Below are 72,089 nucleotides of genomic sequence, written 5' to 3'. Positions count from 1 at the left end.
CTCATAGATGGAGGAGCTAGATTAAACATTTGTGCATTAAGTTTGATAAAAGCTTTGGGATATTCAGAGAATGCAGTAGATCCGAAAAATAAAATAACTATCAAAGCTTATGATGAAGTAGAGCATTCTTCTAAAGGAACTATTGTGCTACCAATAAGGATAGGACCTATGGAGAAAGATAGATTGTGTCAAGTTTTAGATTTGAACCTCTCTTACAAAATTCTTCTAGAAAGGCCATGGATTCACAAGATGCAAGCGGTTCCTTCTACATATCATCAATGTGTAAAATTTCCTCATGAAGGAAAGGAGATCACTATAATTGCATATTCCAATAAATATTACAATAATTTGAAGCCAACACAAGATATGAGAGTTCCACATAACAGAGAATCAATATATCCTACCAAAGAAATTCAAGCAAATTTATGGGAAACTTTTCAAGAAAATATCGAGTTAAATGATGAAGGAATGGGAAAGTATTCTTTGCAAAATTTTCCACTTTCCCCTAAGTCATATGGGAAACCTACAGATATTCAATCAAAGGCATTAGGAAAATCAAAACATATGTTTAAAGGAACCTTTGTTAGTGCTTGAACTCTTGAAGAATAAAATGAAGACAAAGACATTCTTGGTTGGTTGTACAAGGATTAAGATAAAACTATAGCAATAGTAGAAGAAATCAATATTCCCATAAAACAATATGGCAAAGGATATGAAATTATGCAAAAGATGGGATATGAAAGAAAAAGACCAATTTGTAAGCAATATCAAGGTATTTTAGAACCCATTTGTCCACACTCACAATCCACAGGAGATAAATCTAGGCTAGGATATCTAAAGTCTAATCAAAAGCAACATAATAATCAACAGCAAAAATGGAGAAAGAAATCAGTTTCTAAAGAAGAAAATTGGCAAGAAAAACTGCATCAAGCGACCAAAATGATAACCAATAAGAAAAAGAAGCAAGAAGAACATGAAAAGAAAGAAGAAGAGACTACCATCAAAGGTGAAGAAAAATCTTGTCAACAAGTTTTGGAAATACAAACAATGGCAAAATCTGAACAAGATATTCCAGGAGCAGTAAAAATAGAGATGGCAAAAATCAAGGAACTTTTTGCACCACATGACATTCCAGTATGGTATAGTGGAGTACTCTTAGATCAGGATTCAGAGACAAATTCCAATGAATATGAATGGAGTCTAGATATCTTATCCACTACATCAAGTAAGGAACACAATGAAGATCAAGCAACTATCACGAAAGAAGACTTGTCTATTGCAGAACAAAAGATGAAGTTAGAAAGAAGACAAGAGAAACTCAGAATTCAGAGAAAAGAGGTGTATGCAAAAAGAAAAGGGAATGACAAAGATAGAGAAGCAATGCCACAAGAAGCACAAACAAAAATTAGATATGGAAGAACCATGGAAGAACTAAGAGATAGTCAAGTTGGACTAACTATTAGTCTAGAAGAAGTTGAGTTTGAAAGGAGACAAAATCTATTAAAAGAATCTACTTCATCATCTGCACAAATATGTCAACTTCTAAATGCAAATGAGGTTAACCAAGAAGGAATTCATAGCATCAAAGATGTGTGTGTGGATATAATCCATTCATTTAAGGGATAAATGTCAGTTGAAGAACCACTTGAGTGTGAATTACAAAATGCTAACATAAATTTTGTTAAGACTAAATCAGAAACGCTTGAGAAACATAATTCTCACAAACATTTAATCTATGACAATATTTATTCTACGCTAGGCTATGATCATTATTTCATGAATATTGAAACACCTAATGATGATAGTGATTATGATTTACTCCTTCTACATCTTGAACTAATTGATTAGGATAATTTAGACAACCCCGAACTGAATTTATTTTCCAATGATCATGACTTAGTCATATACCTTAACATTGTTGAACCCATCCATCCTAAGATATCTTCCATTGTAGATTCAAGTCATGTTTCTCGTAATTAGGAGACTGCCAAACTTTCTAGTCACAAAAGTGAAATAAAACAAGGAAAGAGACCTATTGTTGAAAACCATTTCATAGCAACATTAGATCAATCAAAAGAGAAAACAAAGGGTGTATCTAATGGTGAAAACCTCCTTGAGGCACCAGAAGATGGAAAGTTTGACATTTTTCCTACATATTTTTAAGAGAGATCTGCTATCTTGATAGAACCTATAGAAGTAGTAAACATTGATACATCAAAAGATCCTAAAATACTTCATTTTGCTGCCTCATTATCACAAAGAGAGAGGAAAGAGTACATGGAATCCTTTAAGAAAAGACAAATAAATTTTGCTTCATCTTATGCAGATATGCCAGGACTTAACCCAGATCTTATCATGCATCATCTTAATGTGGATTTAAAAGAAAAACCTATTAAGAAGAAGCTAAGAAAGATGCATCCACATATTGCTCTCCTTGTCAAAACCGAGCTCAAGAAACTATTAGAAGTGGGTTTCATAAGACCAGTTGCTTATCCAGAATGGGTCTCAAGTATTGTACCAGTATCAAAACTAGATAAGAGCATAAGAGTCTACACAGATTTCAGAGATCTGAATAAAGCATGTCCAAAAGATGACTTCCCGCTAACAAACATTGATATCATAGTGGACTTATTAGCAGGCCATGATATGTTTTCATTAATGGATGGCTTCTCAGGATATAATCAAATAAGAATCACACCTGAAGGTCAAGAGAAGATAGCTTCTGCCTATGCATGGGGAACATACTGCTGGAATGTTATGCCATTTGGGCTTAAGAATGCAAGAGAAACTTATCAAAGGGCTATGACGACAATTTTCCATGATATGATGCATACATTCATGGAAGACTATGTCGATGACATACTTGCAAAATCTCACACAAGAAAAGAACATTTTAACATTTTAAGCAAGATTTTTGACAGGATGGGAAGATATCAATTGAGATTATATCCAAAGAAATGTGCATTTGGAGTAACTTCTGGAAAGCTCCTTGGGTACATTATATCAACTCATGGCATTGAAGTAGATCTTGGAGAAAGCTATCATGGAGATGGAGTCACCTAAGAACATAAGTCAATTGCAATCTTTACAAGGAAGGTTACAATCAATTAGGAGATTTGTTTCTCAATTGGCCGATAGATGTCTTCCATTTACCCAACTTTTACATAAAAATGTTCCATTTAAATGGGATACAAAATGTGAAGAAGCTTTCTTGCAAATAAAAGAATATCTTATGAGTCCTCCAATACTGATATCACCAACCAAGGGGAAACCATTTTTACTCTATATCTCAGCAACAAGTGTATCATTAGGTGATCTCCTAGCTTAACATGATAATGAAGGAAAACAAAGAGCAGTTTATTATATCAGTAGAACGCTTGTTGGCTATGAGTGAAATTATTCCTCAATTGAAAAGATATGTCTAGTAGTTGTATTTGCAACCCAGAAGCTACGACATTATATGTTGATTCATTCTATAAAAATAATAGCAAAGATAGATCCTCTCAAATATATATTGAGCAATACAACATTGACAGGGAGACTAGCCAAATGGGTTATGATACTAAGTGAAGTTGACATAGAATATGTTGATTGGAAAGCTATCAAGGAACAAGTTATCATTGATCAATTGGCTGATGCACCTTTACAAAATAACATGCCTTTGCACATCAAATTTCTTGATGCAGATATCTTGACAGTAAGTAAAAACTTTTGGGAATTGTACTTCGATGGTTCTTATACCCAATATGGTTCAGGCGTAGGAATCTTTTTCATCACATCTCAAGGACACACAATTCTGAAATTGTATAGATTGTGATATCCATGCACCAATAATATTGCAGAGTATGAAGCATTATCTATAGGGCTTAAAATGGCCATTGAATGGAATGTCAAAGAACTACATGTCTATGGTGATTCACAACTTGTCATAAATCAATTAAATGATGAATATCAAACAAAGGATGATAAGCTTATGCCATACAAATAGCTAATAGAGGAATTTAAAGAAAACTTTAAAGAAATCACATTCACCCAGATTCCCAGAAATGAGAATAAAGCAGTAGATGTGGTGGCTATAATAACATCTCTCTTGCAAAATAAAGAGAATCAACAACATTATGCATTTCTCATGGAAGATATCTTAACCCCTACCATTCAATCCCAACATATCTATCAAATTTGCCATATATCAGGAACTAGTCAAACCTACCAATATTTGAAAGATCATATCCTTCCTCTTGAATTATCTCGTAATCAACGAAGAAACTTTATCCGTCAGTCCTCTTTCTATACTAGTATTGTTGATATCCTATATAGGTGTAGTCTAGATGGTACATTATTGAGATGTCTTGAAAAGGATGAATCTACGAGAGTTCTTAATGACTTTCATGTGGGTATTTGTAGTACACACTCAAGTGGTTTAACATTGGCTAAGAAACTTATTCGTATGGGCTAATTTTGGCCTACTATGGAAAGAGATTCATTCACCTATACTAGAAAATGTAAACAATGTTAGATCCATGCAAATCTAATCCATGCACCAGCACAATAGTTATATCCTATGACGGGATCATGGCCATTTTCATAGTGGGGCCTTGATTTGGTAGGAAAGATCAATCCCTCATCTTCTAATGGACATAAGTTCATTCTGATAGCTACTGAATATTTTACTAAGTGGATTGAAGCAGTGCCTTTAACAACAATGATAGGAAAACAAATATCATCATTCATCTTGAATTATATAATCTGTCGCTATGGCATTCCTATGACCATTATCACTGATAATGGAAGACATTCAAAAATCAAGATGTGAAAGAACTATGTGAATAGTTTCATATCCAACATAGGTTCTCTACTCCATATTATCCATAGGGAAATGGTCAAGTTGAGGCATCAAACAAAACTATCTTGAAAATCTTGAAGAAAACAATAAATGAAGTTAGAAAACACTGGCACATTCAACTAAATCCTGCTCTTTGGGCATACCAAACTAGCATCCACATTCCAATAGGGGTAACTCCATATTGCTTGGTCTATGGATCAGAAGCTATATTACCTATAGAAGTAGAGATACCTTCTCTACGTGTATCCTTGCACGGTCTTATACTAGAAGAAGAACAACAAGTCTCTCTACTCCAAGAACTAGAACTGATTCAGGAACATCACCAAAATGCAATAGAAAATTTGAAAGTATACCAACAAAGAATGGAAAGAAGCTATAACCACAGAGTCAAGCCACGTATTTTCCAGATTGGAGATATAGTTCTACGGGAGAATCCAAGAAATCAGCAAGACCGAGAAAAGAAGGGAAAATTTGAACCAAATTGGCTAGGACCTTTTGTCATAGTAGCAACATATGGATCAGGAGCATACAAGTTATCTACCCCTAAAGGTGATTGGTTTTATGAACCTATCAATTCTATCCATCTCAAGAAATTCTATGCTTGAGATATAAAGTCCTAAAAAAAAATCAATAAAAAGCATATAAAATCCAAAAAAATGCAATAAATTTAGATGGTGAAAACTTGGTAAATAGGCACTATCTAAAATGTGAGTTCCTCCATGTATGAGATTGCTTTGCGCACCTATCCACTCCATCCTATAACATCTATCATTGCTATCTATCACTAGCTTATCCATTCTATCTTTCGCATCCATTGCTCTGAACCATTTAGCAAGAAATATGCAGCTTACCAACAGTTAACCAATCTATGACATATTTGACGTAGTCACTATCTTAGATTTTATCAGCATTGATCAATCTACATTTATATCTTGCCATGGTTTGGATCGTGATCAATTCATACATCCATAATAAATTTTTGTTTCCACTGGGGGCAAAATCTTAATTCCTTTTTCTAAGGTGATCTTTTGAATCTTTAAAATCCAAAAACATTCGAAGAACTTAGAAAATCCAAAGAATACTTTCAACAAAGCAACAAAGCAACAAAAATCATAGCATTTCATAACAACTGAATCATAAAACTTAGAAAATGAAGAATCAACTAGCAAGCTATAAAGGATTATCAAAGATCATTCATTAAGATGATTATATCAGTTAATGACCATTAGAACATGTGAATGACATACAAGATTCAGTGTTTATATCTTGATTTTATTGCTAATCATGTACTCTATGCGACTCAAGGAGGTCCATGACTAGAGAAGCTATAATGGGGCATGATTATTTTCTTTGATTGCTATCAGTGGTTTATCTCTTACTACGGTATGAACTTGTCTCAGGATATGATCAGCGAAAGATCAAGGAGGACATTCCAAGTCATTCATGAAAGGAGATAATCCTTATCTGTTTTGTAAACAATACTCAAGTCAACCTGATCCATTATATCATGTTGCTTGTATTAAATTACTATATCAAAATCCATGTAAGAAATATTCAGGTCATCTTGAATCATTATGTAAAGTTGCTTGTATTTTCTTACAACATTTTAAATCTCAATGATGAAATCAAGCACTGTTACAAGATCGCATATGAAGAATGGTAGTACAATTTTTAGTTAGATAATTTTGGATTAGCTCATTATTCATGTGCATTATAAGAATTCATTTTCAATTGCATTATAAGCATATCATTTCATTAGCAGATCAATAGTCATAAATAAAGATTGAGTATACTTGGACAAACAAAAACAATTTGCATTTGATCATTATAGGTGCATTTTTTAGAATCATTTTAATCATTATTCATTTCATTTAGTTGCATTTTATCATTGCATTAATTTTCATTTAAATAAGTGCATTTCATTTTTCATGTAGTGTATCATCATTATTATTTGCATTATCATTTTATAACGATCATTTAGTTGCATCTTTGCACTTAGATTTATAATCATCATAAACATTACATATAAAATCAAAAACATCATACATATATTCACTACATCCATATAATCAAAGCATATAGATCATCATCATGTAAAGCATCATCATCAAATAGAGTAACATATAAGAATAATAATAAAGATAATCATCATATAGAGTTCATGTCTGCATATAGATCATCATAAAACAATAAAAGTCCAAGTATACAATGATATCAGATAAATAATACAAATGACTCATCAAATGCAAATCAAGTCAAGGTTGTCCTGTACCACTACCACCTGACTCTATCCATCTCTGTGGCTATGGGCAAGAAGATCCTCTAGCTACCTGTCTCCCATTATCACCACTCCTATGAGGAGGTCCCATGACCCCACCACTGCTAGTATCCATCAACATGGTGGTATGATAACTACCTGCTCTCTGGCTGTCTGCAACTGCCTCCTCATATCATCATCGCTAGTGGGAAGTCTCCTTCCCACCATGAACTAACTCTCTAATAGTATCTGCTGAGAGTATACCTGATCCATCCTACTGAATATGATCTAGAAGACCCTGAGTATCCTGCTGTATCCTAACAACTCTATCCCACTCAGTCATAAGATTCTGCATCTATGCTCGAAGTTGATCAATCTATGCTCTTAGAATATCAATGGTATCATGCTCTGACACATCATGCTCTAGTATGACCACATCTAGGATATCATGCACTGGTGCAACTTGCTCTAGTACATCCTATGTGGTGCATGAACCCCAATCCCCTCACCACCAACCTGTCCAACTATTGGATTCTCAGTCCGAGTAACTCTCTAAACCCGTCATCTAATTAGGTGAACATGATCCTTAGGATCCTCATCGTCTCCACCATGCGCTATAATAACTCGAGGATCTGGCTAAATCTATCCAAAATCAATGCCTCTCCTGCAACCCCCATCCAGTCTAGCCACCCTACCTCCTGTCAATGGTAACCCTCTCAATGATCTCATACCAGTCCTTCCATGGTCTCTCCCACCCATAGGATGTGGTCTCTCAATCCTGCTAGCCAGTCCAAATGGTCCTCCACGGACTCTCAATCGACCTTCCCTCCATCCAAGTCTCCTACCACCACCACCTCCATCCCCACCATCATCTCCACCTCTGCTAGCCTCATGAGTAGCTCTAAGCTCTCGTCTCCATCTCCATCTCTTAGAAAATGGATCATCTAAATCATCATCCTCATCTCCTGAGCTGGGAGGAGGATCTATTGGATCAATAATACGAGGAAAAGGATGCGCTAATATGTACTGAGCATAATCTATAGTAACGTTAGGATCAATAATATGTAATCTCATATCATAAACCACTCTCAGAGTAGCAACAAACTCTGCATGAGCAATCTCAAATGAAAATGACAGTCCCCAATCTCGCCTATCTTTGTACCATCGAGCATATATCGTCACACCAGTAGGCATAGGCTGGATGATACCAAACTATCTCAAAATCCAACCAATCAACTGTTGCTCAGCAATAAAAGGTGTCTACCCAATGAGATATCTACTCTACATAACACATGGTAATGTATGTGCGTCATCCATCCATGGCTCACAATCAAGATATGGTCTCCAAGTGACGCTATCTAATGAATCAAGCACCCAACGCCAATACTCCATCTTACCCAACTTATGCTGAGTAAGGATAACTGCATAGAAATATACATATGACTGCCTCTCTCCATGAACTCTATGATGGATAGGCTGACAACAATGTTCTCCCAACACCAAATCTGCAATAAAGTGCATCTAGTAGATAAACTCACACTCTCATCATACACTAATTGATGAAGATCATGATATAAGTGTGCCAGCATGCAAACATCCCACGCATATCAAGTATAATGTTGAATCATACTAAGGAGAATCTCACCCCATGTAAGTGAAAAACCTCATGATCTCCTATCAAGACATATAAATCCTCTAATCAAACCAGCAAGACTAACAAGAAGAGCCTCATAATACATCACCATATCTACCCATCAAATCTCTCCTCTACCAATGCTCTCATCAGCAAACACAACTCTACAAGCCTCTATACCAACCCAATCCTGATAATCATACTACACTAGCTCACCAGTCATTGGGATATGCAGAATCCTATAGACATCCTCCAGAGTCACACTAATCTTACCTGTCGACAGGTGGAAAGTGTTATGCTCACTGTGCCATCTCTCGGCCAATGCTATCAACAAACTTTTGTTATGCATAATCTCTGGCATATATAACAAATGGCATAAACCACCAGCATCTATGTGTCTAATCTTAGCCTGGGTAAGCTCTGGAACTAAATGACGCATCGTCGGTAATTTCTCCCAACACTGGAGAACATCAAGTTTCTCCTATTTTGTCAAGAGAAATCAAACTGAATCAAATCTATCTATCTATCAAATCAAATTGAATCATCATCTATCTATCTATCAAATCAAATTGAATCAAATCTATCTATCTATCAAATCAAAACTGAATCATCATCTATCTATCTATCAAATCAAATTGAAGCAACTTATGCTATCAAAATATTTTAAAACCTATCAATCGTGGTTTTTTATAAAACACTGAGTTTACTCAAAAACTCTGCTAAGCTCTTACATCAGAAACTAAATTAGTTTCTTAGAGCTACTCAATCGATCCAATCTATCAATCAAATCTATCAATCAAGCTAATTAAAGCAATCAAATATATCAATCCAATCTATCAATCAAATCTATCAATCAAAGTAATCAAATCAATCAATCAACCTATCTATTCATCTATCAGGCATGCAATCACTCAATCAAGTCTCAATTATCATCATCACTACATATTATACATGTTAAATCTACTTATCAAAGTGATTTTTAGCTTTTGCACTTATCAAAAGTATCAAATTTAAGCAAAAGAGCTATCTTATTGAGCATTTGCGCTAACTTAGTGCATATGCGCTATTCTTTTTAACACAAACGCTAAAACTATAGGCATAAACGCTAATTCATGCAAAAGCGCTACCTTTTTGGGCATATGCGCTAACAAACAACGCATTTGTGCTACCCTATGCATATGTGCTAACATCTTGAACATAAGCGCTAACATATAGAGCATATGCGCTAATATAGGCATTTGCACTAAACCTAGTTGCATATGTGCTAAAACAAATTGCAAAAGTGCTAACCTAACGCCGAAAAAATTCAAAAAATTTGGAAAATCCAAAAAAGCGCCTAAAAACATGAAACTTTGAATGAAAACTTGCAAACAAGGTTCAGGATAAGATATATACCGAATACCCATAATCACCATTTCACCACCTCAGCAAGAATATTTTCTTCACAAGCTGAAAAGGATAACAATGAAGTTAAAATTAGCCTTAGTTAATTTTATATTTACTATTTTGAAGAGTAATTAATTTCAATGGGGCAATTTAATTTGTTTTTTCCAAAACACAATCAGGATTTTCAATTTCTATCAGGCATTATCGAGACTTGATTTAATATTTGAAACAATGTTGTCTCGACATCATTTCAAACAGGGGCAAAATGTATACACATAAAAATTGGCTATGAGCAATTAAATAAATATTATATATTTATTTAATAATTATTCTTCTATTAAATAGTTAATTTGAAAAGATTAATTTATTTAATTCATTTTTATGTCTTTATATTAATTAATATTTTATTAATTAATTCATTTATCCTATTCTTCTAATTAATTAAATATCTAATATATAATTATTCCTCTAACAAAGTTAATTAAATATCTAATATTTAATAGTTATTCTCCTATCCTATAGTCTCAAATATTAAATAATTCTCAAAATTATTTAATCCCTTATCCAACTTGCCCTCCATCTCCACTTCATCTTCCCTTTGCCAACTCATCAAACATGTGGCTAAGGAAATTAATATATCTTAATGATTAAATTTATCATTTATCTCCAACTTCAAAACTTAATGAAAATTATGTACGTACACATATTTCATAACCATTTCCTATATTCTCTCCAACACTCCCTACATCTTAGGAAAGACTTGAGTCCACTTGTCCTCTCATGCCTAAATTTCCTCCAACCATTCCAAGATTCTCGCAGTCAGCAACCCAGTCAAGGTGAGATGAGTGACACTTGTCTTCTTCTTCCCCCTTTTTCTCAACCTTCACTTTTTCTCATAGCCATCCAAATCTATAGATCTGATCAGGACCGTTGATCTAAGCCACATCATCTTATCCTCTCAAAGTCTATAAAATCAAGAGCTTCAGTTGAGAGAGAGTTAGACTTCAAGAGACTACAAGTGTAGTTTTCAAGCTAATCTTATGCATCTGTGAGTTTTTGAAGCAAATAGCAATATAGAAATTATCATATAGCATCATAGTATAATCATTTTAGCATAACCATGTAGCATTTGCATATCATAGTGTTAGTTAACTACAAGTTAGCAGTCCATTCTTCATATGCCATCTTGGAAGCCAACAATGCATTGTTTGAGAGAACACCATCTGTAGCCAGGAACAGTGGAGTTAAGACACAATGAAAGACAAGCCATGAAGGTAAAATAATGTTTTAATTTAATACGTATTTCATGTAGTTTCATTAGTTGAATTTGAATTTCCTGTATACATTTCCATTTGTATTTGGTGAAACTAACTTATTATAGGTAACATTCTGAGGATGAAATTCAAGCTCACACAATAATCAATTCCACCAAATGGCCATCAATCTACTCCTTTGGCATTGATGGCAACACTAGATGTGAAAAACATCTAAGTACCAAGAAATGCCAAACAAGTCTCCCCCTGTGGAAGACAACCAACAATCTCTTGCATATAGCTCTGAATATCAATAACTCTTCCCCTTTGAATAATATCTCTGTAAAGTTCTGAATTTTTTTTTCACATCACTATCTCTCCCCCTTTGACATCAATGCTAGAAATCTGACAGAAATATCAAAACAAAAACATAAGCCTCTAAATCTCAAAGATGACTACTCCCCCTTAGCAGTAGCATCCCACATCAGTGTCAGAATGAATAGTATCTCTAATAATTCATGTCGGACTAATGCCAAACCACATCAATCAAGTCTTTGCTGGAGGGGCAAAAACCACCAATCTATCTGTCGGGTACTCAAATGATTCCTTGGATAAAGTTTTAGTGAAAATATATGCAATCTATTCTTTAGTGTTCGCATAAATCAATATAACTTCATTTCCTTCCACCTTTTCCTTCAAAAAGTTATACTTGATAGATATGTGTTTTATCTTAGAATGAAATACCAGCTTCTTTGATATATAGTAGTAGAGTTATCACAGTGAATAACTATTAGTGCATCATAATCCATCTTTATATCCTTGAACATTTGCTTCATCCATAAAACTTGTGTACAATTAGTAGCAACAACAATATACTCAGCTTCAGTAGTAGATAAAGAAGTACATGACTGTTTCTTGCTGATCCATGAAACCAACTTCTTTCCAAGAAAGAAAGCTCTACCAGAAGTACTTTTCTATTCATCAACATCTTCAGCCTAATCAGCATCTATATATGCACATAAAGTAAATTTATCATCCTTGGGATACCACAAACCATATTCTAATGTACCTTGCAAGTATCTAAAAATCCTTTTCACTTTTATCTCATTATTTTCTCTAGGGTCACTCTGAAATCTTGAAATAATACAAACAACATTCATAATGTCAGGCCTAGTTTGAGTCAAATAAAGTAGACCTCCAATCATAGACTTGTATCTTGTAGGATTTATCGGTACAGAAACATCTTTTTGTGTCAATTTCTCACTTGTAATCATAGGTGTACTTACTATTTAGAATCTCCCATACAAAATTTCTTCAACAATTCCTAAGCATATTTAGTTTGATAGATAAAAATACCTTTGCTAGTCTGAGTAATCTGTAAACCTAAGAAAAATTTCATCTCACCAATCATAGACATCTCAAATTCTTTCTCCATATTCTTAGAAAATTCTATGCATAATTTATCTTCACCTCCAAAAATAATGTCATCAACAAATACTTCAACATAGTATATCATCATCAGTGATTTTATAATATAAATTACTATCAGCACTGTCCTTAGTAAAACCAAACTTCAAAAGAATTGTATAAAGAGTAGGAGTAGTAGTTAAAGAATGAAGAGCAGAGAAGTAGAGAAAAACTTATGGAAGGAAGTTAAGTAGTGGAACAACTTCCTATACTAACCTTGTAGTGCCCCTCCCTGACTCATCCTTTTATATAATAGAAAGTGATAAACACTTTTAGATTTGTGCTCTGATAGTCTCTGTGATATTAGTGTATTCATTATGATATATGTGGATGAAGTTATGTCCTCGACTAATATGTTGATTAGCCTTATGCACTCACTATTCTTGTATATATTTTATTACTTATGAGGTTGTGATGTTATCTTTCATGAATAATAAGAGGGGGGGTGAATTAGTATACCAAAAATTACTGTACTCAAACTCTTAAACAATTTAGCAGATAACCGATACAACAAATTCACTAATAAATTGGTTAACATAAATGCAAACCAAATAGAAAATAAAGCATTCCCCCACAAGACCACAATCACCATAACACAAGATGTTTTGACATGGAAACCCAAATGGGAAAAACCACAGTGAGCAAAAACTCATAAGTAACTATTTGCAGAATAGAAACTAGATTGGTTAAGGTCATACAATGTTCTTCACCAGAACATATCCTGTTAGGAATCTAGATCTTTATTAGGAGATAAAAACTGTTAAAGACTACCTTGTGAGAGGATTTACAAAGGCTTTGCTAGGCGTACTCGGTTAAGGGTTTCAGACTTGTCGAAGATGTGAGTAATCAATAAGTGAGTGATCTAGATACTAGCATAGTATGCTTGGTTAGATCCTTGATAGCTCACTGTTAATGCATTTTAGCATTACTTCAGTCTTCAATATCTCCATACTCTTACTCTTCACACAGACCTAATCTTCTCTTCTATGATCGCACATATAAAGCCTCATCATTGTTTAAAACCCTAGACATTATGTCCTTATAAAAGAGTCTGATTTCATGTCGGACCAATAGGATTACATTACAAGTTCATAGGTTCAGTGCATCTAGACACATTTGGTAACACAACACAAAATCACCACCAAAGTGTCGGTGGATGATAACTCATCACAGAAATACAGGTGGTAACTCATCACAGAGTAATACCGATTTATACAATTTATTGATTACCGATTGTCAAAAATGAAGACTGGAAAAATGTTAACTACCGCTTTGTTCCTTCGTACCACTTGAGATCACCTCTTGAGGTCTTCATACTACTTGAGGTCTTCAGTAAATTTGTGACTGGTAAGCATCTTCTGCAAAACACTGATAGTCTAAAGACTATAATACATAATAATGGTTGGAACAAATACTGGTTGAGCATAACTCATACATTATGAAAGTGTACTCAAAGCAAGTGTGTGTTCATCAATGACAATCACAACATCATCAAAATGCCAACAATCTCCCCCTTTGGTATTGATGGAAACACTTAGGAAAATTTTGACATCTAAGTGTTTTTACAACAAAAATATGCCAAAAACAAAATTAGTCCCCCTAAGCATATACACTATCCCTTTTGTAGAAATTACAATGTATACTACTCCCTTAAAGAGGTAACATGAAAGTATACATTAAATGGTAACATTCACCAAACTTTTAAATACTACTCCCCCTTTGCCGACAATGACAAAGTACTGCAAAATAGCCCCTGTTTCTCATTATCATTAAAATTGAGTAAATGTTAATGACAATAAAGAATGAAACTTATCAAAAATAGATTTAAAATCCTGCATAAAAGTCTTCAAGGCTAATGACCATGACTCAAGTAATGAGGTAGAAACCTCACTTTCATTCTGCATTTGAGATACCTATTCTTCCATGGCATCAATGGTACTCATCTCTTGAGTTACTGTTAAGGATACCAGATTGAGAAAACACTTTTGAAGAATTTGTAGCCTGGGTAATAAAACCAATTGAAGGTCCTGCAAATCTCTTGACTAGTTGCTGATCTCCAATTCAATCCTGGTAGTTTGAAGCTAATAATGATGAACTGTTTGCCCATATGTTGTGAAGGAATCATAGGGAAACTTGAAGTTGCTTATGTATGCCTACAAATCTGATTGGAGTTTATCTTTTTGTGTGAGCACATCATTGAAAAATAGATGGGGTTGGCTGATTTTTCTCAATAGTAGTTTCCCTTCATCTATAGCAACACTTATATCATTATGTTGTTTTAGAAGTTGAGACCGAAGCTCATTCAATTTCTTAACTAAGGAAGTGTTGAGTGCCTTTTCATGCTTCTTCTTTACATTTCCTTTAGCAACTTCGTCTAGGCATTGTACATGGTCTTCTACAATGGTACACAAAATTTTAAGTTTAGACAAAGAGGAATCGATATTGGGGAGGTTAGTACTGGGAATCAAACTAGTAAGGGTGTCAACCGTAGTTTGAATGACATCCTATTCCTTCTTCCTCCTCAATGCTTCCAATCTTTCCTGTGCAAGCTTTATACTTTGAAGCAGCTCTGATTCATCTACAGATTGGAGATCAATAGGACTAGCAATGTCAACCGGTTTGGTTTGACCAGTGGTTGCCTTGGGAGTCTCCTCTTGTTTGGCTTTCTCTGCTTCCTTCTCCTCTACTGCTCTTTTCTTTTCTTCTTCTTTCTTCTTTTGTTCCTCTTCTTATTTCTTCTTTAGTTCTTCCCTCTTCTTATCTTCTTCCTTCTTTTTCTTTTCTTCCTCCTTCTTTTTCTGCTCTTCTTTCTTGTTCTCCTCTTCTTTCTTGTTCTCCTCTTCTTTCTTTTTCTCCTCTTCTTTTTTCTTCTCCTCTTCTTTCTTTCTCTCCTCTTCTTTTCTCTTCTCCTCTTCTTTTCTCTTCTCCTCTTCTTTTCTCTTCTCCTCTTCTTTTCTCTCCTCTTCTTCTTGTTTCCTCTTCTCCTCTTCTTTTCTCTTCTCTTATTCGTGTTTCCTCTTGTCTTCCTCTTTCTTTTTCTCTTCCTCTTTCTTCACTTTCTCTTTATCAGCGTTTTCCTTATCATGTTTCTCCTTCTCTGCTTTTTCCTCATCCTTTTTCTCCTTCTCTACTTTTTCTTTGTCCAATTTCTCCTTTCCTATGTCCGGAGTGACATCTTCAACATCCAATGCATCCACATCAATAGTATCAACTTGTTCTATAACTCTTTCTCCTTCATCAGCAAATACCTCATCTAAATTGGCTGAGGATAGGTCAAGTTATTTTTCGGCCTTCTCATTTTCCTCAAACACTTGATGTAACTGGACAACATCTTTGGCATGTAGATGTGTGTGCTTCTCTACTTCAGAAGTTCTTCCTTCTAGAAACCTGAGTCTTTTTCTTCTCATGATGAGGAGACCTTTATTCTTGTCCATTACCTCAAACAATTCAAAAATAGAGGCATCAGGAAAGTATTGAGCAAAGACTTTTTCCCTTATTTCTTGTTCTTTCTCAATGGAAATACACCATTTATTGTCCAAAGAATTGTATAAAGAATCAGGTGTGGCTGATCTAATTTTAGATGGCGACCGGTCATTGACACACAAATATCTAATAACTTCTTGTTCTACTTCTTTCTCATTGTCAGAAAAATCATCAAAAAATTATTTTATGTCATCAAGCACTTTTCTCTTAATATTCTTTAAAGTCCTTTGACAATGTGTCATAGGCTTATAAGAAGAGATGTCTATATTTACCGGTGCAGATGATGTAGGTGCACTATCAGTAGATTTTTCCTTCTTGCTTGATTTCTTGGTTTTCTTAGGTTGCACTTCTAGTTCAGTATCCTCTGATTCTAGTGAGCTATTTTTGGTCTTCTGCTTCCTCTCAAATACTTTAGTGGGAGCATCTTTCAATTTCTTCTTGTTAGGTGAGCACTTGGTCACTTTTGGACTTGCTGAGGTAACCGGTGTCGATACCAATGGCACTGCCTTGCCCTTTTTCAGTGTAGGATCTTCAACCGGTGTTACTCTCTCCAAGTAGGTGTTGGTTTTCTTTTTCTTTGTATCTAGAGGTGAGAAAAATCAACGTAGAGGCATACCAATCCAACATGTCATACATCACTTCATACCCCATAGGTTCTACTACTTCCTATCTTGGCTCTACCGCTTCCAATATGCATTCATCTACCTTTATGATAAAGCAAATGTCATCTACATATTTATTTACAATATCTCCAGAAATCTCATCTTCTAGCTCATTTTTCACTTGAATTCATCAAAATATTTATTCAAAACCTCAAGATATCTAGTTCCTACCGCTTGGAGACTTTCCTTGATTTTCTTAGTGACCGGTTGGTCAGCAGACCATTGAATATCACCTACTCCAGGAAAATAGACTTGAAAGTAGAAAAATAGGCCGATCAAAAGTTGTCCAAACCTGAACCTTTAAGCATTATCCTGTTTAATGGACTTCATGTTCAATAGCAGTTTCTTCTGCAAACAGGTACACAAATCAAATGAGGCATCTTCCTGAATCATTTTGTAGGCAGCATTTACTGCCGCAGCAGGGACAGAGTTTACTTTACTAGCATAAAACACCCGGTAGCCAATCAACATGCAAGCATACTTAACCAAATCATCTTTGATGGTGTTGAAAGTCATTCCCCATTGGTCGCTCAGAGAACCATTGAGCTTGGTCATTTCAGCCTTGATGACCTTCCTTAGAGATAGCAACTCTCCAGTGTTACAAAAACTAGTGATGACATGAATTGCTTTCAGTGTAATATGATGCAACCTCTCGAGATACATTTTGTCACCATGTACTCTGCTCAGGATGATGCGGATGTGATCTTCAGTAAAATCTTCAAGAAAATAAACTGCATTGTGTAGTTTCTTCCTCTCTATGATTCTATATTCCAGTTTGATTTTCTTGTCATCCCCACAGAATAGACCTAGCTGAGAATGGATCACTAGGGATCCTAGTTCTTCCAATTTGCAATCAATATATCCTGAAATATCTTCCTCAACTATAACTCCAGTGGGTATCTGGGATAGGGCATTGTATTTCATCTTCTTTTCAATAAAATCTGTTGAGTCTACAGGTGCACTATGACTGGAGTGCAATGCAAAAGCCATGATTAAATGATAGACAAAAAATTTCAAGAAATACCTTCACACTTCAAAATTTAGGGTTTTGCAATGTCGCTCACAACACACCACTTCGGTTGTTGGATTACCGCTTTGTGTTCTTCACTTGATTGATTGAAAATGATCTCTAGATTCTTCTGCAAGATGTTGAATTCACTTTGAATCATAGACGAATTTCCCTTGTCACTCTACACTTGAGAATTTTGTGCTCAAAAACAAATAAGTGAAAATGGCATCAAAAATCCCTTTTAAATGATCTTTCACCTACCATAATAAATGTTGCACCGCTAGGGTACAAACCCTAATTTTTCCTTTTACCACTTCAAAATCTTTTGCCGATTAATAGGTAACATATACCGGTTGAGGTATTTACCGATATAAATTGGGGGTTCAAATATTTCACCGATATGCTCCCCCTAAGCTGTTATGAGGCTCAGTTTGCCGGTTCAGAGATTTCCACACTAGGTGCAAAAACTGCTTCATCTTGTGACACTTCTTCAGGTTTCTTTTTCCATGTTTTATTCATTCCCACTTGAAAGGTTTCAACATCAATCTTCCCTTCTGGAGTGATCGGTATATCATCCGATAGGTTCTTTCTCATTCTCCAGGTTCTGGTTGTGTCTCCTAGTTTGTTGCAATGATAGCATACCATTCCAGGTGTTCTCCATGGTCCATTGTTCATACTACCATTCTTCCTTTTGCATGTTGTAGCAGTGTGACCATGACCATGATAGATCAAATTGGTTTCTCTCCAACCAGTTGCCGCTTGATAGCCACCTGACCAATAGTCATAGGCATTATACCGGTTGGGATTCCAGTTCACAAAGGGTTCCAGAACAACTCCTTGAGTTCTTGGAGGATATCTCCTAGTGTTCTGCAAAACAGACCTGCATTCAAATGCTCCATGCCCAAAATTTTTGCATGCATAATAGTTTCCATTGAATCTATTGGATCTAGGCTTATTGTTTAGAAAATAAGGAAAATTATTGTAGGCCTTATTTCTACACACATTAGGAGTATGTCCTTCCTTGAGACAATTGAAGCAAAAAGTTTTAAACTTTTTCTTACCTTTATCCTTGGATGTTGGTTACTTCTTTGATTATACATCTTTTGTTCCAGAGGTCTCACCTTCCTGATACCCAGAGAAACCAAGTCCAGTGGTATTCTTTACTGATTTTTCTGATTCAAGCTTTTGCTCTAGCTTCGCAGTACTTTGATTGAATTTGGCAAGTATCTCTTTTGACTCAGTGAGTTCTTTGGAAGTAATAGCATTGGATTCCTTCAAGGTTGCATTCTCAGAAATAGCCATGTTTAGTTCACCTTGCATTCCTTCTTTTTCCACTTTACTTTCTTGGAGATGAGAGGTAAGGGCACTGATTTCTTGCTTCATCTTGGAGATCTCATGATCTTTGTCTTTTACTAGATCTTCAAGTTTCCTTTGGTTCTCAAGCTCTTGACACATTTTGATAGTCAGTCCTTCTAGTTCCCTTCTCAGGTTAGCATTAGATTCATTCAGTTTTTCAACTTCTTGAACTAGGGCATCCATGTCTACTTCATCAGATGAACTATTTTCAGTAAGCTCCATTAGTTTCTCAACATGCTCTCTTCTTTTGGCCAAAGAGGCTTTATACTTCACTTTGAGTTCATCATAGGCTCTCTCAATTTGACTGAGATGGTGAGTAAGTTCCCTCATAGTGTATTCACCCATATCTCCTTCCAATTGGTTAGACTTATAGAAAGGTTGGCTCTGATACCAATTGATGAATACTAAGAGGGGGGGGTGAATTAGTATACCAAAAAATATTGTATGCAAACTCTTAAAAAGTTTAGTAGATAATCGGTAAAATAGATTCACTAATAAATTGGTTAAGATAAATGCAAACCAAATAGAAAACAAAGCATTCCCCCAAAAGAGCACAACCACCATAAAACAAGATGTTTTGACATGGAAACCCAAATGGGAAAAACCACAGTGAGCAGAAACTCACTAGTAACTATCTGCAGAATAGAAACCAGACCGGTTAAGGTCATACAATGTTCTTCACCAGAACAGATCCTATTAGGAATCTTGATCTTTGTTAGGAGATAAGTCCTATTAAATACTACCTTGTGAGAGGGTTTCAGATCCACAGTTGCGAAACACCTTGTTAGAGGATTTACAAATGCTTTGCTAGGCCTACCCAGTTAAGGGTTTTAGACTTGTCGAAGATGTGAGTAATCAACAAGTGACTGATCTAGATACTAGCACAATATGCTTGGTTAGATCCTCACTGTTAATAGATTTCAGCATTACTTCAGTCTTCAATATCTCCACACTCTTACTCTTCACATAGACCTAATCTTCTCTTCTATGATCACACATACAAACCCTCATCATCATTTAAAACCCTAGACATGATGTCCTTATAAAGGAGTCTGAGTTCATGTCGGTCCAATAGGATTACATTACAAGTTCCTAGGTTCAATGCATCTAGACACATTTGGTAACATGACACAAAATTACCACCAAAATGTCAGTAGATGATAACCGAGTAATACTAGTTTATACAATCTATCGATTACCAGTTGTCAAAAATGAAGACTGGAAAAATGTTAACTATCACTTTGCTCCTTCGTACCACTTGAGATCCTCAAACCGCTTGAGGTCTTCAGTCAATTTGTGACCAGTAAACATCTTCTACAAAACACCAATAGTCTAAAGACTATAATACATAATATTGGTTGGAACAAATACTGGTTGAGCATAACTCATACATTAAGAAAGTGTACTCAAAGCAAGTGTGTGTCCATCAATGACAATCACAACATCATCAAAATGCCAACAATCTTTATTATTCTAACCCTATTCCATAATTATGATGATGATTGAGTTGATGATTGTGACTATCTTCTTGTGTCTTTGTGATAGGGACTATGTCATACAACTCATTGTGAGCATGATATGGCGTTGTGATTCTCTATCACTTGCCTGATCATTTATGATGTATATGTATCATACATATGTTGTATTGTGTCTTAGTGGTGGATGTAGGATTGCAAGTACAAGACATTGACTCCACCTAGTCTCACAGGTCTGAGTGTGTCTTATCCTAATGGCAAGTTGTCAGAGATGGCATATGTTTCCCTCACATACTTTAGGCTTAAGTTGATACCCTTGTCAAATAGTATCTTGGCATGAGTAGTTGGTCTGCATCATGTGGTATGTTGTTCAACATTATGTCGGGTTGCCTTGTGAATTTGTGATTATTTATTAATTAATAATTAATCGGTTTATATAGTTTATTTAGTATTAAATTAAATTAAAGGATGGCATTATATTTGATATTAATGTGTGAATTATTATTATTAGAGAATTATTATTTGATGTTTATTTCATCAATTTGTGTTTACTTGTTGATTTTATATTATTATTAATTTATGGTCTAATATTTAATTAAATATTTATTATATGAGCTTTTGATTTATTGAATTATTATTTATTTATTTATTTCTTAATTATTGGTTGAGTATTTATGCCTATCTATACATTTATTTATTATTTAATTATTGGTTGAAGCATTTATGCTTGTCCTTACATTTACTTATTCATTATCCATTTTGCTTATTTGTGTATTTTTAATTAATTAATTAATTTATCTTCTTTATTGTTTATTCATTTATTTATTTATCTTATTTACTATTTATTTATTTATTGTTGGGTTATTTATTGTTTATCTAATTTTTTATTATTTTTATATTTTATTTATATATTTGTTATTATATATGTACTTACCTCTTGTTATGATTGGTCCTCTTGGAAGTTGTGATTGTGAAGATATTGTTATTTAATTGTTTATTTATTTATTTATACTATTTTGTGGTTTAACATTTATTAGGGCATTTGATTTATTTATTTTATTTATTAGCCCTTTCTATTTTATTTATTATTTATTGTTGTTTATTCTTTTACCCGTTTGTTTATTTATTATTTACGTTACCTACCCTCTTTTATTATTGGCTGTGAGATTTAGAGATTTACATATTATTATTTTATTATTATTCTCACATCGAGTTTGGGTAGGGTTGGTATGATTAATAATATTTTTAATTATTTTGATGTCACCCATGATGGTTATGGTTTTGGATTAATTTTTATATATTGAATTTTCTAAGTTTTGTTGGGGATTATCTTCCTGGAGATTATTTTCACTATTGTGAAATTCATGATCTGGCTTATGTTTACTTTGGAATTGGAGCTTGGATTTAGGATTGCACTTCATTGAATTTTACTGTCTGTTTTCTGCTATTACCAGGTTAGAGGGTTTATCCTTCTTTGCAATTATTTTCAAAAAGCTCGTTTCGAAAAGATTGTCTATGGGAAATTTTGGTTTGCTGTGAAATTTAAATAAATCAATTATAATTGTGACAAGTGAAATTATTGTATTCTTTGGTTTAAATTTTTGGAAATGCTTATTATGAATTTTTGGGTGTTTGGGAGTTACTGGTGTCACGAAAATGCTATTTAGTCTATTATGTGTTCTCCAGTGATTGTTGTATGTGCGATAGAACCCTGTGTAAGCGTCACAATGTCACGAAAATGATATTTAGTTTGTTATGTGTTCTACAGTAATTGTTGTATGCACAATAAAACCCTATGTGAGTGCCATAGTGTTGTGACTGCACTATTTAACTTGCTAGATGTTCTGCAGTAGCTATTATATGCATGACAAAACACAGTGAATGCACTGCAAAGTGTCGTAAATAAATTGCTTGATTCTGTACTGTTGTTATGGCTTTCTGAGTCACATTTTTGGGTTTTTTTTTCATACTAGAGGCTATTGTTGGTATCCTTGTGGTTCTTAGAGTTGCATATTGATAAGATTTGGTTATTTTTATTATGTTTTATCTTCGGCAAGATGTATCTTGCCTTTCTGTTGAGGATGTATTGTATTAGCTCCAGCAAGATGGTATATTCCTTGCTGTGGAGGATTTCTTATGATGGCTCCAAACAAGACGAACATGTCTTGTTGTTTAGGAATATATATTGATTTGGCTGAGCAAGAGGGTAATGCCTTTCTCTTATTTATTGAATTGATTTGGTTTAATGTTGAGGCTCTTGATTTATTGTGTTGGCTTAATGGCTCTTATTTATGCTTAAAATTTGTGTTTGTGCATGTTGATGTTATTTGTGATTCCATTTGCGAGCCTCCTTATTGTTATTGTGATGTGCTTCCCTATGGTTTTGGTCCATGGTAGGGGAAGTGGGCTCTTGCATGTGTGGACCAAGGTCTTGAGCATTAGGCCTCTAGGAGGAGTCTAGACTTGATGGAACCACATGAAGAGTGTTCTTTTAATTGCAAGTGATAGTCTTAATAATTGATTAGTGGGTTTGGGTATTTAGGAATTCACTAAAAAAGATAATAATTGGTTTTGTGTCCCCACCTCATAGCCCTAAAGGTTTACTCAGGATGAGCTTGGGAAGACTGTTGGAGCAGTAAACCAATCTCCATTGAATGGCTAGAAGGTTGAGATGGTTCCACATGTCTATCAAGGTGAGGCTTGGCCCCTTCTATTATGAGGATAGCACGTGATGACACTCTTGCCCTACATGTGTCCATTATCCATATGCCCTTTTTGTTGATTATGCCTTTGGAAGTTTCATTGATTTTATTTAGTCTCATGATGTATTTTGATGTTGTATTCCTATGTTGTAGTCTTGTGGTGTCATGTTTTTTATTAAGGGAAAATAGGTTTTGATGGCCCCTAAAACCCATTACAAAAAAGGCCAAAAGATAGCCATTAAAGCACTACAAAAAGAAAGAGACAACAAACATATAAAAGACAGCTGGCCAGCAAACAAAAGGCTAGAACTAGAAAGACATCAAACAACAAAAAAGACCAACAAAGAAAAAGCCAAGGATAGGTTAAGTTATTAAGCAGCTTGATAGCTTCCAGCTCCAGTTACTCCATGTTATCAGCAGTCCGCTTGATTTCCTCAATCTCCTTTCTTTGGCTTTTCTTTTTTCGGTTCTCATGTGAGTTATTCTACCATGATCGGTCTCCTTATCTTTAGCGGTATCTTCCTTCACCTTAGTGATGTCCACAGTGGCCTTATCCCCTTGGTCACTATCAAGCTTGTTGATAAGAACCTTCATACTTGTAGAGGCCACCTTTAAGATATTATAAATCTATCCTCCAATCTTCTTGAGCATGTTCTCAACCCCTTCCATCCTTTTTTTAGTAGCCCCAACTCTGTTCTCTAGGATTTGGAAGCTATTACGTTAAACATTAATGATCTCCTCAACATTACTAATTTCTTTCGTAAGTTCACTTAAACAATCAGGGAGGGAGCTAAATTTACCAGTGCCCATAGCCTCTAAAGTCTCAATTTTGCTGGCTTCTTGGGTTTGCTTGGCTTTTATGCTTGTATTTTCCTTCTAAACCTAGAGGAAAACCTTTTTGAAGTTATCTGTGCCATTTTTAATGCAAAGGTCAATATCTAGACGGGAGCCTTCTTGGTCCTTGTCTCCCATAGGATCCAAATTCACCTCCAGACCCACCTCCCTCACATTTGCACTCTTAGCTTCCTTCATGGAAGTTTCCTCCCCAACTAGACCCTTATCCTTAGAACCAGTTAATAAGGGTGAACAGTTCTTAGCTCCCACATCCTCATTTTTTCAAAGTTTTCCTTTTATGCTTCTGGCTAGAGAGGATTTGGACCTCCTCGCTATTATTCTCCATATCATCATCAGTCTCATCTTCCTCCTCATACCAGCTATCATCATCCTCCCCCTTCTTCTTCCTTCTAGCCAAGTGTTTGCTCTGATTCTCTTGCCCTATTTTTCTTCTTCTGTTTCTTGACCTCACAATTTGGGGGTCGTCCTTAGCATCAACTTCCATGTCATAACCTTCACCATCATCATCATCATCATCATCATCTAAGTCTTCGAATTCCTCTTTCGATTCAAAAACCTCTACAATGTTCAGATGGATGGTGGTATTCTTGATGTGATTGTAGAAAATCACCATCAAACCCTCATTCATAGTAGGATTGGTTTTGGGGTTCGAGATAGCATCCTTTATCCTAGCATTGAGGGCACAAAATAAATAATATGGGATGGAAATTTTCTCTTTATACCTAATAAGGTTGAGAATAACAAAATGATAGTTGTAAACCCCAATAAATCTCCCATCTAATGTGATAAATTCCATAATAGGAAACAAGACCCTTTCCCAAATAAACTTAATTACCTTCGACGAGTAGTAAGTATGGCTTCCCTTCACCAGTCTCTCTTTGTCCTCCTCATCCTTAGGGAATTTATTCACTATAGCATCAGACAACTTCCTATCCCTATAGAACTTGATACCATCCATCGAAAGACCCGTAGCCTCAGTGGTCATGGTTTCATTCACCTTGACCTTCCTACTAACAATGGTCAATGTGCCTTTATTCCATCCCTTTTTGAAAATCCTTGTAATTTCTAGCCGTTTCTCTTGCATTCTCTTCATAAAATCAATCATCTTATCTACTTGTAGCACAACCCAAACCTAAGGACAGTCCCACCATTTATCAATTTTGGTTGCCTTCGTTCTCTTGCAATTTCCACACATTTTCTTATCGATTTCTATCAACTGTGATTTCTTCCAAATACCACTCTTCGCTATGGACTTTCTAATTAGCAGGGAGAAACCACTAGAAGCCAATGGATATTTCTAGTGCTTCCACTAGATAAGGAAAAAAGCATGCCCAAACCATGTGAGGTGATCTAGCAACTATTAATGTGTCTCCTTCTTAGCTGCATACAAAACCAATTCCTTCTGCCATGACCTCCCCTATCATCTCAGTAAATGATATCAAATCTGGCCTTTCTTATCATGATATCTTTCATAAATTAAGATGTCACATGCCACTCAAGGGAGCTCCCCCTTGCTATTCTAGATCTTGATTTGTTCACTCCATACTACTTCATTGGCAACCCAGTTAGCACTCATGTTGGGCTCTTTGTAATCATGAGAAAGGTAGCACTAATCGAACCCCTCAAGCATCTCCCTGGCTGAATCAATGATATTTTTAATCATCCATGGCAGTTGGTGTTTACCAAGGAGGCAATTAATAATGTTTTTAGAATCCCCCTTCAGCCATAACAATTTCACACCTATATTATGTGCTAATTTGATAGCTTGGAGGGTGCCCATAGCTTCAGCTAGATGATTAGTCTGAATCCCCAAGGGAAAGGCCACCACCCCAATACAAAAGCCAAAATAATTTCAGAAAACTCCACCATAGCCAGCTGGCCCTAGGTTCCTTTTAGCAGCCCCATTGAAGTTAGCCTTAAACCATTCATTAGGGGGAAAAGATCAGCTACACATACTTATTTTGATTTGGTAAGTGTTGGTATCCATGTAGGCTGGGATATTCCAACTCTTGCAAACATCAAAGTCCTCCTTACTATTGCAGTAATGCTTTCCCCTAGCCATCACGTTATCAACAAGATTATATTTTATCTTGGCCCAAACCACCTCAGAGGAGTTAATATCATTCCCAAAGATTCTATTGTTCCTCTCTTTCTAGATACCCCAAAGGATATGCAGAAAGGAAAAATTCCATAAATTTCTTATGGTCAGATTGTTTGTAATGTAGTACCAACTCCTAAAACAGTCTTGAATATCCTCTAGGAACAGCCAATTCAAACCCTAATGTTGAAAAAACATTGCCCAAATAGGTTAGACATAAGGACAGTGTACAAACATGTGGTTCACAGATTCCTCATCATTGAGACAAAGATAACATCTTTTGGGGATGTTGAAACCCCTCTTTCTCAAGTTATCTATGGTTAGTAGATTATTTTACAAAAGAATCCATAAAAAATATTAATTTTAGGAGTCAAACATAGATGCCAGGTCTTAGCCCAGTAGGGGCTAGGGTCTTGAGACTGAGCCAACATAAGGACAACATACAACATAGAATAAATCCTTGAACAGGTACCAATCAACACCATGTGGTCCTCCCTTCTAGGATTTAAAATTGCATGGTGTTGGCATTTTTTATGTTTATGTTGTGATTGTCATTGATGGACACACACTTTCTTTGAGATCACTTTTTGAATGTATGAACTATGCTCAACCGGTATTTGTTCCAAACCAATATTATGTTGTTGTCTTTAGACTATTGGTGTTTTGTAGAAAGTGTTTACCGATCTCAAGCAGCATGAAGACCTCAAGTGGTTTGAGGATCTCAATCGAAGCAGAGCAAAGGAACTAAAAGTAGCAGTTATCATTTTCCCAATCTTCATTTTTGTCAACCGATAATCTATTTAATAATTAAACTGGTATTACTCTGAGTTACCAACCAGTAATCGGTAAAGTTATACAAACCGGCAATACTCTGTGATGAGTTACAAATCGGTATATTTTTGTGATGAGTTACCATCCACCGACACTTTGATGGTGATTTTGTGTCGTGTTAGCAAATGTGTTGAGATACACTGAACCTAAGAACTTGCAATGTAATCATATTGGACTGACAAGAAATCAGATTCCTTTTTAAGGACATCATGTCTAGGGTTTTAGATTGTGTAACTGTTAGGGTTTTTCGTGGTTGATGAGTTTTTGTGTGATCTTAATAGAGAAGAAAAAGTTTGTGTGCTGTAACAGAGTGCGGATTTACTGAAGACTAAAGTAATGCTGAAATGCATTAGCAATGAGCTATTTGCTAGATCATTCACTTGTTGATTACTCACATTTTTGACAAGTCAGAAACCCTTAACCGGGTAGGCCCAAAATAGCCTTTGTAAATCCTCTAATAAGGTGATTCACATCTGTGGATCTGAAATCCTCTCACAAGGTAGTCTTTAATCAAACTTATCTCCTAACAGAGATTGAGATTCCTAACAGGATTTGTTCTAGTAAAGAACATTGTATGACCTTAACCGGTCTGGTTACTATTCTATAGATAGTTAATTGTGAGTTTTATCTCACCGTGGTTTTTCCCATTTGGGTTTCCACATCAAAATCTCTTATGTTATGGTGATTATGCTTCTGTGGGTGAATGCCTTACTTGTTGTTTGGTTTGCATTTGTGTTAACCAATTTGTTAATTAAATTGTTATACTAGTTCAGTGCTAGACAGTTAAAGTGTTTGAGTTCAGTATTTATTGGTATACTAATTCATACCCCCTCTTAGTATTCATCAGTTGGTATCAGAGCCAACCTTTCTATAAGTCTAACCACTTGGAAGGAGATATGGGGGAATACACTATGAGGGAACTCACTCATTGGCTCACTCAGATTGAGCAAGACTATGACGAACTTAAAGTCAAATATAAGGCCTCTCAGGCAAAAAGAATAGAGAATGCTAAAAAATGGATGGAGCTAACTGAAAATAGTTCTTCTGATGAAGTAGACATGGAAGCCCTAGTTAAAGAAGTTGAAAAATTGAATGAGTCCAATGCCAACCTAAGAAGGGAACTTGAAGGACTAACTATTAGAATGTGTCAAGAGCTTGAGAACCAAAGGAATGTTGAAGATCTGGTAAAAGACAAAGATCATGAGATCTCGAAGCTAAAGCAAGAGATCAATGCACTTACTACTCATCTCCAAGAGAGCAAAGTAGAAAAAGAGGAAATGCAAGGCGAAATAAACATGGCTATTTCTGAGAATGCAACCTTGAAAGAATCTAATGTTGCGATTGCCAAAGAACTTACTGAGTCAAAGGAAATACTTGCCAAATTCAATAAGAGCTTTGTTAAGCTAGAGAAAAAGCCTGAATCAGCTAAACTAGTAAAGAATACCAATGGACTTGGTTTCTCTGAATATGAGGAAGGTGAGACCTCTGGAACAAAAGATGGAGCATCAAAGAAGCAACTGGCACTAAAGGATAAAGATAAGAAAAAGTTCAAACCTCTTTGCTTTAATTGTCTCAAGGAAGGACACACTACTAATGTATGTAGAAGTAAGGCTTACAATAATTTTCCTTATTTTGTAAATGATAAGCCTAGACCCAATAGATTCAATGGTAATTGTTATGCATGCAACAAGTTTGGGCATAGAGCATTTGAATGCAGTTCTATCATGCACAACATCAGAAGATATCCTCAAAGGAGCCAAGGAGTTTTTTCTGAACCCTCTAGGAACCGAAACCCAAACTGGTTTAATACCTATAATCATTAGTTAGGAAGCAGTGGCTATCAAGCAACAATCAGATGGAGAGTAACATGTTTGATCTATCATGGTAGTGGTTACACTGCTACAACATGCAGAAGGAAGAATGGAAACATGAACAATGGACCTTGGAGAGCACCTGGAATGATTTACTATCATTGCAACAAATCGGGTCATACAACAAGATTCTACAGAATGAGAAAGAACATATCAGATGATATACTAGTCACTTCGAAAGGAAAGATTGATGTTGAAACTGTTCAAGCAGATATGAAGAAAACCTGGAAGAAGAATCCAGAAGAAGTGTCTCAAGAAGAACCGGTTTTTGCACCTAGTGTGGAAGTCACCGAATCGGCAAACTAAGCATTAGAAAAGCTTAGGGGGAGCAAACGGTGAAATGTTTCAAACCCTCGGTTTACACAGGTAAAAGACCTTAACTGGTATGTGATACTTGTGAATTGGTAGAAGACTAGAAATGGTAAACGATAAATTAGGGTTTATGCCCTAATAGTGGAGCATTTATTATGGTAGGTGAAGAACTTGTTTAAAAGGATTTTTTAAGTCATTTTTCACTTATCAGTTCTCGAGCAAAGAAGTTTTTAAGTGTTGAGTGATGAAAAGCGATTTGGATTGCGATTTGAAGAATTTTTAAAACCTTGAAGAAGAATCAGAAGCTAATATCAATCGGTCAAGTGTAGAACAGAAAGTGGTATTTCAGCAACTGAAGGAGTGTGTGGCGAAATGTAATTTGCAAGCCCTAAATTTCAATTTACGAAGGTATTTTTCAAATTTCTCTATTTATCATGGCTTCCACATCACACTCTAGTTCCAATGCACCCATTGATTTAGTAGAATTCATCCAATGGAAGGCAAAATATAATGCTCCATCTCAAATACCCACTGGTGTTATAGTGGAGGAAGGTATTTCAGACTATATTGATTGTAAAATTGAAGACCTAGGATCTTTGATGATCGATTCTTAGTTAAGCTTATTATATAGAAAGGACAAGAAGATCAAACCCGAATTCAACATCTTGGAAAAGAAGAAGCGTCACAATGTGGTCTATTTCCTTGAAGAGTTTTTAGATGATCACATCGACATCATTCTGAGCAGAGTGCACGGTGATAAAATTTACTTAGAGAAGACGCATGACATCACACTGGAAGTGATTCATGCCATCACCAATTTCTATAATGTCGGTGAAGTGCCAACCCTAAGGAAGATCAGCAAGACAGAAATGACCAAGCTCACCGGTTCTATGAGTGACCAATAGGGAATGACCATCAATCCCATCAAGGATGATCTGGTCAAATATTCTTGCATGGTAATAGGTTACCGGACATTTTATGCTAGTAGGATCAATTCTGTCTCTGCTGCAATGGTAAATGTTGCTTACGGGATGATCAAAGAAGATGCATCATTTGATTTATGCACCTGTATGCAAAGGCAACTTCTGGTAAACTTGAAGTCAATGAAACAGGACAATGCCTTTAGATTTAAGTTTTGACAACTATTGGTTGGGTTGTTCTTCTACTTCCAAGGTTACTTCCCAAGAGTCAGAGATATTCAGTGGTCTGTCGACCAACCGATTACAAAGAAAATCAAGGAAAGCCTTCAAGCAGTTGGAATAGGTTATCCGGAAGTTCTGAACAAATACTTTGATGAGTTCAGATGCAAAATGAGCCAAAGAGTGAGAATATCAGGTGATATTGTCAAGAAATATGAAGATGACATCTGCTTCACCATCAAAGTTGATGAGTGCATAATGGAGGTGGTTGAGCCTAGATAGGAAGAAGTGGAACCTATGGGATATGAGGTAATGTATGACATGCTAGATGGGTATGCCTCTACCCTACTTGCCTTGCCCCTTGATCCAAAGGCAAAGAGAACCATCACCTATTTGGAAAGGGTTACACCAATTGAAGAACCTTCAGTAAAGAAGGGAAAGGTAGTACCTTCAGTATCAGCACTGGTTACTGCAACAAGTCCTAAAGTGGCCAAGCGGTCACCAGCAAAGAAGAAACCGGAAGCTGCACCTACCAAAGTCTTTGAGAGAAAGCGGAAGACAAAAGACAAAACATCGGACTCAAAGAACACTGTGTCTAAAGAACAACCTAAGAAGACTAGGCAAATGAGGAAAAAGACAAAGAATGAATTGACAACATCTGCACTGGTAAATATTGATATTTCCTCCTACAAACCTTTGACACATTGTCAAAGAACTATTAAGAATATTAGAATAAAAGTGCTTGGTGATTTGAAAGAGTTCTTTGATGATTTTAATGATGATGAAAAGGAAGAAGTTGAATAGGAAGTCATTAATTATTTATTTATTAATGACCGGTGGCCATCAGAAATTAAATCTAAGACACCTGATTCTTTATATAATTCTTTAGATAACAAGTGGCACATTGCCATAGAGAAGGAACAGGAAATAAGAGAGGAAGTATTTGCACAATACTTTCCTAATGTACCTAAATCCAAACTTTATGAAGTGGTGGAAAGATATAAGGGCCTCTTCTTCATGAGAAGAAGGAGACTCTTGTTGCTAGATGGAAAAGTCCCAAAAGTAGTAAAAGATACCCAGTCCCTTGCTCAATCTGCTCTAAAGTTGCACCAAGTGGCAGAAGCCAATAGGAAAGTTGAGCAATAACCCGAAATCAATCAACCGCATGAGCATATGATAGTGAAGGAGTGTCGGTCACTGATTAAATGGAACCCATTGATGTTGATGCCTTTAATGGTGAAGATGTTACTCTGGATACATCAACAGAAGCGGCAGGATAGGAAAAATAGGAAGAAGAAAAGAAGAAATGGGCACAAGAAGAGAAGAAGCAATAGGAAGAGGAAAATAGAAAACAAGAAGAAAAGAGGAAACAGGAAGAGGAAACAAGAAAATAAGAAGAAAAGAGGAAATGGGAAGAGGACAAGAGAAAAGAAGAGGAGAATCATAGACAAGCAGAAAAGAAAGAAGAAGAAACAGAAGGAAGAAGAAAGGAAGGAAGAGGAGAAGAAAAAGGAAGAGGAGAAGAGAAAGGAAGAGGAGAAGAAAAAGGACGAAGAGAAGTGGAAAGAAGAGGAGAAGAAGAAATAAGAGAAAAGGAAGATAGAGGAAGAGGAGAAAAAGAAGGTAGAAGAGGATAAGCTAAGGGCTAAAGAGAAGGAGGCAGCGACACAGAGCACTCAAGTGGAGACCCCAAAGGCAATCGGTAGTCAAGCCAAACTAGCTAACATTACCAATCCCATTGACCTCCAATCTTAAAATGAATCAGAGTTGCTACAAAGCATTAAGCTTGCTTAAGATTGCCTGGAGGTGATAAGGAGGAAGAAGGAGCAAGATGTGATCGAAGCTACAGTCGACACTCTTACCAGTTTTATACCTGATACCAACCTCCCTAGTACCGATTCCTCTCTAGCCCAACTGAAACTCTTATGCATAGTTGTGGAGGACCAGGTACAAAGCCTGAAAGAGGTTGCTAAAGCTAATGCCAAAAAGAAGCATCAAAAGGCTTTGGACACTGCCTTGGTGAAAAAGTTACATGAGCTCCAATCCGATCTACAAAAGGCATAGAAGGACATCAGAGATGAAATGGATGAGAGGAAATTACTACTCAATAAGATATGTCAACCCCATCTATTTTGTGATGATGTGTCTGCTCAAAAAGACAAACTGCAAACTAATTTGCAGACATTCATAAGCACCTTCAAAATGCCATATGATTCCTTTACCGCTTATGGGCAAACCGTTCACCTATTTCAACTTCAGGCTACAAGAATTGATTTGGAGATTAGCAATTGGACCAAGGATTTTTCAGGAACTACAATTGGTTCTACTACCAAGACTGCAAATACTTCAAAAATGCTATCTCAATCTAGACGCCCTGATGGGCACTCAAGAGATGAGTACCTTGGATGCCATGGAAGAATAGGTCTATCAAATGCAAACAGAGAATGAGGTTGCTACCTTGTTTCTTGACTCATGGTCCTTATCCATGAAGCAGTTTATGCAGGACTTTAAATCTATTTTATGACCTTAACCGGTCTGGTTACTATTTTGTAGATAGTTACTTGTGAGTTTCATCTCACTGTAGTTTTTCCCATTTGGGTTTCCACATCAAAATATATTGTGTTATGGTGATTGTACTTATGTGGGTGAATGTGTTACTTGTTGTTTGGTTTGCATTTGTGTTAACCGTTTTGTTAGTTAAACTGTTATACTGGTTCACTACTAGATTGTTAAAGTGTTTGAATTCAGTATTTATTGGTATACTAATTCACCTCCCCCTCTTAGTATTCATCACATGGTTGATCACTAAGTTTACCTACTCTAGGTTGGGATCAATAGAGCTGAGGTCCACCCACTTTTGATCTCTCTAGTAGTCAGCAACTTTAACACTGATCTTCTCCTTGCATGTCTTGTTCATCATCTAAGAGATATAATTATTGAGAGGGGCTCCTCTAATCTAGGCATCATCCCAGAAATCCACCTTCCTGCCATTACCTATGGCCCAAACTTTGCCTAAACTTACAATACCTTTAGCATGGATAACACTATTCCAAATGGTAGAGCCACTCGATATCTAATCAGAGGCAAGGAAATATTCCATGGTAGGGACCACACGTAAGTACTTAGCCTTCCAGATATCATTCCACTCTCCATTTTCCTGATAGATTCTCCAGATTTGTTTTGCTAGAAGGGTCTTGTTCAAGGTTCTAATATTTCTTAAACCCAAACCCCCCACCTTTTTGGGTTTATAGACATTTTCCCAAGCAATGAGGGCAACTCAATTCTTCTCCTCAACCCCAGAGAAAAGGAAAGCTTTCTCAATTTTCTCAATAGCATCTGCAAATTTTCCAAGAATTATGAATAGGCTTAAAGCATAAACTAGAAGACTCTGGAGAGAAGATTTTAAAAGATGGATTTTACCAGCTTGACTAAGAAGGGTACCTTTCCAACCAGCTATCTTCCTACTAAATCTATCAACAATATTGTTCCAAAACAACTCCGTAGGTTTCATTCCCAAAGGAAGACCCAGGTAAATAGATGGGAGCTTTCCAATTTGGTAACCAAAGATCCATGCCATCCTAATCTTTCTGTCCTTCGGGGTGTTGAAGAAGAAAATAGAGCTTTTCTCCTAATTAATCATTTGACCCAAAGCAAAACTATAAGTTTTGAGAAGGTTCTTCATAGTGGAAGCTTATTTGATCAATGAACTGCCCATTAAGATGGTATCATCAACAATTGCTGGCAGGAACAAGCTTTGAAACTAGAAGAGTGAGAGATTCCCAACAAAAGCCCTTGAGAAATTTCTTTTCTAATAAATCTACCTAGACATTCAACCAAAATAATGAAGAGAATGGGGGAGATGGGATCCCCTTTCCTGATGCCCCTAGAAGTTTTAAAGAAGGGGGAAGGCACACCATTCACAATGATAGAGAATGAAGGAGTCAAGATAAGTTGGTCAATCAAGTGAATCAACCTATCACTAAAGCCAAAAGCACCAAGCACCTTACCCAAGAAGCCCCAATCCACACGATCATAGGCTTTAGACAAGTCCAACTTCATCAGGAAGCCTTGTTTCTTTGATTCCACCAGTGAGTGTAGGTTTTCATGAATAGTAATGACAGAGTCAAGGATTTGTCTGGAAGGAATGAAGCCACTCTGTTGGGGTGAAATTATAGATGGGAGAGTCATTAGTAGTCTACTAGTAACCACCTTTGAGATAATTCTATAGAAAAAATTGAATAAGCTTATCGGATAGAACTTATCCATAGAATTAGCCCCAGGACATTTGGGAATCAGAACCAAAAAAGTAGCATTGAGTTCCTTGAAGATAATCCTAGCCCCAAAAAATTCTTGCACACCTTTAACCACATCACATTTTAGAATGTTCCAAAAGGCTTGAAAGAAGAACAGTGGGAACCCATCCGGACCCTGGGTTTTGTTGCCATCAACGGAGAAAACTTCTTTCTTAACTTCCTCCTCAGAGGGGATAGCCACCAAAGGCTTGTTCTTAACATCATTAATGATGGAAGGAATGGTCTCTAAGAGGGCCCTCTAAGAATGATCATCCAAACCACAATCCAGTGAGAAGAGATTTGAAAAAATTCTTGGCTTCATTCCCAATATCATTGTCCTTCCTAGTTCCAGTTCCACCAATTCTCAGCTTTGAGATCCTATTTGCAGCCTTATGTTTCGTAGCAATCATATGGAACAACCTGATATTTCTTTCCCTAGCTTTAAGCCAAAGAGATCTGGACTGTTGTTTCCAAAATTATTCTTCTCTTCTGATAATCTTATGATACTTAATAAGAACTTCATTTTCCTCCCTAATAGACACTTCATTATATCCACTAGTTTGGATTCTATCCTATAATTCCTTAAGCTCAAGTTGGGTTTTGGACTTGGTAGCAAAAAGATCCCCAAAAACATCCTTGTTCCATTTCTTTATATTATCTTTCACATAGCTTAATTTTTTCACTATTCTATATATCCTGGTATCTTTGACATGAATAGACCACCACTTTTCAATGGCCTTCTCAAGGTTATGATGGTCCAACCACATCCTTTCAAATCTAAACAAGAAGTTTCAAAAATATTTTTCTATATTTTTTTTTTTTTTTTCATTTATTTGTATTTTTCTTATTTTTCTAAAAAAATTTAAAACCCCTTTTCACAATTAGGATTCCCTGAAGTCCAAGAATAAATTTTATTAAGGTGTAAGATATTCATGGGCTCATATAATGGTTCTCCTTCAGGGGTAGCCAATTGATATGCTCCAAAACCATATTTTGCAATGATGAGATAAGGTCCCAACCAATTAGGCTTGAACTTGATCTTCTTTTCTTCATTTTAGAGATTCTTTAAATTTTCTATGAGGATGAGGTCACCAATGTCAAATTATTGGGTCCTAACCTTCTTGTTATAGCTTAGGCAAAGTTGATTCTCATAAAGTCAAAGATGATTCAAGGCCTTGAGATGTTGTCATCCAGTAATTCAAGCTCTTGTAGTCTGGCTACTGTGTATTCTCCATTAGGAATAATAAATTGTAGGGACACTTGAAGTTAGGGGACCTCAATCTCAAGAGGGAGGATGGCTTCAAAGAAGAAGATGAGATAATATGATTTGGCTCCTATGGATGTACGGATACTTGTGCAGTAGGCCCAAAGGGCAGGATGGAGTTACAAGTGCCAATCATGATAGCTTCATTGACTACCTTCTTGAGAAACTTCATAAGGGATTCGTTTGAAGCCTTAGCTTGACCATTACCTTGCAAGTAATATGGAGTGGAAAAATGGTGTTGTATAAAATTTTTTTGGCATAGTTCTTTCACATCCTGAGTTTTGAAAGGTCTACCAGTTTCCGTGATAAAGTTAGGGATTCCATAGTGGCTTATAGAAATATATTTTCCACTGGTGAAGGTGAATGGTATGGCTTCTACCCACTTGGTGAAGTATTATGTGGCAATGATGATTAATTTATGGTCATTTGATGAACTAGGATGAATTAAATTATAGATGGGATTGAGTCCCCACTATTAGAAGGATCATGGTGTAATGAGTGGTTGTAGGTCTTAAGATGCCACATAAATCTTATCACGATGTTTTTGACAAGGCACATATTTCTTGACATATAGATATGCATCATGTTCCATTATGGGCTAGTAGTATCCTCCGTGTAGTAGCTTCTTAGCCAAGGTGAGAACACTTGAGTGTGCCCCATATATACCTTTATGTACCTTGTATAATGCTCATTCAGCCTCCTCTTTGTCTAGACACCTTCAGAGGGTTCCATTGAAGTTACTTTGAAATAGGGCATCTCAAAGGATAGTGTAATAGGAAGATTGATGAATGAAAGTCTCTTGTTGGGTTTTGGTAAGGTGAGGTAGAATGGTGTTATCAAAGAGGTAGGAGTACATCTCTTGATACTAGGGGGAGTTGGAACCAACAATGACACATACCTTTTTGGACTAAGGAACATCATATGTTGGGACTATAAGGCCCTCAACTAGGAACCAACATTTTTTATATTACATGATATTATGGAGGATTATGTGGATGATCTCTTAGGTAAATCAAAGACACAAGAAGGCCATATTGTAGTCCTAAGAAAAATATTTCAGTGGCTATAAAAGTACAAGATAATACTTGTATGTGGAGAAATGTGGTGTCGAAAATGAATAACTCAAATCCAGAACACCCACACACTAATGAGACTCTTGGTGAAAGTATATAAACTGATTCAATCAGTTCAACTTCCCAAGGGGTGTCCCAATGTTCTCTATCTCACAGGATCCCTAAAGTCAATGTTTTTCTCTCAAATCACTGAGCAAAGTGACTTAGGAATGACAACTCCAAGAATGAGTGATCTTTGATTTAAATGCATGAATGAATTCTAAGATGTATGATATTGAAACTATGATAATTAAGCTAGCATAAAGATGATGATATGATAATAGATTAGCATATTATCCTAACAAATGATATACTATCCTAGCATGAATATTATATGATATATTTAAATGCTTATAAATGCTATTATGATGATTTAACAAAGAGAGACTAAATGATTACTAATTTAGCCATTAATGTAGATGCATGAAAACTTGGAGATTATGAAAATAAGAAATGATAGCTCTATTTATAGGAAAAATAGGGAAATGGATGGCCAAGATTGGATAATCTTAACAAGGGCCAGGATCGAAAGTTAGTCAATCCATGTTTACAATTCTCACCAATGAAATGGTGACAATTGTCAACAAGAGGTTGCTTGAGAGGAGATGTAAGAAGCATTAAATGCTTAAGAATATATGAAGGTTACCTTAGGAGGTAAGGGTTAAGGTTAGGTTAGGGTTATCCAATGGATAAATCTTTTGCCCAAGGGGTAAACTCTTGTAAAAGGGTTAAAGGGATAACCAAGGTTAAAGCCATGAATGCTTGATGAGAACCTTGGGTTAGATGAGGGTTAAGTTAGAGGAAAGTCTAACTATGCAAGAAGGTTGAGTTAACCATTAATGGTTAGGAAGACTTTGAGGGTTAATGTGTTGAGGACATAAAGCCTTTAATGCATTTCAAAGACTTTGGAGGCTTTGAGAAGTGACTTCTCTTTTCTTAGGAATGTAATAATAATTATGAGAAGAATTAGGATAAACTGGAAGGGATTAGAAGAATATAGAAGGGGTTTATGAGGCAAGTGGGAGATGTATAAAAATGCAAGTGGAGGGAAAAGGATTTTAATTAAAATGAAATTACTTTATTTCAACTAAAATAGATGCAACTTGCTAGTATTATGGATGACTTCATCATGTATTGCATTGGTTTTGTCATTGATGTCAACACTTATATTCTTAGAGGTCTACATTGTTGATTTGGAAGTCTGGTTATTTTGGTTTATTGTTGAACGGACACATTGTGTTCACCGGCATTGTTAGTGGCTTATACATAGTCACCGATATATGCTTCATCAAAAGGTTATATTGTTCACCGACAGTGATGATAACTTGTTATCATTTGGAGATCATTTGGTTATGTCAAAGACATGGATTGGATGTTTGGATTTGGTGTTTTGCTTATTGGTCTAATCGGGTTGATAGATTTGCCTTTACCAGAAGATAGGTCTAGGTTATGGACCGGTACATGATATCTATAACAGATCGGCATGACACATCCTGGAAATAGTTTATTGATCGAATAATATGGTAAATGTATTGAGCCGACATATTGTATCGCATCAAGAATTATTTGTAATTGATTTTATTGCAATATCTTTAGTGAGTCGACCTCATGTATAGGTCTTAGGTTTTGTACATATGACTGTAAGATCTTATTGAAGATCGATCATTATGAGTGTTTGTGAATATTGAAGAGCAAAAATAGGTAGATCCTTGTGCAAATCACGCAAACATTATCTGAAGGTTGAGGAAGGTTATGAAGGTGTTTGACACTCATGTTGAGATATTAAACCAATACTGAATCTAGCATTGGAGATGCTATTCTAAAGTAGTACATTGTTATTGGATTTAACCATCCAATTGTAGTCAGTGTGAATTCTATTTTGTGATTGAGCAATGAGGTCTAGGCGGTTGGCCTTTCAGCATGTGCAGACCCCATTTGTATACACTTACTATCTACAGTAGTATCATCTGAATGTGGGTAAGGTTTCCCACCATGGTTATCCCCTTATAGGGTTTCCACGTCAAAATCTCTATGTCATGTGTTGTGGATGTTGTTTCTCTTTTTGTTTCATACATTAAGTTAAACCGCTACTGCTATAATGGTTAATCTATTTTACTGGCACTTAAGTTTGGTTTACTGACACTAAGTTTCAAGTTGTAATAATCTGTTTTGATTTATAATTTATTGATAATTGTTTGACAACTGATTCAGCCCCCCTCTTAGTTGTCCTTCCCGTATCCTAACACAACCTACATAAATACAAGTGGGAGATTTATTTATTTGCAAGGATTACTTTAATTAAATGTAAATTTAATTAAAAAAGGAGAAAGGGGAATTAATTCAATAAAGAGATTTATTTAATTAAAGGCTAGAAAAGGTTTAGGTGAATTTAATTAAATAAACTGAGTAATTCATTTAATAAAATAGATGAATGTGAAGAAATTAATTAAATAGAATTTATATTAATAAGAGGAATGGTGTTTAAATAAATATTAAATATTCATTTAGGAAAGTGGTCAGATTTATACGTCTACATTTTGCGCCTCTTTGAAGTGACGTGTGTGCACATGTTGATTCAAATAAAATTTGTTGGATATGCTGACAAAGTTTGATTGATATGATATTGTGTGTCAAAATGTCGATATGATGCCCTAGATGTACATTTGATGAACGATATTGATGATGCCCCCTCAGGAGATGAATTGAGAAAATTATGATTTTCAGGGCAGTGTTGCGATGTTGGACGATTTTTGAAAGTTGGATGATTTGAATTGTTAAATTTTTTATATTTATCTATCGATAAATTTTATTAAAAACAATATTTGAATAAATGAGGAAGACTAATATGGGCATAGTGCGTACATGCCCCACATGGCCACCAAGGTCACATTTGTATGAATCCTGATTGTCGATATGGGTCTTGATTCGATATGGGTCTTGATATGATATGGGTCTTGATTCAATATGTGTCCTGATTTTTCTGTTGATATGGGTCCTTGATTTTTGATATGGGTCCTAATTCGATATGGGTCTTGATTTTGATATGGAACTTGGATTGATTGATTTTCAATATGGAATATGATATCTAGGGACTTTGGACATTTATTTGTTCTGGCTTGTATCACTATTTTTTTGTTGGATCAACATGTGGTCACATATGTGCATGACGATATGAAATGGATGTAGCGATTTTGATTTTGATGAGCTATATGATATGCTTTTAATCTATATCACTTTTTTAGATGATGATGTAGATGGTGTGATGTGCTGTATGTGATGCTCATGTACGGGGATAATTATATGATTGATCATATGAATTAGATTGATAATATTGATCAGAATTGATAAGATTAAGGTCAAGTCTTCTTTTAGGAATGACACCTCCTGTATAAGACAAAGATGATCAAAGCATCTGGTTTCAAGAATGATATGTCTTGTATAAGACATGATCAAAATGTCTAGTTTTGAGAAAGATACATCCCATATAAGACATGATAGAATGGATCAGATGAAAATGATAGATAGAATTGATAAGATTGGGATCAAGTCTAGTTTCAGGGATGACACCTCCTGTATAAGACAAAGATGATCAAAGTGTCTTGTTTCAAGAATGATATATCATGTATAAGACATGATCAAAATGTCTAGTTTCAGGAAAGATACATCCTATATAATACATGATAGATTATAGTTGGAAGAATGATGAAGATATGAAATTGAAGAAAGATTCCATGATGATACGATAGATATGCATGTGATGGATGAAATGATGAATATGACTAGATGATGATGATGAGATGTATCTTGAAAATAAGATGCATGATAATGATAATGATGTGTGTTGTATCTTGAAAATGAGATGTATGATAATTATTATGATGTGAGAGACTAATGCAAGTTGAAATGATATGCAACTAAATGCAAGTTTAAAATGATATGCAACTAAATTCAAGTTTAAAATGACATGCAACTAAATGAACACTTTAATTATGTCATTGGCATTCCCCTTTAGTCACTCGTTTATGCTCTTTTTTGTCATCATTGAGATTTTGATATGTTGAAAGTTAATGCAAACATCATGGTATAATTGAACCATAATGACCTAAGTATAACTTACATGGATTTTGATATTGCAAGATGACACAAGCATCGAGGTATAATTGAACCAAGATGACCCAAGTGTTGCTTGTGTAAAATAGACAAGAGTTAACCATTTGTATGTGCAAAGTGGAAAATATCTTCAATGATATGTTTCCAATCATGTCTTGAGACAAATTTGCACCATAAGAATGATCGCCTCATAGACAGAAAACCAAAGAAAAATATCATATTCCTTCATCGCTTCTCTAGCTCAATGCATCCTTGAGTAGCGCATGAGATCTAATGATTCAAAAATTAAGATACAAAATAGTCAAAAATTCATGCTAAATATGTAAACAAATCATAATTCATAAAATCATCCATCATGTGTGTATTAAAGTTGCAGTTGGATAATGGTCTTGTTTTCTAGCCTGATGAGTAGTTTTTGACATTGGTTCTCTAGTATGTTGTGATCCTTGTTTGTTGTTGTTGGAATGAGAGGAATCTTTCCCCTAGTCATCAATATTTATTGATTTGGATATACACGTTGATCAACAAGCCATGGTGGGATATGATATGGATAATTGTTTTTAGATAATCAAGGACAGTGACTATGCTAAGTATGTCTGAGAAAATGTTGTATGTACAAGTGTTTTGGTGATGGCTATTAGCTAAGACTAGATGGATCAAAAGATATAAGTACTAATAGATAGAGGAGTTTTTCTCTCACAAATAGCACATGTTTCCAGGTTTTCACCATTTTTTTTATTGCCCTTTTTGGTTTGTTTTTTTATTTTTTTGTATTTTTCTAATTTTTTGTTTTTTGTTTTGCTTTTCTTTGTGCATTGGACAACTCAAGTGTAGAATTTTTTCAAATGGATGTTGTTGGTTGGTTCTTCAATAACCTCCCCTTGTGAAGTTGATAAATAATATTCTCTTGATCTGTAGGCTGATATGATGACAAAAGGACCAAACCAGTTAGGTTCAAACTTCCCCTTCTTTTCTTGATCTTGCTGATTTTTGGGATTTTCCTTTAGTATGAGATCACTGACTTTGAAAGCCCTTGGGATGACTGTTGTTCACCAAAACTGGTTAACCCAAGAACACCTACAATTGATCTATGAAATAGCCAATTTCAATCTATGAAAACTTTAGGGCTTGGACAACATAACAAGGATATGAATCCTTCTACTCTTCAGGCTCTACAGAACCTAGGCAGGTATACCTTTGATGCATTGAATCAGACCCATTACACACAAGACAACATCAACAAAAGTAGATGGATCTCAAAAGGTTCAAAAACAAGGATGGTACTGTAGATGGGCTAGATCTACACTTACAACTCAATAATGTTTTGAATAATGAGATGGATGAACACTGCCATAGAACATAAAATAAAAGATATTCTAATTTTGGATTTTTTAATTGTTTGAGATTTCAAGACCAGTGCGTTATCCAAGGGCAATAGAGTCATACATGAAACTATAGATGAAAACTTCTACCGCAAACCCATCTTCATCTTTAAGTATTCCTTCATTTAATGCCTTACATAAATCCATTACTCATCTCATTCATAGAAAATATCAAATCCAGAACATGAACCCTATTTTATTAATATTTGCTCACAAAGTTTAAAATCTTCCTTGAAGGATTACCTACAAGCAAACATTACACTCACAGACACAGCTGCTCATGACAAACTTGATCCTCCTTAAGGATCTAATTTGAATAAAATGAAAGTACACTTCAGAGACAAATTCTTTGCGAATTTATTCATGCCTTACATACATAAAAACTTGCAATTAGAAACACCTATAGCATGAATCATACTCTATTCTCTAGAAAAGGTCATTGCCCTGTACAATCGTGAAGAAAAATCAGAACTGGAAACCATGAAAATCTGGAGCATTTCTCCCAATTTTCTGGAACCCTTACAATTGAGAAGAAATAGGAATATGAAGGAGGGGGAAAAAGACCAGAATGCATCAGAACATGTGTGTCCCTTTTCTTCCTTAACTGAAAAATATTTTTATTTCTTCTTGTGGAAACATCTCTCAAACTTTCTAATGTTTTTTGAAACAAACTAAATGACTAGATTCGTTGTCCCAAGAGCTTTCCGATGATATATAATACTTCTATATTTGGGCAAAAAATAACCCCTAGGTGAATTTATCTTTTTTATGCAGGCCACCATTTAAATTTTTTAGTTTTCTCTATTGTCTGGACTATGCTATTTAACTTTGATTTTTTGCTTGATTTTACCTGATTCCCTACCACATGGCAACCTATGATTCTCTTGCAGGGTCTAGTGGTCCACCACTTGGACTTGCCATCTCAGCTCCATCTCATCAGCTTGCAAACCACCACCTGTCTGCCACTAGATTGCCACCACTGCCTGTTCATCACCACCTCACTTGGACTCACCAGCTCACCGCCACCTATACCTCCTATCTCACTTTTTGTTGTTTCATGAAGGGTAAGTTTCGTGCACCTTCTCTTTGCAAAATAGTGCAAGTTGTCGATCACCATTGCACTTGCTCGATCTTTAACTTTAATCTGCCTTTTTCATTGTTTCGCAAAGGGTAACTGACAAGAACCTTCACTTTGTGAAATAGTGACACTTGTCTGATCATCTTCAAGATTCTCGGTCTTTACCTCAGGATCTACTTACTTATCGGGCCCACGACCTTTTCACTGTTTCATGAAGGGTAACTGGTGAGCACCTTCACTTTGTGAAATAGCACCAGCCATAGATCATCCTTGAACCTACAAACTCATTAACTTGTCCTTCCACTACAAAACCTACTTCCCTTGAGAACTGTGCACACATGGGGTCCACCTAGTCACCAACTATCTCCTCACCTTGAGATTCGGGCATGTGCATGTGGGCTCTAATGGGCGTCGACTAACACCTTGCATTAAAAGCTTCAAAGGCTTTGACACTATAGCTAGGTGGAGCTTTAGATTTACATACTAAAGTTTCCCCCATCCAGTCAATGTGGGATTAATTCTTATGCCTGGTACTGCAATTTTGGAGGTTTCTGAGACCTACCATTTATTTTCTGAAGGTTCTTTGCCTTTCTACCTCATGGCACGCCACAGGAGGGAGAGGATCCAACTAGTTTTACACCTAATATTCATTTGCTTGAAATTTTCTTAAAACCTCTTCAAAAATTGCGTAGTGGAGGGGAACTTGGCATTCAAACTTACCAATTGCATTTGTTAAAAGTTTATGAAGCTTTCCCATTTCCATGACAAAGAGAGGAGATTGGCATTATGCATTTGCCAATTTGCATTTGGTTAAAACTTTCTCATAGCCACGTGAAGGAGAGATTGTACCTCATTTTGTAAGGAGGAGAACACTTCCATTTGCATTAAATTTTTTAATGCCCTTAACCTCCTGCATGGGAAGAGATTGTTGGCAACACACCTACCATTGCAATTTGCTTTGAAGGATTCACTACAATCCACAAACACCATGCACAGGGAGTAGATGGATGGTGGCTAGGCTTCACCCCACGGCTGGGAACATTGGCACTAAACCTGACAATTGCAAATCTTGAAGTTTTTTAAAGCCCTTTTTACCAGCTATGTGCCACGGCAGGGAGGATTTGAATTATATGTATTTTCATGAATTGCTCTATTCAGCCAAATTGGTTCCATGTGATTTCTGGACAACATCTGGATTTGTTTGCATATTTCCAACAATTCTTTTACCAGGCAGAAAATGTCATATGCATAAGCAAGCTCTTTGGAGGGCCCTCTCCAGCTATCCAGAAAGTGACATGGAAGTCTTGATGCCAAGGTGCCTTATAAATATAGCATAAAGGACATGAAGCAAGAATACAAATGTTCCACAATTTAATAGAAGCAAACCTCCACAGAGCACCCATAGAAAAACCAACACATCCATGCGTTAGCAAATAAGTAGTTGCCTTCAAAGGACCAGATATAATCAATAGCAGGATTGTTGTAGACACCATAGTTTTCTTTTAGCAACTACTCCCTATCTCATCGATGAGATAACTAAGGTAAGAGAGAAAAGTAACCAAAGTAATTCTGCTAGCTGGTGCTTGAAAGTTTCTAAAGTCTTCCCACATTTCTATATATTTTACAAGAATTTATAGTAACATTACTATGTAATCCCATATCTGATGAATCAAAACTAACATCATCTTCTTTAATCTCCATATCTTTATGCATCATGATGTCATGTACCAAGAACATGTTGGCATTTGGCATTATAACAGACAATGGGAGATTGTTGGCATTTCAATAAGGATATTAAGAAGGTTGTTGATGATTATGAATATAACTGACTAAGGATGTCTACTATCTTAATATTATTATTTTGTCATTGATTTCAAAAAATTGATTTTCTAATTTAGTATGATTTTGCCATATCTTGAGAAGTATGATTTGATGAGTATAAATATGTCGATAAAAGACAGAGAAATATTATGATGGATAAGGAGAGAAATAAGTTATTCAATGGGAAACTATTACCGAGTTAGACAATCATGAGATCATGATGTTTAGATTGTTTTGATATCATACATATGCTATTGATTGTAAGGTTAATATTATACTATGTTACTGAGCAAAGAACCTAGTCGGTAAACCCTAAGGTTATCACTATCAGTTAATGAAGGCAAAATGTCTATTGAGTAAAGTTTATTATTCACCGAGTTGTAATCGAGTTGTAACCGAGCTGTAACAGAATGCATTAAATAATTGAAAATGTTATTTAATGAAGGAAGCTGATGAGCTGGCCATGATTAAATGATTGGTATGCTATGAATGAAGTTTGTTAAAGAATCTATGGCAAAGGAAAATTGGTAGGAAGATCTATAGCTTCGATTGAACCGCAATACCCTAGCACAAGTTCCAAGAAATGTATGCAAGTTCCAAGGTAGGGTAACACGTTTTCAGATCGAAGGATACATTGAACCTAGTCAAAGTTTGAAGATCTGATGGCTATGATTGATCATGGGAAATGTGATCAAGGAGATTAAGTTATTGGCGAATTGTTTATAAATAGGCAACTATTGATAAACAATGTATGCGGGCAAGTGTATGCACAGGGATGCTACATAGTGATTACCAAGCACACAAGCTTGAAGACCTATTTTGAATAATAGAGCATAGAGCCTAGCAGATGGACAAGATTAGTTCTATGTCTATATTGTATTAACAAAATAAGAATCTTCTTTAGCATTTTAGATGTGAAGTTGTAGATAGATTTTTATTACTGTTATTTAGTGAAAGTGATAGAAAATCTCTTAACCGAGTGGACTTAATAGTCTTATTTGTAAAACCCTCTAGCAAGGTGACATTCTGATTGAGTGTTTGAAATCCTTTAACAAGGTCACTTCTAACAAGGTGAAGATCCTAAAAAATTTGAGGGAAATCCCTTAACCGGGTCACATCTAGCAATGTGTTCATAATCTTTAACAGGATTTACTTTTAACCAAGCATACTCTAGAAGAGTATATTTCTTAGTGGGTCTGAAATCCCACATTGATTTTTCCCTATTTGGGTTTCCACATTAAATCTAGTGTTATGAGTGTGATGATGTTTATAAACTTTTGAATTTGCATGTTTAGCAGTTTTGGTTATATTACTGAAGTATATGTTACAGAAGTTGAATCTGATGTTTTTAGGGAAGATTAAGTTTCTATGATTCACCCCCCCCTCTCATCTTATTAGCTTGGCATCTGTACTTATCTTTAAGTATCATAACTATCAATTTGTATCAGAGCTTTGGACTCTGGAAGAAAAATTTTAAAGGTACGTGAAGCAAAGATCCAAAAATGTATAAGAGGGATGCACTGAAGCTGAACAAGTCAAGTTTCTCTACATGGCTGAAAAGGATGAAGCTGCACCTATCAGGAATTGGAGAATATGTTGTATATTATCTGGAGAATGATTTCATCACATCGTGCACCTATCCATTAACAATGGAAGAGATAAAAGCAAAGAAAGAACATATCAAAGCAATGATTGAAATAACATCAGCATTGACCAATTCTGAGTTCAATGATCTAGAAGGCTGCAATGATGTAAAGGCTATGTGGGATAGGCTAATATCAGTGTATGGAGGAGATGAACATGTTCAAAGAGAAAAAGTGGATAGTCTAAGAGGACAACTTGAATCTATGAGGATGAATGAAGGTGAGAACATAACCCAGTATAGTACAAGACTAAAGGAGATTGTCAATCAAATCAAAGGAGCGGGTGGAAATATTGAAGAAAAGGATATAACAAGTAAGTTGTTAAGAACCCTTCTACCAGCTTATGAACTCCAAGTCTCTACAATCAATGAATTGAGGTCTATACCTAATATGCCAGTTTGTTTAGATGCTACTATTGGTAAGCTACATGCATTTGAGTTAAGTAACTTTGATAATAGTGGATCATTGGTAAATAAAGTTGAATTTGCATTCAGTTCTTTTCATCTTGATGAATCTATTGATTACAATGAAAGAAAATATAAGTACTCTGAAGGAGATTGTGAGATTTTGCCAAGATCAAGAGGAAATGGAGAGCACAAATAAGAGAGACAAAATATATGATAGAAATAAACTGTATTCTATCAAGATGAAAATATTGATCAATTGGATCATCAATTGTTACATACAATGAAGATGAGCCTGCTTATATAGGCAAGGCTTATGGATATGTAAGCACACAAACATGACATGTGGCTCAATAAGAAACAAGGGTAGGTAGGAAATAGGTGTGGGTAGGTAGGAGAAACAATATAATATTCCACATGAGGTGGATCACCCACTGAATGTGGAGTGTAACAACAAGATCAACACCATAAAAGGTGGAAATTCTCCTACACACACTATCCCAATATGGCACAAACACCCAAGTGTCTCATACCCAAACTACTATGAAATACATTTCCTAAGTACACTTAAGTAAAGTGTAATAATATCCATGATGAATAATTATTTACACCAACACCCCCCCTTAAGTGCAACTTAGGGAAATGCACTTAAGTCTACAATGCAACTAAGCAATATAAGATGGGTCCTAACTACTAGGCCATTTTAGGTACCCATGTACAAATGAAAATGCATGAAAACCAATGAAATGAAATCTCTCACAAAGTTGGGAAAGAGAGAAAAACCCAATGGGAAAAAACCCTTCCCCAAAAGAGAGATGAAAACTATATACAAAGAACTCTCATAGAAGTATGTGAAGGACATGTTGTTCACCAAAAGTGATAACCCAAGAACACCTGCAAATCTTTCTATGAAATGGCCAATTTCAGTCTACAAAACACATCAGGGCTTGGACAACATAACATAGGATCCTAATTGATCCTCCTGCACTTCAGGTTCTGCTAGACCTAGGGGGGGACACCCTCTTGATGCACTAAATACAACAATTGCAGACACGTAACTGCATCAACATTAAGCAGATAGATCATTTCACAAGCTCAACAGGTTAGGAAACATTACAGATTGGCTAGATCTGTATAAACAATAGGATGAAACAGAGCTTGGAAAGAATGGAACACAAACACCCCTAAACATGAAGGGAAAATAGATTTATCTTTTAAAATGTATATCTGAAAACATCCCCAAACTTGCAAGACCAGTGCCTTGTTCATTGGGCAACAGAGTCACAGACATAACTACAAATATGAATCATAGATGCAAGCTTATTTTCCTTAAACAAGATATTCATGCATCAATACCTTATATTAATGCACTATTTGATTCATTCACAATTTTATCAGATCTGGAAATATATTTCATCATTTATGACTGACTATAGAATTTAAAACCTTCCTTGAAGGATACCTACAACAGTCACACAATCTCCTTGAGATGACAAATTTCATCCTCCTTGAGGATTGAATTCATAATAATGAAAAAACATATCACAGAGACAATATCATGGGAAATTTACTCATGCCTGACACAAGTAAGACCTGCAACTAGAAAACAATCTGTCATCCTGCAATGTAGCCTCTATACCCTGAATAGATCCATAGAACTTTACAAGTTTGGGTCAAGAATTTCAGAAAATGGAAGCCATGAAAATTGGAGCACTTCCTCACAGAATTCTGGAACCCTTACAACTGAGAAGAATGGGGAATAAAAAGAGGAAGGAAGAAAAACAAATCCACAACTGAAAACTGCCAAGTGTCTCTCCTCTCTAACTGAATTTTGTTCCCGTGGAAACTACTTCTAAAATATCTCACATTTGTCCAAATTAACTTCATAATCGGATTCCTCGCTCCGAGAGCTTTCCGAAAACATATAACACTTTATATTTTGGCCAAAATTTAGACCCTGGGTGAATTAATTCTCATTTGTGCTCAGTCATTTAAATATTTCGAAATTTAATATAGTCAGAACTATATCATTTATTCATTTAAAATTTAATTTTTTGCCTCCATTTGTGCTCTGACGCCTTGCCACATGGCAAGATCTGATTGGTCGATGGGGTTGACCGGACGCCACCTGAGATGACACCTCATCATCGCCACGTCATCTACTTCGTCACTGCCACTTGGCTGCCACCTGTGCGCCAACTGTGTGCCACCTCACCGGGACCCGCCAGCTGGACCGCTGACTGTACCCGCCACCTACGTGCCACGTGGACGGCTCTCATTCACTCTCGCTATTTCGCGGGGTTTAAACTTCATGCATCTTCCTTCACGAAATAGCGCGAGCCGTTGATCTCTCTCAAACATGCTCGCTTGTTAACCCGGCCTTCGTCTGCAAAATTTTGCCTCTTTGCCTCGGGAAGCGTGCCTGCGTGGGGTCCACTTTGTCTTCATCCAGTCAATTCTTCCTTCGCCTCGAGAAGCGTGCTCACGCATAAGGGCCCGCCTTGAGCGCCCATGGGCACCTTGTGTCAAAAGCCTTTATGGCTTAGACATATTACTACAGTAAGGTTTTGCATTTAAATATCACAAAGTTACCCTCCACAGTGAATGTGGGATAATGCATTATACCTGGGAATGTATTTTTGAAGCTTTCTCTGCAACTTAATGGCGTTTTTATCATTTTTCTTTTGCTTGAAACATCTGATGCAAGAGTTTTAATCCTTTACCCTACCATGTGAGAGGGAATAATGGATTTGTTGATCATTGCATTTGTTTGAGAAATCCTTTAACTGCTGTAGCTGCTACCAGAGACTTCACATGGGGAGGAGAATGGCACAAAACATTGCCAGCATTTAAATTTGTTTGAATGTTTCCCTGTGGCTTTTCACCATGCCATGCACAGCAAGGAGAGAATGGAAGGGGAGGGTGCAAATGTTTGGATTTTGCTGTTTGAAATTATACTTTGCTGCTTCAAACTTTCCAACGCACCATGTGAGCACTGGAGATGTGCCTTCAACCTGCCAATGTGCATTGATTGGAGTTTCTTGTTGCTCCTGTAGCTTCTACCTCCCAACCAGCACTCTTCTACACTCCATGCTGCCTGTTGTATTTTATTTTTATATTTGTTTTTATAGGCACCAAATTGCATAGTTTAAACTCTTATTCTCTTTCAATTATCACTCCATCTGCCACTGGGAGGATTGGTGCAATACACATATCAATTGGCATTTTCCTGAGGGTTTCTAAATGCATTATTAACAATTTTACATTGTGCACTTCGCTGAAAGTTTTCTTTAAACCATCACCCTCCATTTCATGGCTGGGAACTGGCAAAGGTTGTGGAATTAAATTTACACCAATGAGATTTTTTGTTAGAGCTCCATTTTAATTATCCTCCACCAGCTGAATTACATTTGCTTGGATTTCATTTGCTCTTTTAAACGCTACACCAGTCGCCAAAACACAGTTGGCTGAATGTTTCAAAAAACCTTCTCAAAACACATCCCATTTACTTTGTACTCACATGCCAATTGCATCACAATCCACATTTAAATATTCTAAAATTCCTCAATAAACAAAGTCGCCAATAAAATAACAATGCACAGGCAAGAGCCAGGTCGGGCCCCAAAGTGGGTCCGACTAAACAAATTTTCGTTTTCAGGCTACTGGCCTCTAGAATATCTTAGGAACCTCAAACAAACCTCTGGAATCAATCGGCACCACTTTTGGATCATAAAATTGCATTTTACATCCTTCAGGCAATTACGCCACAATTTTCGCATTTAATCGCGAAGACGTAATTTTCAAACCTGTCAAAACACCTTTCTGGAGTTCGCCATCTGACAAGCGTGTACTTTGATATACAAGGATGACATCTACCAAATGGTTTCTCAAGATGAGTCCCGAGTGAAGAGATATTAATTTCCGAAAACGGCCAACTGGCTTTGTCGACACTGCGGACCTGATGAAGTCAATGTTCTAGCAACACATGATGCCTTTCTCTAAAATATCAAATGACCTCCGTAGGCTCTCAAATTCGGAACATAGGTACCTTTAAGTACATGTTAAATCTTTGAATTCTCAGTTCGATCACCAGACTGACAGGATGCAAACGGTGCACTCACCAAAACGGCTACATTAACTGATCTAACACTGGAAGTGCGGATAACTGAATTTGATGGCAAAATGAATCCTTTTGAAAACCGATCAAACGGATTGATAAAAGCTTGAAATTTGAAATGTAGCTCACCATTTATACCAAAATTAGCCCGGAACAAACATTCTGACATGACATTTACCGGGACATTTTTACACTTGTGCAAACCTCACAAACTACAAACGGATTTGGCTATGAAAACGGAGCAAACGGATTCGTTAGGACTTGAAATTTTGTAGGCTGAATCACATTTATGCATAGAATTGAATACACTTTGAATTTCTTCATGATGATCAACAGGGCAAAAGATATAATCGCTCAAAGTAGGCTACTTAATAAAATTTGCACTTGTGCCTAGAATGCACTTTCAGCTCACCCCTCGAAATGGGTACTTGATAAACTTCTCCAAACTGAATTCTGAGAGTTGCAACACACTAAATAGGCCAAATGAAAGGTGTGGGACATGAATCCTGAGCCTTACCCTCTGAAAATCAACCGGCTCCATTTTACCCCCTTGCTAGCTAGGCCATTCAAACTGACTCATTCGGGTACTTTTCTGACATGCAGGGCAAAATTTTGAAATGGGCCTCTAAACTTGATTCAATTTTAATCAGTCCCAACAGGACAAAACCCCATGTGAGGAGAAAGTCCCACCCATATGAGAGAAGAAGAGAAGCTAGGAAGCCCCCCCTCAATGTGGAATCTAGACCAATGATAGAATCTCAATGTATGAAGAAACTACTCCATGAACATCGAACAACATTCCTCCCCTTAGGAAGAAACAAAACCAAAGGTGTATCCATGAAGTCTCCCCAATCTTGAAGGGAAGATGTATGAAAAAAACTCATGACGAAAGGAATCTCTGAAAAATGCTCAAGTGGCCCCATGTCGATGCTGAAAGATACCCCCTCCAAAGGTGGTAAATTGTACCAAACTGCTGAAAAAGGCACTCCAAGATCTAGTGGAGATGGATGTAGAACATGTCCCAAAGACTCACATTTCTCCTCAAAAAATAAAGAGACCTCCTCCAACTTCTATACATAAGTATCCACAATCATGTAGAGAATGAACAAGAGGGTCAGAGTGTTCCCTCGCAACAATCGAAGAAGGATCACCTTCATCAAAGAGAAGATGAATGTCATCAATGATGTCTCCCAAATCTGCAATGTAGGATTCCACAAACAAACCTACAATGTCTATCAAGTAAGCATCCCATGAATTTGAAGCTGGAAGACAATGAATATCCTACTGCCCTAAATCACATGAAGGCAAAACTGTCGCACTATCTGCATCATTAGGTGCAATAGGTGATGTGATATCAATATGAGGAGATGAAATACAAGGCTCAAGAATGGGGTCACATGTGAGAATCCCAATGTTCAAGTGTCCAAAGTTCTCAAAAACTGAACCATCACAAGAAGTGTGATCATCATGTGTAGAATCATCAAATGTGAAATCATCATCATCAACAAAATCTAAAAAGGAGTATAACCGAGATGCATGATCAACCACCCCAAATGCAATGATAGCTCTAGTCTCCAAGTCTCTAATGAAACCTAACTCAGGTGTGAACTCCACAACTCTCTTAGTTGCACCATGTGTGATTTGAAAGATAGAAAGGAGATTGTTTGTCAAGTGGGGTACACATAACACATCATTGAAGGAGTTATCCCCAATGTCAATAAATCCTTTCCCAATCACATCCATGTATGTATGATTGCCCATCAAAATCTACAGCATGGTGCAAGGCTCAAATGTACAGAACATAGACTGCAAAGATGCCATATGATGCGAAGCCCCTGAATCTAGAAGCCATCTCTTTGAATCATGACTGATAGTAACACATAGATCTTTTCCTTTTCTTGTCCCAAAAGAGTGAGTCTTCCCACTTGTAGAAGCCATGAATGCTTGCCCTTTTCCTTTTGAATGTGAGGAAGTGGAAGTTGATGAATCATCCTTCTTGTAAACATTAGGAAAATTAATGTTATGCTTTTTGATGATATGTGTGAGCTCATCAATCTTCTTATAATGGCAATGATGCTCCTCATGACCAAAATTTTTATAATAGGCATGAGTAGGTCTCTCCATCTTTGGTGAATTATCCCTCTTGGAAGAGGATGTATCTCCTTGTTGTGGAGAGGATGATGCTTTGTCCTTAGGCTTTGATTGTCATTTCTTCTTGTTTGAGTTGTCCTTTCCTTGATTTCCTTTGTTCCCTTGATTTTCCACTAATGCTTGAGACTTAGAAGCCTTAATAATTCCCGTGCTTATCAACTTAGTTTGTTTCATCATCAACATTTCATTGAAAGCATCAAATGTAGGCATTGTGTAGCTTGAACCCATTGTCATCCTATGGGTTTGGAAACTAGAAACAAATGATGCGTATTCTTGTGGAAGCTTGCCTATCAAGTTGAATATCAATTGAGTATCCTTCTTATCAATGCCACAATCTTTGAGTTGTGCCCTCAACTCATTTGCCTTAGTGACATAATCTTGTATAGTATCAAATTTCTTGGGATCTAACATGATGAGATCACTATCAATTTGATATCCCCTAATCTCATCAACTTGACCATACAAGTATTGAAACTTTTGCCAAGCATCCTTGATTAGAGTACACTTCTCAATATTAAAAATGAGATTCTTTGATACATACTTTCTTAAGGTACCAATTGCCATGATATTTTTAGTGAGCCAATCCAAGTGACCAACTGGATCAACCTTAGGATCAGCGGGAGCAACAATAGTTCCATCAATGTAATGAGTGAGTACTTTTTCCATAAGTTTACTCCATGCATCAATTTTCCAAGTAGCATAATTATGAGGAGTTAAGAGAGGAAACTTAGAAGAACCCATAGCAGCAAAAATGAAGGAACACAAGATCACAAAAGCACAAGAGACAACCCCCCAAATTCACTCAATCAAAGTACCCCCCCAAAAAATGATGATTTTGGTACTTTATATGTAGTGCGTGTACAATAGGCCACTTGCAAAACAAGGCAAAGTGGACTTTTGATATCAATTTACAACTTCTCAAAATGAGATCTAAGAGACTTCAACAAATACTGATAGTGATCTAAACTGAGATCCAAGCAAAATGCAAGTACCAAATATGCCAAAAATGGCCAAATAATGAAAGTACAATTTCTACTTAAAATTACTACAAACAAATGGTAGATTATGAAAGTAGATGAAAAAATATGCACTTTCAAAAAAAATGGCATCTGAAAAGGAGTCCATATGAGCCCAAATGAAGCCTCCAAAGTTGTAAAAATTGGGATTTCACGATTTCCGAATACCTTGTATTCGACAAGTAGAAAAATCCTGCACCATTGTACAGATCACGAAATTCTACCCCAAAACAAAAATAATTGCTCGAAAAAAAGAGTTTGGATGAGTGAGATATCGCTATTTGAAAATCGCCTGCAAAATTATAATTTCTGGAAAATTTTCGTCACGGCTTCAAACTTCAAATGCCTCTAGATTTGGCCTCGAAAGTCTGACTTAGATGAAACAAAAGGCAAAACTGACTTTCTTGGACCTCCTCAATCCAATGGTAACCTCAGATTTGATCCATCAAGCTTCAATAATAACCTACAATAGAAAATTAGAAAATGCAAACCCCAAATAACATCAAATTTCTCTCAATTGGCAAACCAATGACACTCTAATGGCTCTGATACCATGTGAGATTTTTCCAAGATCAAGAGGAAATGGAAAGCACAAATAAGAAAGACAAAATATATGATAGAAATAAATTGTATTCTATCAAGATGAAAATATTGATCAACTGGATCATCAATCGTTACATACAATGAAGATGAGCCTACTTATATAGGCAAGGCTTATGGATATGTAAGCACACAAACATGACATGTGACTCAATAAGAAACAAGGGTAGGTAGGAAATAGGTGTGGGTAGGTAGGAGAAACAATATAATATTCCACATGAGGTGGATCACCCACTGAATGTGGAGTGTAACAACAAGATCAACACCATAAAAGGTGGAAATTCTCCTACACACACTATCCCAATATGGCACAAACACCCAAGTGTCTCATACCCAAACTACTATGAAATGCATTTCATAAGTAAACTTAAGTGAAGTGTAATAATATCCATGATGAATAATTATTTACACCAACAGAGATCACAGTGGAGCAAGTGAAAGATTTCACAAGAACATGGAGGAAGTACACAAACTATATGAGGAAATCAGGAAGCAAGAAGAGTTTGAAGCACTATTAGCTAGAAGGTTACCAAGAGGAAAAGGTAACTATAAAGGAAAACTACCTTTGAAATGTTTTAATTATGCTAAGATAGGACATATGGCTTCTAACTATCTTGACAAAGATTCTACTGAAAAGAGAGATTACCGAGATGATAGATAGAAAGATAATCATTACAGAAGACACCGAGACTTCAGAAGAAGAGATAGAAAGTCATGCTTAATAGCCGATGAGGAATCCAATGATGATAAATCAGATGAAACTGATTCAGAGGAAGCAGTTTATGTGGCTATCAAAGATGGATCAGATGAAGAAAGGTATGAAGAAAAAGCATTGATATCTCACATAAATACTAATGATTCTTGGATCATAGATAGTGGATGCTCACATCACATGACAGGTGATAAACACAAGTTTGTTATGTTAGAAGACTATGATGGAGGCTACGTAAGATTTGGAAATGATGCACCATGCCCAGTAAGAGGTAAAGGATCCATAACACTTCTTGACAATGCAAGATGCAATGATGTTTATTGGGTTGAAGGTTTGAAATATAGTTTGTTGAGTGTAGCACAGCTAAACAATACAGGATACCGAATAGAATTTTAGAAAGGAATTGTCAAAGTTCATGACAAGCATGGAAAGTTACCTACTATCGGGACACAAATAAAAGGTAACACATTTCACCTTTACTCGACTCGGAATAAATGTTTGTATGCAAAGATAGATGATACTTGGTTATGGCATAAAAGGTTTTGTCATGTAAATTTTGATAATCTGATCAAAATAAGCAAGAAGCACCGAGTAAGAGGTCTACCAAGTCTTGAAAAAATTGGGAATGCTATGTGCTGAGGATGCTAGATGGGTAATATGGCAAGATCAAGCTTTACAGGTAAGTCTTACACTTCTAAGGGAATTTTAGATCTTGTGCATACTGATCTTTGTGGGCCTATGAAAGTTCAAATTTATTATGGTGACAAATATTTCATATTATTTGTGGATGATTACTCAAGGATGATGTCAGTAATGTTTCTAAAAGAAAAATAAGAAGCTTTTCAAATGTTCAAATGGTACAAGGCAAGAGTTGAAAATGAAAAAGGAAGACAACTGAAATGTCTTAGATCAAATAGAGGGGGAGAGTTCACATCTGATGAGTTCAACTTATTCTGCAATGATCATGGTATTAAAAGACAAGTCTCTGCACCGAGAAATCCACAAAAAAATAGAATTGCTAAGAGAAGAAATAGATCTATTGTGGATTGTGCCAGAACCCTGATGATTGAAAAGAAAGTGCCACAAACATTTTGGAGAAAAGCAATAAGCACAGCAGTTTACACCCTGACCTAAGTACAACTGAAGAAAGGTACTTTGAAGACACCATATGAAATCTGGTATGACAAGAAACCTAATGTAAGTTATTTTAAAATCTTTGGAAGTAGATGCTATGTACACAAGGATGATTGAAATGGCAGGTTTGATCAGAAAAGTGAAGAAGGAACATTTCTTGGTTATTCTTCTAGAAGTAAAGCATTTAAATGTCTAATCAAATCATCTAATAAAATACTAGAAAGTGAAAATGTGAAAATTGATGAATTTGCAGAAAGAAATGATGAAGGAAATTCAAAGGAACTAGAAGATTATGATGAATTTGTCTATGTTCAACCGACAAGTCCTACTAAGAAAACTACAGAAGGAAATGAAGAGAATATACAGTTACCAAGTGATGATGAAGATCATACAGAGCCTACCGAGCCTATATTAGCCAAGTATGTCAGAAGACATCATGCACCAAGTTAGATTATAGGAGATAAGGATGATCCAGTGATGACAAGGAACAAATTGAGATAGAACACATGTCTAATATCTGAATTTGAACCGAGAATAGTGAAAGAGGCATTTAATAGTGAAGATTGGATAAATGCTATGATAGAAGAGATTGATTAAATCAAGAAGAATGACACATGGACACTGGTCCCAAGACTGAAGGACAAAAATGTAATCGGTACAGAATGGATTTTCAGAAACAAGCTGAATGAAAAAGGAGAGGTCATTCGAAATAAAGAAAGACTAGTTTGCAAAGGTTATGCCCAAGAAGAAGGAATTGATTATGGTGAGACTTTTGCACCTATGGCTAGACTTGAATGAGTAAGAACATTGTTAGCATATGCTGCTTATAAGAATTTTAAGGTATATCAAATGGATGTCAAATCTGCATTTCTAAATGGAGTATTAGAAGAAGAAGTTTTTATTGAACAACCTGAAGGATTTGTTGAAGACAATAATAAAGATCAAGTATGTAAATTGAACAAAGCTTTATATGGTCTGAAACAAGAACCTAGAACATGGTATGAAAGATTGCACTCTTATTTGATTAAGATTGGTTTTATAAGGACAAGTGAGAACAACAATATTTACATGAAGAATGATGAAAATGGAATACTAATCTCAGCCATATTTGTTGATGATATTATATTTTGTGGAAATGACTCTCTATGTAAGAACTTTGGAAATGAAATGAGAAAAGAATTTGAGATGTCATTAATTGGTGAGATAAAGTATTTTATAGGTTTATAGATACTGCAAATGAAAGATGAAATTTTCATTACTCAATCCAAGTACATAAAGGAAATCTTGAAGAAATTTGGAATGGAGAATTCAAAACCAGTAAGTACTCCTATGACTACCAATTGCAAATTATCAAACAATGATGAATCTACATCTGTTAATGAGACACTTTACCGGTCCATGATTGGAAAGTTGCAATATGTTGTTCACAGTAGGCCAGACATAACACATGTAGTAGGTATAGTTACAAGATTCTCTGCTGATCCTAAGGAAACACACATGATAGCAATCAAGAGAATTTTTAGATACTTGAAAGGCACTGAAGATTATGGCTTAGTATATCAAAAAAGAAATGATTTTGATTTAAAAGTTTATATTGATGCTGATTGGGCAGGCAACATTGATGACAGAAAAAGCACAAGTGGAGGAGCTTTCTTTTTAGGAGAAAGACTAGTGAGTTGGTTTAGCAAGAAACAAGGATGTGTTTCACAGTCAACAATAGAAGCTAAATATGTTGCTGCAACATTGAATTGTACCAACATAGCATGGATCAAACAACTGTTGGAAGGTATACATGAGAAAGTTACTGAGCCAATAATTATATTTTGTGACAAGACTAGTGCCATTAACATTTCAAAAAATCCTGTTATGCACTCTAAGACAAAGCACATCTCTATCAAATATCATTATCTTAGAGAAGAAGCTCAAGAGAAGAAAGTGGTGTTGGAGTATGTTAGCACAAAGGAACAAATAGCAAACATCTTCACCAAGCCACTACCAAGGGACACTTTTGAGTATCTCAAAAGTAAGTTAGGGGTCCTACCCCTATCTTCTACTCACTGACCGAGTTTGGTGAAAGCATCAATTCAATGACTCTATCGAATATCTTTTAAGAGTTGATGCTACTTTACACACTTTAGGATGTTTTCTAAAGGTGTGCAGGAAACAATACAAGAAATAATACAGGGAACAGGAATTCAAAACAAATTGCTCTGACCAAGACTAAAGTTGACACATAACATCAGGAAATCACTTCATATAGGAAGAAATTATGTCTTAGTTATTTAATTTTTGGCATTGTTGTCAAAGGGGGAGAAGACTAGAGAAGAAGACTGGAAAAGACTAGAGAAAAGAAGAGAAGAAAGACTGAGAAAAGAGGAGAAGACTAATGTATGGGGGAGAATTCTAATGACAGAAGGAGAGCATTTCAACACAACAATTTGAATCAATTAGGTCAAATCAATTGGTTTTTCCATCAATGCCAAAGGGGATGATTGTTGGCATTTGGCATTATAAAAGAAAATGGGAGATTGTTGGCATTTCAATAAGGATATTGAGAAAGGTTGTTGATGATTATGGATATAACTGACTAAGGATGTCTATTGTCTTAATATTATTATTTTGTCATTGATGTCAAGAAATTGATTTTCTAATTCAGTATGATGTTGCCATATCTTGAGAGGTATGATTTGATAAGTATAAATATGTCGGTAAAAGACACAGAAAGAATATGATGGATAAGGGGAGAAATAAGTTATTCAATGGGCAACTATTACTGAGTTAGACAATGATGAGATCATGATGTTTAGATTGTTTTGATATCATACATATGCTATTGATTGTAAGGTTAATACTATACTATGTTATCGAGCAAAGAACCTAGTCGGTAAACCCTAAGGTTATCGCTATCGGTTAATGAAGGCATAATGCCTACCGAGTAAAGTTTACTATTCACCGAGTTGTAGCTGAGTTGTAACCAAGCTGTAACAGAATGCATTAAATGATTACAAACGTTATTTAATGAAGGAAGATGATGTACTGGCCATGATTAAATGATTGGTATGTCGTGAATGAAGTTTATTAAAGAATCTATGGCAAAGGAAAATCGGCAAGAAGATTTACAACTTAGATTGAACTGCAATACCCTAGCACAAGTTCCAAGAAATGTATGCAAGTTCCAAGGCAGGGTAAAACATTTTCAGATCGAAGGATACATTGAACTTGGTCAAAGTTTGAAGATCTGATGGCTATGATTGATAATGGGAAATGTGATCAAGGAGATTAAGTGGTTGGCGAATTGTTTATAAATAGGGAACGATTGATAAACAATGTATGCGGGCAAGTGTATGGACAGGGATGCTACATAGTGATTACTGACCATAGAAGCTTGAAGACCTATTTTGAATAACAGAGTATAGAGCCTAGCAGATGGACAAGATTAGTTCTATGTCTATATTGTATTGAGCAAATAAGAATCTGCTTTAGCATTTTAGATGTGAAGTTGCAGATAGATTTTTATTACTGTTATTTAGTGAAAGTGACAGAAAATCTCTTAACTAAGTGGACTTAACAGTATTATTTGTAAAACCATCTAGCAAGGTGACATTCTAATTGAGTGTTTGGAATCCTTTAACAAGGTCACATCTAACAAGGTGAAGATCCTAATAGATCTGAGGGAAATCCCTTAACTGGGTCACATCTAGCAATGTGTTTGTAATCTTTAATAGGATTTGCTTTTAACCGAGCATAGTATAGAAGAGTATATTTCTTAGTGGGTCTAAAATCCCATAGTGGTTTTTCCCTATTTGGGTTTCCACTTTAAATCTGGTGTTATGAGTGTTATGATGTTTATAAGCTTTTGAACTTGCATGTTTAGCAGTTTTGGTTATACTACTGAAGTATATGTTACCGAGGTTGAATCTAATGTTTTTATGGAAGATTAAGTTTGTATGATTCACCCCCCCTCTCATCTTATTAGCTTGGCATCTGTACTTATCTTTAAGTATCAGAACTATCAGAACATTTTCACCATAAAACCAACACTGCAAGAGCATGAGCGAGGTCGGGCCCCAAAGTGGGTCCGACTAAAAAAAAATTCATTTTCATGCAACTGACCTTTAAAAAACCTTAGGAACCTTGAACATATCTTTGGAATTGATCGGCAGAGTTTTCTGATCATTAAACTGAGATTTGCAACTTTCAGGTGCTTGTGCCACATTTTCTCATTTAATCCCAAAGATGTAATTTTCAAACTAGTCAAAACACCTTTCTGGACTTCACAAACTGATAGGTGTATTATCTGATATATAGGAATTCACTCTGCCAAGCCATTTCTCAAGATGAGTCCTGAGTGAAGAAATACTAACGGTCAAAGATGACCAAATGGCTCTATCAGCACTATGAACCTGATAAAACCAATGTGTAGGGACCTCAAAGTGCCTTTCTTAAAAATATCAAACAATCCCTATAGACCCCCAAATCTGGGGCATAGGTACCTTGAAGTCCAAAGAAGACCTTGGAACACCCAGTTTGACTGGAAATCTAATAGGGTGCAAATAGTGTGGTCATGAAGATAGCAACTTTAATTGATGTAATAGTGAAAGTGCAGAAAACTAAACAAAGTGGCTCAAGTAATCGTCTTGGAAAACTGATCAAACGGATTCATAAAGACCTAAAACTTGGCATGGAGGCATAGTTATATGCATAAAATTCAATGTACTTTGAATTTTAGCATGACGATCAACTGGTTAAAGATATAGGAGCTTGAAGTAGGTTATTTAATAAAATATGCATTTGCACCTATGATGGACTTTCATCTCACCCCTTGAAATGGGTACTTTATAAATTGATCCAAATTGAAATATAAAAGTTGTGAATCACTTCATAGGCCGAATTAAAGTTATAGGACACATTTCCCAAGCCTTACTCTTTGATAATTAACTGGCTCCATTTTACCCTCCTTCAAACTAGGCCATCTGAATGAGATTAGGTGGTCATTTGGAAGTGCAATGGCAAAAATTTGAAATGGGCCTCTCAAATTGACTCAAATTTTATGAGTCCCAACAGTGGCTCTAACTGGGGATGGTTGATTGCAAGATCAACACAAGAATCTAGAATCTATGGTAGAGCATGGAATCACTTCTCTTCTCTTCTAAAAAACAAAGAGTTCCTTATTCTACCCAAGAAGCAGGGCACCTTATATAAAACCACACAACTGAAGTAAAGTGACTATACAAGATGTACAAACATATATACAACTGATTATAAACTACCCCAAACAATCTCAACATTTACCTCTGTCAAAAATCTGATTCTCATCACCTGACATCATGATCCAAACAAAGGAATCTTTCAACAACAATTGAGCATAATCCTTATAATCAACCCCTTTCATCTCATTACCACAATAGCTGGTGTGCACACCTTTTGCCTGATTTTGAACTTTATGGTCACACACTATTTCAACAAAAGTAAAATCATGAGACAAATCACTATAGAGGCCTTCCCACAAGCTGCCATACATTTCACTATCCCAATCAACTCTATCATTTGCAAGGGCATCATCATGCTGAATTTCAAAAATAAAACATTCATTTTCACCATTGTAATTCTTATCAACACATGCCTTGTTATCATTTAAATTCATAGAATGAGGGACATTAATAACCGATTGATACAAACAAGGAACATAAACATTTTGGTCTAGATGTGATACTTCACTATGTTGATCACACTTTATATTATCCTTGTTCATCAAACTCAATACATCAGCATTCTTAATATCCCAATCACGGAAAAGAATGCATACCTCTGGCTGAAGCAAATCCTCAGCTAAACCTTTATCATTCAGACTTACATCCACCTAAAAAACTTCCATTTGTGGCCTGAAATGATCATCACACAGCCCACGCCTCTTATCTTCATCATATAGTAACCTTTTACAACACACGCTACTGCTATTTGGCAATTCATCAGCATCAAAAACTTGTTCAATACAAGGGGAAACTTCAGCATTTTAATCAATGACATTAGCACTATGAAAATTTATATCAAAGGCAAAGAACTCCATATCCGCTTCAAGCACACCATCAACATTCACATCTTCTTCATGGTATGTCAAACATTGAAAATATTCAAATATAGGTTCATTTAAATATGAAAATGAAACATTATCTGCACTTCCACATATGTTTTAATCTTCAAAAATACTTTCATTTTCAGATTCATGACTGAGATATATAAATTGGTCTCCTCTTATATCATCTTCGCAAGATGAATAATAAGAACTCTCATAGGCATCCTTAGTTGCATGACTGGCATTCATTTGTTGATCATAAGAAAATGAATAACTTGTGTCAAGATCACTCTTATTCTAAAATTGATCTTCATTGTTCATTTGTATACCTTCAAGGTGCTAAAAATCGAACTCAGTGTCCTCATAATCAGCAGCACCACTCCATTCTGAAACACATTCATCATTGGGTATACTTGTATTGAAAACACCATTAACATCATTCACAATTTCATTTTCAGTTTTATCAAACTTAATCAAATCCTGATTTACATCATATTGCACATCCTTGTGTGACAAAATCATGGGCTGATTAGTAACTTCTTTGTTTGAACACATTGTATCACTATCATCCTTTCTTACATAATCAGCAATGCTTGGTGATCCTTCAGTATTTGATATTTTAACATCAAATACATTAGTAACCTGCAAAGACCGATGGTCATCACCATCATTGTTTTCATCATCATTATCCTTGGGAGATGCATGATTAACTTCATCATTTCTAACCACATAATCAGCATAATCGGCATACAAATCAAATGGTGCATATCCTTTATATCCTTTATATATATATATATATATATATATATATATATATATATATATATATATATATCAATCTTTGTAACAGCACTATCACAAAACTTCCCACTGATCATTCCATTATTACTATGAGAGATAAACAGAATTAACAACATAGATTCTTGACCCTCATTTAACTTTGAATCACATATATCAGCAAAACCATTTGGAACAACAAATCTTGACATATTTTGACAAATAATGTTTTGCTTAGCTTCATATGTACTTTCACCATTGAAGGTGCTTTGACAAGAAATAACAGCAAAAGAAAATCTCTTTGAGATCCCAAATTTTAAATTATTTTCAATATCCCTAGATGTGTTAAAAGCTTCATGCAAAGTTTTGGGTTCGTTGTCTCTTAATAAGAAACCCATCTTCTCGTCAAAAGCACTTGTATAAATCTTCAAGCATGCTCCATCATTAAACTTATACTTGCTAGAAACATTAGACAATATTTGTGAAAATCTAATATTAAATGCCAGTACCAATTCATCTTCCCTGACTTGTATGTACATGAATTCTCTCAGCATATCATAATCACTCACCTTTTTAGCAAATTGGGCCATAAAGTCAGTTGTTAAATCATCCCATGAGGAAATACAATTTGCTGGTAAAAAAGAGAACCAATCTCTTACATCCTCTTTCAATAACTGGACAAATAATTTTATGCACACATCTTCTTGACAAACTTCAAAATCTCCCACCAAGTCTGAAAATCTTTTCAAATGTAAATGTGTTGGTTCTGATTTCCTCCCACTAAATATTGGCAAATACTTTCTAATTTATGTGGGTATAACATTTGGGTAACCCAGAATACCTTCAAAACTCAGAGCAACATAATGGTTCATTTTGAAACTTCTATCATAACATGGTTTTGACATTTCACTAGGCATGGCTATATGTGGAAATACACAAGGCTGAAAAACTTCACTACACATTTCTTCTTATTCCCACAAATAATTGTACAACCTTGGATAGAAAAATGAAACACTTCAAGCACATAGCATCATTCAAATCTATTCATAACATTGCTTAACACAAAGCTTTCTTCAAATTTGCATACTACAACAGAACATACATGCTAGAAATTACAACAAAATAGATATGCAAATAGACTTGTAATTCCTCTTTTTCCCTCTTTACTAGTGTTGTTCACATAATGGGAAAACTATTTTACTCATTCAATTTTTTTAGAACAAACTATTTTGCATTGAAACGTTTGAAAATACCTGGGTATTTGCAGCTGTAGGATGTAGATCTGAACATTTATTCACATTTTAGCTTGGTCTTTTACCTCAGAGTCGCCACCTCTTGCATAGAGGAAGAATTTTTAACAACAAAGAGTTGTTCTCCCACAATTCATTATTTACCCTTCTTCAAATCTTCTGCAATAAACACTCTTCCAAGCCACAAACATATGGATTTGGGAAATTACCACCAAATCTATGTGTATCTTTCTACTGCACTTTCTTATCAAACTTTTTATGATGAAGAATTTATGTGTAAATTTGCATTAGTAGTGATAATCTATATCTCTGCATTATATATCAAACCATAAAAATCTTATGCAATACTAATTGCATAGACATTCAGCACTGGTATGAACCATGGAGTCAGCCTCCCAATAAGGAATTGGGGAAAAATTTGCATGCAGCTGCAAGGACTTGCTCACAACTCAACAATATATATCTTTAAATTCTTCACAAGAAACTTTCTCTGATAGAAAACAACACCATTACAACCTCAAAACATAATACTAAATCCCTCAACCATAAAAGACATTTTCAACTCTCTATAATCTCAATGGACTGACTAACTAGATGAAATTATGCAATTTCTATTCAGACTCCCCAGCAAAGTCACCATTTTTGTTGTTCACCAAAACTGGTTAACCAAAGTACACATGCAATTGATCTATAAAATAGCCAATTTCAATCTATGAAAACTTTAGGGCTTGGACAACATAACAAGGATATGAATCCTTCTACTCTTCAGGCTCTGCAAAACCTAGGCGGGTATACCTTTGATGCATTGAATCAGACCCATTACACACAAGACAACATCAGCAAAAGCAGATAGATCTCAAAAGGTTCAAAAACAAGGAGGGTACTATAGATGGGCTAGATCTACACTTACAACTCAACAATGTTTTGAATCATGAGATGGATGGACACTACCATAGAACATAAAACAAAAGATATTCTTATTTTGGATTTTTTAATTGTTTGAGAATCCCCTTGATTGTAAGATCAGTGCCTTATCAAAGGGCAATAGATTCATAAATCAAACTATAGATGAAAACTTCTACTACAAATCCATCTTCATCCTTAAGTATTCCTACATTTAATGCCTTACATAAATGCATTACTCAACTCATTCATAGAAAATATCAAATCCAGAACATGAACCCTATTTTATTAATATTTGCTCATAGAGTTTAAAATCTTCCTTGTAGGATTACCTACAAGAAAACATTACACTCACAGACACAGCTGTTCATGACAAACTTGAGCCTCCTTAAGGATTTGATTTGAATAAAATGAAAGTACACTTTAGAGACAAATTTTGTGTGAATTTATGCATGCCTTACATACATAAAAACCTACAATTAGAAACACCTATAGCATGAATCATACTCTATTCTCTAGAAAAGGACATTGCCTTGTACAATCTTGAAGAAAACTCAAAACTGGAAACCATGAAAATCTGGAGCATTTCTCCCAATTTTTTGGAACCATTACAATTGAGAAGAAATGAGAATATGGAGGGAAAAAAGACCAGAATGCATCAGAACATGCCACGTGTCCCTTTTTCCTTAACTGAAAAATATTTTCATTTCTTCCCATGGAAACTGCTCTCAAAATTTCTGATGTTTGTTGAAACAAACTGTATGAATAGATTCCTTGTCTCGTCATCCCGAGAGATTTCTGATGATATATAATACTTCTATATCTGGGCAAAAAATAACCCCTTAGCAAATTAATCTTTTTTATGCAGGCCACCATTTAAATTTTTTTGTTTTCTCTATAGTCTAGACTATGCTATTTAACTCTGATTTTTTGCCTAATTTTACCTGATGCCCTACCACGTGGCAGCCTGTGATTTGCTCGTAGGGTCCACAGGTCTGCCACTTGGACCTACCACCTTAGCTCCATCTTGCTTGCTTGCGGATCGCCACCTGTCCACCACTCGACTACCACTAGACCTGCCTGCTCATCGCCACCTCACTCGGATCCACCAGCTCACTGCCACCTATACCTGCCAACTCACTTTTCATTGTTTCGCAAAGGGTAATCTTGGTGCACCTTTGCTTTGCGAAATAGTGCCAGTCACCGATCACCATCGAATTTGCTTGATCTTTAACTTTAATCTACATTTTTGCTGTTTTGTGAAGGGTAACTGGCGAGCACCTTCGCTTTGCGAAAAAATGACACTTGTCCAATCATCTTCAAGATGCTCAATTTTTACCTCGAGAACCGCTTACCTATCGGGCCCACCATCTTTTCATTATTTGGTGAAGGGTAATTGGTGAGCACCTTCACTTTGCCAAACAATGCTAGCTGTAGATCATCCTCGAACTTGGAAACTCGTTAACTTGTCCTTCCACTGTAAAACCGGCTTGCCTTGAGAACAATGCACACATGCGGTCCACCTAGTTGCCAACTATCTCCTCACCTTGAGATTCATGCATACGCATGTGGGGTCTACTGGGTATCGTCCAACACCTTGTGTCAAAAGCCTCCAAGGCTTTGACACTATAGTTGGGTGGAGATTTAGATTTAAATACGATAATTTACCCCTCCCAGTCAATGTGGGATTAATTCTTATGCCTGGTACTGCAATCTTGAAGGTTTCTGAGACCTGCCATTTATTTGCTGAAGGTTCTTTGCCTTTCTACCTCATGGCATGCCACAGGAGGGAGAGGATCCAACTAGTTTTACACCTAATATTTCATTTGCTTGAAAGTTTCTTAAAACCTCTTCAAAAACTATGTAGTGGAGGGGAACTTGGCATTCAAACTTGCCAATTGCATTTGTTAAAAGTTTATGAAGCTTTCCCATTTCCATGGTAGGGAGAGGAGATTAGCATTATGCATTTGCAAATTTGCATTTGGTTAAAACTTTCTCATAGCCAGATGAAGGAGAGATTGGATGGTTTGTAGCTCATTTCGCAGGGAGGAGAACACTTGCATTTGTTTTAAATTTTTTAATGCCCTTAACCTGCTGCATGGGAAGAGATTGTTGGAAACACACCTGCCATTGCAATTTTCTTTGAAGGATCCATTGCACTCCACAAACACCATGCCCAGGGAGGAGATGGATGTTGGCTAGGCTTCATGCCACAGCTAGGAACATTGGCACTAACCCTGCCAATTGCAAATCTTGAAGATTTTTAAAGCCTTTTTTACCAACTACGTGCCACACTAGGGAGGATTTGAATTATATGTATTTTCATGAATTTCTCTATTCGGCTAAATTGGTTCCATGTGATTTATGGACAAAATCTGGATTTGTTTGCATATTTCCAACTATTCTTTTAACAGGCAGAAAATGCCATATGCATAAGCAAGCTCTTTAGAGAACCCTCTCCAGCTATCCGGGAAGTGACATGGAAGTCTCGATGCCAAGGCGCCTTATAAATATAGCATAAAAGACATGAAGTGGGAATACAAATGTTTCACAATTTAATAGAAGCAAACCTCCACAAAGCACCCATAGCAAAACCAACAGATCCATGAATTAGCAAATAACTAGCTACCTTCAAAGGACCAGATATAATCAATAGAAGGATTGCTATAGACACCATAGTTTTTTTTTAGTAGCTACTCCCCATCTCATCGATGAGATAACTAAGGGAAGAGAGAAAAGTAACCAAAGTAATTTTGCCAACTGCTGCTTGAAAGTTTATAAAGTCTTCCCACATTTCTATATATTTTACAGGAATTTATAGTAACATTACTATGTAATCCCATATCTAATGAATCAAAAATAGCATCATCTTCTTTAATCTCCATATCATTATGCATCATTATGTCATGTACCAAGAACATTTTCGCCATAAAACCAATACTGCAAGGGCATGAGCTAGGTCGGGCCCCAAAGTGGGTCCAACTAAAAAAAAAATCGTTTTCATGCAACTGACCTTTGAAAAACCTCAGGAACCTTGAACATACCTCTTGAATCAATCGACACATTTTTTTGATCATTAAATTGAGTTTTGCAACTTTCAGGTGCTTGCGCCACATTTTCGCATTTAATCCCTAAGATCCAATTTTCAAACTGGTCAAAACACGTTTCTGGACTTCACAAACTTACAGGCGTATTGTCTGATATATAAGAATTCACTCTGCCAATTTGTTTCTCAAGAAGAATCCCAAGTGAATAAATATTAATGGTCAAAGATGACCAAATGGCTTTGTCAGCACTATGAACTTGATAAAACCAATGTGTAGGGACCTCAAAGTGCCTTTCTAAAAAATATCAAATGATCCTCGTAGAGCCCCAAATCTGCAACATAGGTACCTTGAAGTATAAATAAGACCTTGGAATGCTCAGTTTTACCAGGAAGCAGATAGGGTGCAAATAGTGCACTCATGAAGATAACAACTTTAATTAATGTAGCGATGAAAGTGTATAAAACTAAACAAAGTGGCTCAAGTAATCATCTTGGAAAACTAATCAAATGGATTCATAAAAACCTAAAACTTATCATGGAGGCACACTTATATGCATACAATTCAATGCACCTTGAATTTTAGCATGATGGTCAACTGGTCAAAAGATATAGGATCTCGAAGTAGGTTATTTAATAAAATTTGCATTTGCACCTATGATGGACTTTCAGCTCACCCTTTGAAATGGGTACTTAAATAAGTTGATCCAAATTAAAATCTGAAAGTTGTGAATCACTTCATAGACTGAATGAAAGGTATAGGACACATTTCCCAAGCCTTACCCTTTGATAATTAGCTGCCTCCATTTTACCCTCTTTCAAAGTAGGCCATCTGAATGAGATTAGGTGGTCATTTGGAAGTGCAATAGCAAAAATTCAAAATGGGCCTCTCAAATTGACTCAAATTTTATGAGTCCCAATAGTGACTTTGTGATTATAGATTATGCACATTCACTACTGATAGGCCTTGAGATGGTCAATGGCATGTTGTCATTTTTCATCAAGAAGGTCTAGTTCATGCAACCTGTTTACTCGATATTGATCATCTAGTATGAGGCCCTTCAAAGATACTCAAAGAGATAGGATTTCTACCTCAAGAGGTAGAATTGCTTCTGAAACATACACCAATGAATATGGCATAGCACCTATAGGTGTTCGGATGCTTGTCTTGTAGGCCCAAATTTTCGGATTGAGCTATACATGCCAATCTTTACCAGCATCATTTACTGTTTTCTTGAGGATTTTTTAGTATTGTTTTGTTTGATGCCTTCGCTTGACCATTCCCCTATAGGTATTATGGTGTGGAGAAATGATGTAGGATTTTGAATCGTTCACATAGCTCTCACACATCTTGATTCTTGAAAGGATGCCCATTATCTATGATTATGGAACTGGGAATGCCATATCTGCAAATGAGATAATTGAGAATGAATGATGAGATCTATTTTCTAGTTACAGTGGTCATCAGGATTGCTTCAATCCACTTGGTGAAATACTATGTTGCAGTGATAATGAACTTATGCCCATTCGAAGAGTAAGGATGAATTTTCCCTACCAAATTAAATCCCCATTGACAGAAAGGCCAAGATGTGGTGAACGGCTGCAACTCTTGTGCTGGTGCATGGATAAGATTGCCATGAATTTGGCATTTAGGACATTTCTTAGAAAATTTATAGGACTCTCTCTCCATTGTTGGCAAGTAATATCTCATTCTCAAAAGTTTCTTGGTGAGAGTAGGACCACTTGAATGCATACCATAGATACCCTCATGAGGCTCATGTAAGGCAGAGTCAGATTCGTTATGATTGAGGCATCAAAGAAGAGTAACTTCTAGACCTTGATGGTAAAGTGTGTCAGCAATTAAGGTATAGTGGCTGGCTTGTCAGATGAAGCTACATTTTTGGTTGTGAGATAGGTCGGGTGGGAGCGTATTTTTTTTGAGATAATCATAAATTGTCCTATATATAGGTGAATCTGAACCAATTAGGGCATACACGACTTGGGATACAAAATTTTCATAGGATGGGGAAAACAATTACTCTACCAGGAACTCCTAACAACTCTGTTTATCTAGAATTTGTAGTAGTCAAGCAATAGTGGCCATTGCATCAACAACTCTATTGTTCAATCTTGGGATTTTCTCAAATGTGATGTGTACAAAGTACTATTTGAAATCATCTACCATTATCTTGTAAGGCATTAGCTTATCACCCTTTGTCTAATATTCATCATTGATCTGGTTGATAACTAATTGAGAATCCCCATAAACTCTTAATTTTGTGATTCTCCATTCCACAGCCATTTTGATTCCTATTACTAGAGCTTCATATTTGGCGATGTTGTTTGTGCATGAAAATATCAGTATATATGATATTGGAATTGTGTGCCCCTCTGGAGTAATGAAAAGGATGTCGACACCCGATCCATGTTGTATATAGGATCCATCAAAGTATAGGGTCCATTGCTTGGGTGTTACATTGAGTACATCCATGTCTGGAAATTCCACCTATAGTGGTTGTTGATTTGGTAGTGGTGCTTTTGCCAATTGATCTGCAATTACCCATCCTTTGATAGT

Source organism: Cryptomeria japonica, chromosome 7, assembly GCF_030272615.1.
Source record: "Cryptomeria japonica chromosome 7, Sugi_1.0, whole genome shotgun sequence".
In the NCBI taxonomy this organism is placed as follows: domain Eukaryota; kingdom Viridiplantae; phylum Streptophyta; class Pinopsida; order Cupressales; family Cupressaceae; genus Cryptomeria; species Cryptomeria japonica.
This window is presented reverse-complemented; position numbering follows the sequence as displayed.